Raw genomic sequence first — 60,948 nt, 5'->3', positions numbered from 1 at the left:
AGTTTTTTTTGGAAATTTCAGGCAACACAGGGAAAGCAGATGTTGTGTCCTAGGGGTTTGTTTCCTTTGACCATATTTTTCATTGCAGTTATGACTTAATTTCACACATTTCCAGTTAAATTCATTTTATTTGAAAAGCATGTTCTCGGTTTCTCATTTTAGTCATGACTCAAATGTTCTGGTGATCTTCTCATTAACATCCCTTTTTAATGATGTTTCATGGACACAATCCAGTCACATTGCTTCAAATAAAGGAACACGTGAAAGCTAATGAAAAGAGGGACATCTTAACTGTGAATTTTGTCAAACCTCTTGTGACAAGTTATGCAAACGTTTCTTTTTCTTTGTGACCTTTTCACTTGGAAGTATTTGGAATCTTACTGAAAATAATACTAAACTGGTAAATCATGTCAATTCATGTAAATATAAAATCATCAAATTGTAACTGCAAGTATAGAGGACAGAAAACTCTCCTCAATTAGCAGTAGCTGCCAGAAGATGGGTTCCTGAGGGACTCCACTGTTAGATGCTGATCAGAGGAAAAATGCTTTCTGAGGGGAGATAGAAAGTTTCATTTACTTAGTTTACCTGGAAGAATGAGATGAGACATCTTGGCAATAGCATGGAATGGAAAAAACAACTGAACACTATCTTTAAAACATCTGCTCCATATGGAAGGACCACAACACCTCTTTTCAGTCTTCTCTTTTCTAGACTAAGCAAACTTAACTTTTGAACCTCTCTCAGGGGGACACGCTTCCAGACTCTGGCTCTTTCCTTCTGAACTATCCAGTTCGTCTGTGTTCCTCTCAAAACAATAGTGCTGAAAGCAAACACAGTACTCCTGCAGAGCACAGAGGAATCTTGCTCAGACTTGACGGTATCTCAGCAGATGTAACAGTATTGTATTGCTCACTTGTCTTCAGTTTGTGGCTCTTCAGGATGAGCAGTGCTGTGCTAAACCATCCCGTGTGCTATTTTGCTGTACACTTTCCTGATGGGCAAAGCAATGGACATTATTAAATTGATTGTTTGACTTCAAACTGCCTCTCCAGCTTGCTATGATCATCAAAATTTAAAAGTATTTGTCAACTCTTTTTCATTTTGACATGTTCGCAGATTTTTTGTAGTCTTTCCTCCTTCATACACCTAATGGCTTTGTGGACAAGAACGAAACATGGGATAGAATCAGCTTGAAATAGCCTTCTAGTCTAACACAGTTTCATCTTATCATACAAGTATTCGGTAACTAATGAAGCTGATACTAATAAAACTTTTTTGTTTTAATAAAGCAATTATTGTCACAGCTCATTGAAACTTCTCATTGCTCTCCTATCTTTCTGATACCTCCCCATTAATTTGTCATGATTCTGGCTCTGACTTCATGTGATTCTTCCATCCTTCGAAAGCATTGCATTATTCATCGTATGTACTATATACTTACACAGCCTGTGCTTCTAGGCTGTGTAAATCAAGCTTTTCTTTCAGAAACATCAAAGGGTCCACCACCCCTTTAAACAACAGTACTGTTTAATGTTGGCATCAAGGGTAAACCACAAAAGAATGAAAGATAGTACAAAAAAGATATTTTCTACATATATGTTTATTTTATCTTCTAGATCACCTCAGTCCTGTATGCCATCTTGAGTGCAGGTGCCTTGGGATAAGAAATTTGTTACTGCAGCTCACCTTTTCTCTTTTCTCTCTTTTCTCCATTACACCAGAAATTACCATCCCCTCCAGTCTCGTGGCATTTATTCACGTGAAGCTGCCCCCTTGCCTGGTTCTCCCAAATGTCCTAGTTTAGCAGAAACATCCTTTACACCCAAATCATACTGACAGAATGGGGGTAAGTAGCAATTACACATCCTGTTGTCCTGGCATATCAGGAAGGGCAGTAAATTTTTGCAGCAGGACCCAGCCATCCAGCCAGCTTGAGGCTGGAGACCCATCCCCACAGCCCCTCTTTCAGACCAGCTACTGCCAGAATGGGTGTGACCTCAAGCCATCTTTTTTCCCTTGTTTTGGATTAACGGGAGTCCAATAGGTTTTGGCCAGAACTGTTGTACACAAAAACCAGAACAGTCCCACTTCAGCTACAGATTACACTGGGCTTTTGCTCTGCTCTGTCCTACATCAGACCAACCTCCTGACTGCTCTTGAGGGAAAATAGTTGGCCAAACTCATCTTCCTAAAAAGATCTGTCTGGTATTAAAATAGAATGGTATAACAGTTGAAGAAAAAAAGAATTAAACCCCGGTATTTTCTGTCCTTGCTTTCTTATGTGAAAACTGTCAGGAGAAAAGAAGTGTAAAACCACTTACTTCTTCAGAAAGATGTATAATTCCTGCTAACATTTCCACAGTTGCGTATGTTTGCTTTTTCTGTCTGCTTTGGCAGCAGGAGACATGGAAGAGTTTTTTTTATTTTTTTTTACAAATACAAAGAATGTGTCTGTCCTTTTGACCTTAGTCTACAAGTGCACATACAGGAGAATGAGTTAAACGTTTTCAAACCATACGTACTTTTATTTGTGTGTGTGTATCTCATGACTTACTCAAAGCACTTACTCATCTTGTCAGCAAAAGCAAAATAGACAACAGAGGAAAGAACAAGTAGGCTTTTAGGAAATACAAGGCAAACTTCACAGAAAGAAGACGTCACTTCCTACAGGTCTGTACTGTCAGTGTGCACATAAAAGCCACACATCCAAAAGGCCTTTCTGTCTTTGCAGAGAGGATGAGGACACCTCAATTTCCTCTTCGTCTGCTTCTGGCAGCTTGAAGAAGTGACCTGTTCTGCACTGCCCAGTTCCTGCCTTCTAGCAGGAACTAAAGCCTGTGAACCTATGGCAATTTTGTTTATTGACCTCTTATCCATCTTGGTCAAATTAAATTATAGAATCATAGAATAGTTAGGGTTGGAAAGGATATTAAGATCATCTAGTTCCAACCCCTTGCCATGGGCAGGGACACCTGCCACTAAACCGTGCCACCCAAGGCTTTGTCCAAACTGGCCTTGAACACCGCCAGGGATGGAGCATTCACAACTTCCCTGGGCAACCCATTCCAGTGCCTCACCACCCTTACAGTAAAGAACTTCCTCCTTATATGCAATCTAAACTTCCCCTGTTTAAGTTTTAACCCATTACCCCTTGTCCTATCACTACAGTTCCTAATGAAAAGTCCCTCTACAGCATCCTTATAGGCCCCCTTTAGATACTGGAAGGTTGCTATGAGGTCTCCACGCAGCCTTCTCTTCTCCAGGCTGAACAGCCCCAACTTTCTCAGCCTATCTTCATACGGGAGGTGCTCCAGCCCCTGATCATCCTCGTGGCATCCTCATGGCCCTCCTCTGGACTTGTTCCAACAGTTCCATGTCCTTTTTATGTCGAGGACACCAGAACTGCACACAATACTCCAAGTGAGGTCTCAGGAGAGCAGAGTAGAGGGGCAGGATCACCTCCTTTGACCTGCTGGTCACGCTCCTTTTGATGCAGCCCAGGATACAGTTGGCTTTCTGGGCTGTCAGCGCACACTCAAGCCGGCTCATGTTCATTTTCTCATTGACCAACACCCCCAAGTCCTTCTCTGCAGGGCTGCTCCGAATCTCTTCTCTGCTCAACCTGTAGCTGTGCCTGGGATTGCTCTGACCCCGGTGTCGGACCTTGCACTTTTCACTGATGCATGAAATGGCCAGTTCCTTGTTAAGATCAAGATCTCTTTCGACTTGTTTTGGTGTATAATGCTTTATTGACTACTGCTATCCCACTTTACCCTGTGCTGTTTTGGTTATTCTACTGTGTCTTCCTCCATCCACGCGTGTGTTTCTGAAGCCTTTTGTTCTTCTTCCTCGGTAATCTCATTGTTCCTGTTCCAGGGATGTGATGATGAATGACAAATGTGTATTCCACTGAGTCCATGCATTCATTTCTTATCACATCTGTGCTTTAATAAACTGGAAATGACAGAACTCCTGAAGCACATATTTTTATTTATTTAAATATTTTTAAAATTGACTCACAGGAACAAGATCTGTCAATAGTATTAGAAAAATTTCTTCCCATGCTTTCCCCATAATCTAATCCTTAATCAGCATGCAAGAGAAAAGACATAAAGATTTCAGTGCTGTCCATTCAGGTTTTTTGCTCTGCCACATCAAATCAACTGCAAACCATATCAATGAATTCAGAATATTCATAGTCAGCTCTCAGGCTGATATTACTATGTAAACCGATACCGCCTGAAGTGATGAATACCCAGCCAAAGCATAGGTGTTTGGTTTCTTTATGTTGTGAGATTTCTGTTCCATTGATACATGAATACATCAGAATAGTTCCTGCCTTGAGATTACACAGAACAGCAATACAGCTCTTTGGATGACAGTGGATCTGGGATGCCTGATCCCAACTCTGATTTTGAGGGACACTGTGATAATACTTCTACCATTTCTTTTACAAGCAATATGGACACCTCGTGTAAAGTTACTTAAGCTCAAGCAGAAATGATGTTTGCTCTTGAAGCCTTTAAAGTCATGTGGAGAGAACTGCCATGATTTTGGTGAGGAACAGGAGATGTTTGTATTTCAGCACTTCCTACTTATCTTCTTGATGGAGATAAATGCCCGTGAGGAACAAGGTGGCCATTGTCCTATGCACTTCAGTGGTGACGATTGAAGGCTGAACTGAGCTCAGGAAAGAGTCCAAGATATTTACATTGGTAAAACCCCAGGGGCAAATTTTGTAGGTATTGTGCTGTGACATGGAAATGGAAACAACAGTAAAAATCATAGCATCGCTTTGATCCAAACCAAGATAATTTATCCTTCTAATTTAGTGGAGTTAGCATAAAGAGTATGTTCTATACCCAGATGTTATCTATAAATATGGAAAATGGTTGCCTAAAGAAAGTCAGCATTTTCCAATGTAGCCCAGGCAGAAGAAGATGGTGCATTTTGGAGACAGGCAATCTGAGTCAAGGATACTTGACCAGGTTACATTAGTAGTTGCTCTCTCAATATTATTCTCATCTCTGAAAGTACTTGGAAAAACAGAGGAAGAGTGGGGAATCTTTGTTTAAATTGAAAATAAATACAAAACCTTCTTTCTTATTAGAAATTAAAGTTACTTTGAAGGTTTTATTGTCAGTTTATGATAAGTATGTCCTTCCATAGTCTTCAATGGAACCATGCATGTGTTGTAAAAAGCTAATGACGTCAACTTATGATAAGTATGTCTTTCCACAGGATTCAGTGGAACCATGCATGTGTTGTAAAAAGCTAATGATGTCAACTTATGATAAGTATGTCTTTCCACAGGATTCAGTGGAACCATGCATGTGCTGTAAGAAGCTAACAACTAATGTAAATAACATTTGCTGTGTATAAAGCTGCATTTTGCCCATGTCCTATGGGGTGGCAGGCATTCAAGCATTATTCATGCTTGAACAGCCATGACAAAAAATTTAATTTTTATTATTCATGGAAGAGAAAGAGGTGGGGGGGAGATTCACTCTTTTTTAGCCTAGCATGATAGAACAGCACATCTCTTGTGAGACTGTATCTCAGCTCACCTTCCAGTACTGGTGGTAAAGGATGGGTAGCTGTAGCACTGCATGGTTGTTGAGGACCATCAAGCCAGGATTTTAGCAGTGGTAGTGAAGGCAAGCAGTGTAGTGGAGGGATGATCTTGAGATCACCTTAGACCTCTGGGACATCAGTTTGCCCTCCCAAGTTCTGTCCTCCCCATTTGTAAAAGAAAGATGACATCCACCTGCTCGCCTTTACCTTACTTTATGCTCTGAAGTGGAAGGTGTTAAGATAACAAGAGTAGCAAGTTCTGCAAAGTTTTGTTACTGTATGTGTGCACATTTTGTGTGTGCAGTTTTGTCACTCTGTAGTTCTCATACACATATCTACAGAGAAGTTGGTGTTAATTAAAAGAAAACCAAGTAAATATGTCCCCTTTCCCTCTACTTTTTTAGCATCAGACTGGTTCATGTTGAGTTTTCATGCTGCAATATTTTCACCTAAAAACTGTGTTGCATTTTTACATAAAGCAAGTATACAAAGGTAAGAATACAAAGCACAAAAAGAGAACCCATACACACTGTGTTGCAATAAGAAATCCCTTAGTCGTGTTCCAGAACAGTGCAGATTCCTTGAAATAAAAAGACAATAGTTTTCTCAAAAAACAAGGAAAGAATTTAAAAGTCTGACAGCAGGATGTATTTGCTGTACAGATGACGTTAAAATATTTCATCTTTTCATCCTCTAGGGGGGACTGTGTTTTCAGCGAACCTGAGTTTTCTTCATCTGCAGCAAGCAGTTCAGACTGTTGCTAATGCTAGCTGGAGTGAGTCAAGTGATTCTTGATTTGTGTATGAGTTATTTCTAGGGGAAAGATAGCCTGTGTCTGAAATTACTTTAGTTCTAAAGGGCCAGTCTGAAATCTCTGCTCTTGCTGCAGTCTGCAGGCATTCTGCCTGCTACTGATTCACGAGTGCAGGATTTGTTCCTATTAAAAAGCATTTATGTAGCTGAAAAAAAAACCCCAAACCTGTCCGTGGAGAAATGTTGAATTTATAGTTATGGAAAATACATAGTTATGGAAAATACTGTAAGTGTAATGGTGAGGTGGATTAAGTGACATTTTGAATTGGGACTAACAAGTACATTCTCATGCATAACTTTCTGGCTCAGAGAAATGAATCAATCACAGGCTGGGATTCTTCTTTATAAAACCAATTAGGGTAAAGGGGAACAACTGAAAAGTTTATGACACTTTGGGCCCTCAGAGACAGTTCAGCTCCCATAAGGCTGCATGCAAGTGTTCAGGTGAGAAAGGACCACATGACAGATCAAACCTTTTTCTGAAAGCATCAAAATTGGTCTTTGATGCTACTACTGCTACACAGTACTGGCAAGATGCCTTTTGCTTCTTTTTTGCCTCATGTTGGCCCTGCTTCTCCCACTCTGATTCATTCCCAGAAGCACTTCACCTCACAAGGAGCAGCCAGTGTGAAAGGATGGCAGCTCTGTGATTTATGAGCTTACTATCTCTTACATTGTGTTTACACAGCTTACGCTCAGAAAAAGTCAGCTAGGAGAGTATGGAACTCACACGTAAAATGGAAAAGATATTCTGGCAGGGGAAGGGGGAATCAAGAGAGATCCATCCAGATTTCAGTGTTGTAAACACATCTGTAGGGTCATCATAAAGCAGTGACTACAAAGGTCAGCATTTCAAAATGTGTCTTAAGAAAATGTTTTTGCAAGCTTTGTGGTGAAGATGGGTGGTGTGTTGTATATTGTAACAATCTGCTTAATCCCCACTATGTTATACGGACTCATTTACAACAAAAAAATGCCTGACATAACTTACAGTACAGGAACATACAAAACCAGCTTCACCAGGGAGGATGTTTATGTAATCTTCAAGAACACTCTGAAGTTCGATTCAGTAATCAAATAAAGCTATGTGAGAGGCACATTTCTCAGGGTCGCTACCCACCCTTGAATATCTGAGCTTCTTTATTTTACTGAGTCCCTGTTAGACAAATGCTTCTGAAAGAAAAAAAGGATTTTTTTTGATGATTATTTCTGTAGGTCTGTGTTACCTGCAGCTTTCATTCCACTTCTTGGCTGTAATTGCACAAGCACTTCCAGATTCCTTTTTAACCCAAGCATCTTAAAGGTGGTTGCCCCAGGAGTGCAGGTTTCCCATTCATGGGCTGCACAGTGAAGGCAGCAACAAAAGTAAGTTTACACACACTGCCCTTACCACGACCTCCAGGCTGAACTAAACAAACCCTTTCTGTAAAGCCAGGAGCAGTTCACTCTCACTTTTTGAATGCAAACCTGGCACTCCGCAAGTAACCATAAAACATCAAACCACGCAGCCCTGCTCTGGGTTTGAGGATGCAGGCTGTGGACACAGAAAACTCCACAGAGACATACTTTGTAATTCTGCTGTCAAAAAGCATCAGGTATTCCAAAGCCACTTTGCTGAAACATTTTACACATCTTGCAAGGACTTTATTCCAGAACACTGTCCATTTTAAATGGACATTAACAAAATCTTAGGTATAGCAGCTTTATGGCCAGCAAGATCTGCTCAGGGGTGTATTTAACATGATCTTACTAGGCAGCATTGTTAAGATAATTTTAAAAAGTTATCATTCTTCTTCTTTTTCCCCAAGAAAATAGTCTCAGAACATGCCTCCTTCACTGGGGGAAAGCTCTGCTGCTTGGGGCATGCAGTTGTGTCTCAGATGCAGTTGGTGGGAAGCAGCAGAAACTGCACCTGGGCCTTCTTGCTATGGGGGTCTCAGAAGATCCCAGGACACAGGCTGAGGTCAGGGGCCCACTGCCATCTTCCCCTTACGGTTGCAGCGACCCGGAGCACGGGCACCTTTCCGGGTGAGGAGATGAGAGCCGAGCATTCCTGCTTGTGCCCTGCCGCAGCGCCCCTCAGGGCGCTGCCTGCATCCCCCACTTCTGATGCTTCAAGCCCCGTTCCCCAAATCCCCCAGCCCTGCCGCGCACCGAGTCCTCGGGGATGCGGAGGGGAATCAAACGCTTTTCCCATACAGGAAAGCGCGGCTTAAGCAGGGTGAGGCAACCCCAAAACATTAAACACATGGGAGTGCGATGGGTCCCTTTCCTCTCAGGCGCAGGGGCCCGCTTGGAGCGGATGGCAGTGGCTGAGCCGGCGGTACACGCACACCCACACTGCGGCGATAAGCGCTCTCCCCGCCCTGCGGTGCCGGCCGGCGGCAGAGGTGCGGGGGGGCGCGGAGGGGGCGGGCAGGAGCACGGCAGTGGCTCCTCCCTGCGCACAAACCCGGTCGCGTCGCACGGGGCGTGCGGACAACCGCCGCCGAAACGCGCTACTTAAGCGGGCGGGAGCACCGCGGCAGCCCCGCGGGGGAATCCGGCGGGGGGGCGGGCGGGGGAAGACGCTAGTACTAGCAGTAGTAGAAGTAATAATCATAGTCTATAAGAGAACAAGACAAGCAGAGCCGAGATGCTCCGTCCGTAACCCGCAGGCGGGGACAGGTTGTGAACTCGCCAAACACCTGAGCAATAAAACACGACAGAACAATTTGGAGGCGGGAGGGAAAGGGAGGGGGGAAGAAAACTTTGCCGCAGCTCGGGCGTCTCGGGGGGGCGGGCGCGATGCCGCCCTGGCTGCTCGGCAGCCTCTGCTGCGTGCTGGCGGCGCGGACGGCGCTGGGCGGCGGCTCCGCGGGAGCAGAGGAGGAGGAGGAGGAGAAGCTGATCCGGGTGCTGGTGCTGCTGCCGCAGGACGACACCTACCTCTTCTCGCTGGGGCGGGTGCGTCCCGCCATCGAGTACGCGGTGCGGAGCCTGCGGGAGAGCGGCGCCGGGCTCCCCCCCGGCTACGCGTTCCAGCTCACCTACGAGGACTCGGCGTGCGGCAACCGCGCCCTGTTCAGCCTGGTGGACATGGTGGCCCTGCAGCACCGCCGCCCCGACCTGTTGCTGGGGCCCGTCTGCGAGTACGCGGCGGCGCCGGTAGCGCGGCTGGCGGCGCACTGGGACGTGCCCATGCTGTCGGCGGGGGCGCTGGCCGCGGGCTTCGGCGCCAAGGGCGGCGAGTACTCGCACCTCACTCGCGTCGCCCCGGCCTATGCCAAGATGGGCGAGATGCTGTTGGCCCTATTCCGCCACCACCAGTGGAGCCGGGCCACGCTGCTCTACAGCGACAGCAACCCCGAGCGCAGCTGCTACTTCGCCATGGAGGGCGTCCATGTGGTCTTCCAAGAGGAGGCCTTCCACATGGCCGTGCACAGCTTCGACGAGAGCAGCCGGCACCTCGACATCGACGACGTTGTTCGCGCGCTGCAGACTGGCGAGAGGGGTGAGTGGTGGTGGATGCCTGGCTCGGCTCCGAGGTGGTGGATGGGGTCAGGGATGGGTGCTGGGATGGTGGGAGCACTGCGGCGGGAAAATCCTGTGGGACTGGGAAGGAACGTGGGCCAGCATCCCTGGGCCAGGCATCCCCCAAAGGACAGGGACCAGCTGCCCTGAGTGAAAGCCGTGCCCACAGAAGTCCATCACAGCTTTGCACCCCACCGCGAAGAGTGAGGCTCACCCTCAGGGACCACACTGGGAGGGTTCTGTGACATGGTAAGAAATGAGCTTTCTGCCAGAGGTCTGGATTAGCCAAAATTGCCTGCATCTGCGGAGCAGCAAATCTCTTGCTTATTCTCTGAAATTAACGCAGTCACTCTCTGCAGGTTCAAAGGCTAAGCAAAAATGTTTTCTTCTCACCCTGCTGTGTCTGGCAGCGGGAATCCTTTTCCCTGCTCCTGCCGTAGGAAGCCCTGTTGAGTACCTCATAAATAACAAATGCATTTAGGGGAAGTGGTCAATTCGGGGGATGTGTGGATGCAAAATCCGTGAGTGCGTGTAATAATATTGCCACCAACTGTTAGCAAAACACTGTAGAGATAAATGGCTTGTAAAACATCTTGGAAAGTCACCCGTGGGCTGGATGAACTGGTTTTGCATCATGAAGTAGTAAACCACTCAATGTGCTTTGGGATGTGCAGATTGTACGTAGATGGGTTTTAAAGTGAAGTCGTGCCGAGCAGTGTGTGGATACATGGACAATTAAAAAGGCATTTTCTTTTAGAGGCTTTTAGCAGCCAAGGGCTTCCCCACTAAGTTATTAAAATAAAAGGTGTGGACCAGGAGCAGGCAGTAGCATAGCATTGAAGAAATTCCTTGGCTGTTTTCTGAAAGAGGTGTAGGTGTGTGCAAAGTGTTTTGTACAATTTTTCATCCCTGGTTATAGAATGTTAAAATAGCATCCAAACTGGACTGATAAAGATGGTGCTGTGTGTGGCTGTCACAACTGGTGTTGGGTGCTGTAGGCTGCAGATGAAGCAGCCTTGCGCTGCAGGTGTCGTTAACGCTGCTGTGAAATCCTTAATGTGCTCAGGAGTGTGTGGGAAATAACTGAGGACTAATAGTTTATGGCTTTTTAATTCTTTATTCACTGAAGCACATGGTTAAAGTAGAACTTTCCTAGTAAGTGCCATGTGGGAGATATACTGAATGGGGACAAGGGAATGTGTGTAGGTGCTAGAGGAAACTGCTGTGTGGGGAAAGATGCTTTTCTTTTTTAACTAGCATAACTTGTGTGTGTGTGTATGCTCAGCTTTCCTGATGCTAAGAGCATAGCAGCATGCTTACAGCAGGAAAAGACAAGTATTCACCCTTAGCCATAGGGAGCTGTGGCTATGCAATGGGAACATGACTGATGGCTAAAGATAGCCCTGCTCTTAAGTCTGCACAGTAAGGAAAAAGAGGCTTGCTTTCAGCCTGGGCTTAAGTGCTTTGCTGAGCTGAGACCTTTGGTCTTGCATCATTTTATAACTTCCAAATGACTAAACAAAAGCAGTGCTCTGTCTTCTTTCCCCTCCTTGTGCCCTCTCGGCCCTTCAGCTTCCACTTGTGCCTTTTTGACTTGAAAGACTCACCACAGGACTCTGCTGGCATGTTCCTCTGCCTTAGGAGGGCCTGAGAAGCGGTCCTGCTGCTCATGGCATCTTTCAGGTTGTCACAATATTTTAGAAGTTATATATCATGTGAAGGGTGCACCGTGTGCCTTAGCTGACCAGGTGAAGTTTTCATTTCTCCTATGAACACGTTGGAGGTCTCCCAGTAGGGTATTAGGGCTCATAGGCAACAAGACACTATACAGAGCTCTTTCTAGGAATGTTTTTGGTTGTTTGATTGGTTTCCCACCAGTTTTTAAGGGCTACGGTGACACTGCCCTTGTCTTTGACCCTGCACTTTCTCTATTTATGGAGATTGCTGCTGGTGCTGGTCCCATCTGAATGTTTAGGCTTCCTTGAGATGCCTGAGTGGTAGTGGGCATTCAAGCAAATACAGGAGACCTGCTCAGAACTCTCCCAGGGCTGAGAAAGAAGCTGCCACACCAGCTGGCCCATGGGGATGTGTGGCAGAGGCTGGCCCCATGGGCTAGGTTGCTGCTAACTGGGGGTTTGCACCAAGTTTTCGGTGGTCCTAGAGGCAGGGGCATGCTCAGCCATGCACCAGTGTTTGCCAGGGGCTGCCTGCTCAGTCCCTGGAGCCTCTGCAAAAGGCTCTTGTCTTGGAGCCACAACAAAATCGTGATGTAAAATATGATAATAAAAGTTAACCACTTCAATGAATTTCAGTAGTGGTTCAAGCTGCTCTGCAGGCTTGTTTAGCCACACTGCAGACTTGATGCTGTAGGCTCAGGTTTACCATAATGGTCACAAATGCTGGACTGTGCTTAAATGCATTCTGGCATAAGCACATAGTGTAGGGGGTGCGTGTAGCAGAGAGAACTGGAATTAAACTGTCAAGTATTTGCAGGATGAGTCAATAATCCTAGTCAATAAATTCAGAATATTAGTATTAGAATTACTGTGGTCTACATGTATTATACTGGAGGGAAAACATTATGTATGTGTTTGCACGCACACATTTGTATGTACACAATAGTAAGGTACAGATGCAGATTAAATAGACATAATTTACATTTTTGGAAGATTGCAAGAGACATGCCCATTGCTTAGTTGCTTCAGAATCTTAAAATATGTAATCTGAGCTCTCCTGCTGTGTTAAAAACCACATCCAAATAGTTAATATTACTTCCCTTACATTCCTTTAGAGGCTTACAAAATATGATTTAATATATTCTGAAGTAGGTTTACCCCCCACACACACTCTTTTCTTTATTCCTTTTGCTCAAGGTCTATTACTAGTGTTGTGGGAATCTCCTTGATTCCATCTCCAGATTACAGCTTTATGAAAGATGTGAATTATAAAGGCAAAGTCAAGGGAGAATTGGGAGTAGAACAAGGAAATGTTTCAAAAGGAAATCTCTCACCTAAACAGAAATTAGGAACAGTGAGACAAATTCGTTCCTGATGTGCATCTGGAAAAGATTTGATGCAAATTTTAGTGTAAGAAATTCTTTTTTGTTCTTCTTTTCCTTCATGCTAATAAACTTTACAATGGTCATGAAATACGTCTTGCTCTGTTGCTCTGGAAATTATTATATTGTGCTGCTATAATCAGTAAGATAGAGCTATGCATGGTATAACTCTCCTGAAGCGTGGGGATGTACCGAATGTGACTCACCCTGGTGGCTCATCTGGAGCTGTATGCCTGTGATGGCATCCAACCAGAAAAGCGATAGGAGAAGATTCATTGTGTGTGAAAAGATTTGGCCTGTTTGGCCTTTTCATTTCTTACAACAGCAAACACTTCTACTCAGAAAAGCTGAATGTGGTTTTGATTCAGTTTTATTGTTGGGTTCAAAATATTTGCATACATTATTGTATCTTTTGAGCACTGCCATGTGTGACGGTGTTCTTGGAAACGTGCATGCAGTTGGTTTTGAATTATCATCCCAACAGGATTTCTTATGACTGCTGTAGGATATAGCCCCAAAGCGCACACTGGTACAATGCTTTACAGCTCCCTCTGATGTCAGTAGCTTCGCAGCCACAGACTTTTGAACCTATAAAGAAGTTCATAGTGTAACATGCTCAGTGGGGGAGCTGTGTCCCAACTGCTGAAGACCTCACCTGAATTTATGCTTTCCCTTTGCAGAGGGAAGGGGTAGCAAGGGGAGTAGTCGCCTCCTGCCCAGCAGCTTAGGGAAAAGGCTTCTCAACCACAGTTGTCACAAAGTGGATTGTGGTGCCCACATGGAACACACCTGTGGACTTGTAGGTCATATTGTAGCAGCAAAGTCCCTGCTTAGCTCTTGGTCCATTATAAACAGGTCTCTGTGGCATTTAATCTTGTAACCACCTTTAATCTTCACACTTAGAAAGTGGCATTTGCTTTTCCCATTTCTGAATATTAAGTGTTGCTTCAAAGGTCGTTACATAGGCTTATTGTATAGTCCCTGGAGAGGAAGTCACATTCTGAAGAGATTGTCCTTAGCTGCAGAGATGCTTCTCTCTGTTAACGGTAGAGAGGCAACAAATTCCACACCAGATACTTAAATTTTAGGTAGCTGACATGTAGGCAAGATGACTGTACACCAAACTGTTAAATGGAATGGAAATTAAAATGGTAATGCCATTGTATCACCTTAGTTCTTTATCTTGAGATTGTCTTATGTAGTGTATTTCACCAAGTACTTTTAAGTGTATGACACTTAGAAGTAACAACTGAGGCTTATGGTTGCAATCAACTCCACAAATACATGCAGTTGAAGAACTTTGAAGCCAGAACTTATCACGTGTTGGAGGGGTAAAAAGAGCTTGGGTCACACACAGGCTCTATTTAATCATTTTCAGAGGAGACAAGGAAGGAAGAAGCGTCCGTGTTTGGTACCTGCCTTCCATCAGCAGCTTGGGAAATGAGCTTTGTTTGCTATCTGTGTTGTCATGTTTGTTGCAATACTGGGAGGACAGCTGGGGTCACTGTCTCTGGCAGCGCTTGTGCTTTAACAGCCTGTTCCCTGAAGTTCTTGAACTGCCTCTTATCTGTGTTCCTCATTTTCTTCTACCAGTTGTAATCATGTGTGCCAGCGGTGACACAATCAGGAACATCATGCTGGCTGCTCATCGGCAAGGAATGACCAATGGGGACTACGCTTTCTTCAATATTGAACTCTTCAACAGTTCATCATATGGTAATGTTCTTCCTGCCCAAGTATGTTACAAAATCTTCTGTAAGCTTGGTAATATTTTTAGATCTGTTAGGCTCAAAATACACAGCACTGAGTCCCAAAATATTCCACTGTCTCTCCCCGCTGTTGCAGTTATCTTCCCCTGGGGCTCTGGTATTGCAAGAAGTAAAAAAGACCTCATGGCTATAGTTGCCACTGGTGGATCGCAAGGTCCCAAACACACTATAGGTGTTACTTGTTTAGTTGTAGGGGGAGAAGCACCAGATGGAGACAATGGTTATAGCAGCCAGGTGTGGCTACCCCGTGCTGTGGTGTGTGTGCTCTGCTCTGGGTAGCTTGTACAATCCCCAGCTTGTCATTGTCACATCTCAGGGCAGGGTATTCCTGGCTGCCCCGTGGCCTGTGGTTCGCGAAGGTGGCTGGAAGGAGGCACCAGCAATGGCCAGAGCCATGGGCAGCTACAGGGGCTGGGTCTCCAGAAGTCATCTCTGTGCTGGAAGACCCACACGTCTAATTTGTTTCAGCTTTTGATCAGAAACTGCGTCTGCAAAAGTGTTCAGCAGTGTTGTGTTGAAAGGAAAGCACTGGATGGGACATGGACCGTCCACATTTACTTGAGTGGGTAACGGTGGCTGATTCCACCCCTGAATAAAAAGATCAGATTTGTCAATTTAAAACATGACTTTAAAATGGAAATTAAATACATTTGCATTTTTAAATGTGCCTACATTCAGTTACGTTTGATATCATGGGATTGTGTGGCAGGGACTAAACCTGCTGTCAGCTGCTTACAGCTGTCTCAGTTAAAGTAATACTGGAGCGATGTTTTTTGCTGAGTTTTAAACAGCATCAGGTGACTGAAGCCAAGGAGAGTTCATGCCTGGGAACTAGGTTTCGCTGAAGTGTCAACATGGCTTTTGAAAGGAGCACCCTCTTTTTGCAGATGCAGAGAAGATAATTTCCCCCCTATGGGCTGCCTTAACTAATCCACTACAATAACAAATTCATTTCAAATTGAAACTCAAGTGGGAGTTGAGAAAGGAGGAAAACTTGGGGGTTTTATTTTCTTCTAAGCCTCAAAAAGCGAACCGGTGGGAACAGCTGAATTCACAAGAGGATGATGTATTTTGTTTAATAAATCAGATAATTGTGAGCTAAATTCTTCTGCATAAACTTTTTGTTACTCATTTACCACGTTTGAGATCATTTTACAGTACACAGTGATGTTTGTTGAAGAGCTCAGTATGTAGCTGTTTAAAGTCAGAGATACAGATATGTACAGAACTACAGATCCTGCTCCATGTATTGTCTAGCTTAGCTAAAGAAGTTCCAAGTTTTGCCAGGTAGTAAGGACATCACTTAAATAAGTAAAAGATAAAGTTGCAGAACGAGGTCAAAGCCAATGGTTCAAATCAAGGTTTTCTTTTTGTTGAGTTGAATTTGGAGTGACTTTATCCTTTGTGGCATAGGGAAAACCATTTGGCATTGCAACCTTAATCAGAACCAGACCAAAAAGCTGAAGGTCTACCCTTGTCAGCAGTCACAAAACACTGAAGTTTTGGCCCTTCTGTAGACACTGAGAGCTTTGCAGGCTTGACTTTACTAGAAATCACTGATCAAATAACCCCTCTGGCTGATGGCAGTGGCTCATTACCGCTGTGCTACTGCTGTGTTTCATCTCATAGGGTAGAAATGCATCAGAAGTGATTCATCTGGCCATAGGTACAAGTCTGTGTGTGAGGTGGGCCCCCTTTGGAGTCACAGGAGAGAAGCAGGTGCCCCTGGACAATGATTCACATCATCTTTAGCTGTCCATAGTGTCTCAGATGAATCATCCCCTACAACTGATGGTTTCCTTGCCTTGGGTGAAATGAGCTCAGGGTGAGTACCTGGGAAGTACTGAAGATGGCTGGGACACTTTAGAGTTGTCCTTCAACTTTTCGCAGCCCAGAAAGCCAACTGTATCCTGGGCTGCATCAAACAGAGCGCGACCAACAGGTCAAAGGAGGTGATCCTGCCCCTCTGCTCTGCTCTCCTGAGACCTCACTTGGAGTATTGTGTGCAGTTCTGGTGTCCTCGACATAAAAAGACATGGAACCGTTAAAACAAATCCAGCGGAGGGCCACGAGGATGATCAGGGGACTGGAGCACCTCCCTTGTGGAGACAGGCTGAGAAAGCTGGGGCTGTTCAGCCTGGAGAAGAGAAGGCTGTGTGGAGACCTCAGAGCAGCCTTCCAGTATCTGAAGGGGGCCTATAAGGATGCTGTAGAGGGACTCTTCATTAGCGACTGTAGAGATAGGACAAGGGGTAATGGGTTAAAACTTAAACAGGGGAATTTTAGATTGGATATAAGGAGGAAATTATTTACTGTAGGGTGGTGAGGCACCGGAATGGGTTGCCCAGGGAAGTTGTGAATGCTCCATCCCTCGTGGTGTTTAAGTCCAGGTTGGACAGAGCCTTGGGTGAGATGGTTTAGTATGGGGTGTCCCTGCCATGGCAGGGGGGTTGGAACTAGATGATCTTAAGATCCTTTCCAACCCTAATTATTCTATGATTCTAACTTTGGTCACAGAAGAACAGTGTTTGCAGGAAGTCGGGATGCTGCATTTTGGAATGGTTTTGCTTTCAGGGATGGTATTTGCTAGGAGGTAGTGAGAGTTGTATAAGGCAGTGTGCAGTCCCTAGGCTCAGCACCCTTCCCAGGAGGGACCCTAGTGTCACAGCTGATGTGGGGGGGGTGTCTGCGGTGATGCAGCCCCCAGTAGGCAGCACTTTGCCTCAACAGGGCAGTGCTGTGCCATCCTGGCGTGGGACCTCTGTGCAATATCTGTTTGCCCCACCTCTGTGTGGGAGCCTCAGCACCATCCTCCTCTGCATCACAGGTAGTAGTCCAGTCTTGTTGTTTTTCCAAGGGATTAATGAAAACTCTGTCTTCTGATGTAGTGTAGTTAGAACATGGCATTTCCTGACATTTCTAATAATTCATTTAAACCTGTTTTTCTGTTTCTTTGTGGATGTGTTTTCCATGAAGAGTGAAACAACTGTGCATCAGAAGTTAACTTTTGTGCAGATGGTCCTCACATGTGGAAAGCAAGCATAAGGGAGAAATGTAGAGAAATTCTCTTAAAATTCCTTGTTACCAGTGCCTGGCAATAGTAGATTGTGTACCTTATAAAAGATACAAAACCCAAGACTGGGTATGATTGGAAGATTGGCATTGTGCCGTGAAGTTCAGATGACCGTGTTGCAGTTTGCTGCTGCCCTCTGTTCTGAATATTTTTAATTTTTCAGAAAAGCAGACGCACTAGATGCCAAAGCTGCAATAGTTGCACATAAGCACTGTGGCAAGACGACCTCCCACAAAATAGTCCATGAAGGAATTTAAATACGTAAATTATCCGAGGAACGCTGTTATGCAAGTGTATGTATCACTGCTCCCAGTGTCAGGATTTTTATGAACAAGTATGCATAGTGTCCAGGACAGAAACTTACTCACATTCTATCAACACTATCATTAGATGGGGGGATTATAGACCTCCGTGTCTCTAATCCTTCTCATTTTAACCTCCATTTGTAAATCAAAGCTGTAGCAAAGCCCCCTGTGCTGTAGTCTCTGCCGCATTTCTTGAATACTGCACCTCTGAAATGCAGGTAACCCAGCTGGGGCAGAGGATTTCAGCTTTAAAGCTGTGGCAGGACTTGTACCCTCTTGTGGGGAAGCTAGCAAGATGTCCTAGCTTACCATTGCCAGATGTGCGTTTCTTCATTTTCAAAAGCAGTAACAAGGGCAGGGTGCAAGCACTGGAGGGAACAGTGCTACCTCTGAGACCAAAACTAGACACTGGGATGTTAGCTGCTCTCCAGTGTTTTCATCAGGTCTGATAAATAGAGTCCTGGCATAAGTAATTTTGACCAGTTGAACTTCATATTGGGAAAGAATAGCCTAGCTGATGCTGAGCTATGGTAAATAAGGCTTTCCTGGGGTAGAAGAGAGAGGTAAAAGAGCTCAGGTGATCCTGTGCCTCCCACCCTGTGCTGGGAGTGACAAGAGCTGCCCCAGAGCCAAAAGCAGCAGGAGGAAAGACTTGTCCTCCAGAGAAGTGCAGGTCCTTTGTTCCTTCTCTTTGAGAAAGTGGAGCAATTCTCCAATTATGTTTATTGTCAAAAAAGAAAGAAAGTGATGATCATACTTTATCATGACTTTACTGATGCTTTTCTGACTGCCCAAGAGTGTCAGTGATGGAGTGATGTGTAACAAATTTTGTGGTTGAATCCTTCCTCACTTAAATATCTCCGTGTTCGAGATCTGGCACATGTTTTTTGCTCAGAGATGTTTTCTTACAGTTAGGCTTCATCCCACCCTTTAAAAATAAGCCAGCGGAGCATGGGAGTTAAGTTGTCCATATGTTTGCAGGTTTACTTCCCAACAGCCATTCTTCCCTGCCTAGTTTCCTGCGTGTCTTGGAGCAGGTTCAGTTCTCACTTGTACTCTGCCATTTCCCCAAGGTGCAGTAGAAGGGACTTCTGGGAGGAAAAATGAAGGCAACCCTGTAATGGTACCTCATTTGGAGTTGGAAATATTCTTGTTTTCCCTTTAGGAAATGGCTCTTGGAGAAGAGGAGATAAACATGACCTTGAAGCCAAGAAAGCGTACTCGTACCTCCAAACCGTCACTCTGCTGAGGACTGTGAAGCCTGAGTTTGAGAAGTTTTCCCTGGAGGTGAAAAGTTCTGTTCAGAAGCAAGGTCTGCATGAGGATGACTATGTAAGTACATGATGACAGGCTTCAGGTCTTAGCATCTTCAAAACCACACACCTAATTAAAGCAAAAGTAGCAGTGAGAACTTATCAGGACAGAATGACCTGGGTTTAGTTATAAAATCCTACTGCTGCCTGTATAATATCTTCTATGTATTTATTTCTTCTTTTTCTTCTGGTGGATAATGAGAATAGTGAAAATAGACTTGGTCTAAGTGTACCAGGTCTATACATCGCCATCCATGACCAGTTGAGCTGTATTCATCCCCTTATTCATCAGCAGCAACACTGGGGAAAGGCAGATTGCCAGGTCTCTCTCTGTCTCTCACCAATCACTTGTCTTTTTTAACAGGCAAAAAATCTTTATTATTCTTGTCTGGTTTCTCTCAATAATTTTTTTTTTTTTTTTTTTTTTTTTTTGATAGAACTAGCTCTCAGAAAGTTACGCTCTGTATTGCATCTGATTTTCTTGACCTGAATGAGAAAGGAAGTCTTATTTCTTAACCAAGCACATTTAGGTTGTCTCTGAAAATTGCTTTTGAGGTCCTGCTAAGCTAGTTTGTTAGGCATCTTCATAGAAAAGTCTTCTGCGAAAGTGAGAATGTATAGGACGTAACCTAAAAGGACTTCTGCATGCTGATACAAGCGCTTTACAGACAGTCAGCTTTCCTAATTATGGGGAGTAAACTTTCCAGATTCATTTATAAAGAAAAGAGGCTTCAAGAGAGTTTGATCAGTCTTTAACTGTAGGAAATGAGAGCTAGGAATTTATGCTTGAAACTCAAGAAAGCAACCCAACTTCCTCATTTGCCAGCTCCTACTTAGGCACATATCTCGTCTCTGCTTTCAGCAATGTGTCCCTCACAGGTGGAGACACCATCTTTACTTCAAAGCATAAGTGATGAACTTAAAATTGGTGCTAATGAATGACCTTTACTGCGCTTCATTCCATAACCTCAGCTGTCTTCAGAAAACTGGTGCTTCTTAGAACTTGAATGTATTTTATTTAAATATTTTACTTAAAATCATAGACTGGTTTGGGTTGGAAGGGACCTCAAAGCTCATCCAGTTCCAATCCCTTGCCGTGGGCAGGGACATCTTCCGCTAGGTTGCTTCAAGCCTCATCCAACCTGGCCTTGAACACTGCCAGGGATGGGGCACCCATGGCTCATCTGGGCAACACGTTCCAGTGCCTCACCACCCTCATCTAATCTAAATGTTAAGTTTGAATCACATTACTGACATATTATTCATGTGAATCTTTGAAAGTCTAGGCAGGGGGAAACGGCCCTTTCTTGACATTCTTTGCCTTGAGTTACTGGATAAATCCCAACTGCTGATTTTAAGGTGCTGCTTTCTGGAGAACCTGCTAAATGAGTTTTTAACAAGGCGTAAGATTTCAATTTGTGCTGTTCTTCCATTTTTCCCTCCATGTGCCCTTTTGCAGGTGTCAATTAACAAGATACATGCCTTGAAAATCTGCCATGTGCTTTACATTGTGGTTTGTGAGAATTTGAGTATCAAAAATCCAGCCACCCACAGTTTTGTGGCTTTTCTAGTCTGGGCAGTTTGACATTTCCCTAGATGAGAGAAGTGGTCTGTGGGTGGTTTTGGGGCAGGCACGGATATGCTTTGCTGTTCTTTAGGATGGGGACCCACTGCAAACCTTATGCAAGTTCAGTGTTGATAGACATTGGATAGATGCAAGAGCTGTTGTGGTCAAGCAAAATGCATGAGAAAGCAAATCCACCTATGCCAGCAGGGAGGAGATTTTGCAGACTAATGTTTGTCAGGGAGACTCCTTGCACTGAGAGCAACATCAGCACTGCCAGAAGGCCTATTTTCTCTTTCCTCACTTCACGGTTGCTTGTGCAATCAGCCATCCATGCTGGCAGTGCTCCTGGCTGTCCCAGGACAACTGTGCAGGTGCCACGCTCCCTACTAATCCTTGACCACCTTCTGCCTGGCTCTGAGGTCTGCCTCTCCCTGTATCCCGCTCCCACATGTGATCCAGAGCTTTTCATCTTGCTCCAAGCATTCCCTCACAAATACATCACCCTTTGCTGGGGCCAGGCAGTGGTATCCCTCTTGCTGCTGCTGCTTCTCCTACTCCTCACTTTTCCTTTCCCACCTGGCTTTCTGCACTCTTACCAATCTGTCCATGTTGCGGCAGAGGGACGATCTGTGCACACAGCTTCTTGCTATCAGTCCTAATGGGAAGCTAATGGTGGAGGCCATAGAGATGTGGGGTTCCCTGTGGAGCAGCTACAGATCATGAGAAGGAGGTCTGGTTTCAAATGCAGGGTGTCCTGGTATTACATGGGTGCTTAATTCACATGGATTTCAGCAGAGCCTCCCCTACCTGTTTTTTCTCATCCTTCTAACCCGATGGGAAAATAAAATCTCTTTAAGAGGAGTACCCTAGGGTTGAGTATATGAAAAACCATTAGCTGTGTTACTTCATTAACAGTGTGTGAATTTTAACTACCTGCCTTGCTTTTCATCATTTATGATGAATTTTACAGTTCCCCACTTTGGCCAGTGGGAAAGAGATACTTCATATTCCCTTAACTGACTGCCCTGCTGCTGTGTTCAGAGGAGAAGCATTTTAAGGCAGCCCTCAGGCTTAAAAAAAACCCATTTAAAAAATAATGGGGAAAAATAAAAAGCCAAACTGAGGGCCAGTTCCTTCCTCTCTGAAAGGTATGTGGGCAGTGGGCATGTCACTAACGGCACGTGTTTTGGTAGCTTGGGAAGAAAGCAGCAATTTTGGCCTGGGCACGTGCTAAGTAAGGCTGTGTCCTCCAAGGGAAGCTTAGGAGGAGAGGTCCTTCAGCTGAGGGGGGGGAAGCCACAGAGATGAATTTTTCCATGCTGCATTCTGCTCCTGAAAACAAAAAATATGAAGAAAGAGTAGTCGGTGGTACAGTCCATCTCGAGTCCTGTCCACTGGTGTTGAAATATAATCCTCATCCTTTTCTGCAAGCTGTGTCCCAAGAGGATGAACTCAGGGAGGTTTGGATTTGAAGCATTCAGTGTTTCTGCTTCTCTGTGTGGATTTTTCCAGTGTCATGGGAAAATGGGGCCCCAGGTCTGTGGTCTAAATTATCTCTCTTTGACCCTAACTCAAACAAAAATCATTAGTGCTGCCATTTTGTCCTGGCCTCTTACCAGCACTAATCCTGAAGGCATTATTATCTACCAAAAAAGAATACCATAAAAATGGAAAATAAGCAGATGACAGAAGGGAAGATAAGGGAGACAAAAAGGGCAAACTCCTAAAGCAGCAGCTGTCCAATTGCCAGATGGAGAACACATATGGCCCTTGGAGGAGTAACGGGTCAAAGAGTGTTGGCCATCTTCATGTCCAGCTGTGATATTACACAGAAAAGAGAAAAATCTGTTGTGGGTACATATTTACGAGGTCAGAAAATGCTGTTGTTTCTGCATGTGTGTTATGCTGTGGAAGTGGGGAAGGTGGAAAAACTTGTCCCTTGTGAGTGAGCTGCAATGTGCAGAATTTCTCTTACTCCTCTCTCTCGTAAAGGTATCTCTCTTGTAAAGCAAAAAGTTCCCTTAAGCTTCAAAAATAAGAGTGGCAGAGAGGTTCTGAGAAACCAGCTTATGAGTGTTTGGTTAGGTAGTAGTTGCATAGGGTGGGGCTAAAAATGATGATGTTTCCTGTCTGCAATATCCCATTGCAACATCCCATTGCAACAGCTGCCTGAGCCCATTATGAAATATTACTACTTTGCTTGGTCACCACTTCCAGCGTCTGAAAGCAGTTACTGTCATGCTAATGTAACCGAAAGAACTGTAGCTGAAGCCTCAGACCTGCTCAGCCCTTGTTTCAGCATTCAGTAGTGTCATGATTTTTGTTCAAGAGACAGCTCTAGTTCTGTAGAAGGTCTGACCATTTTATTTAGTAACTACCTGGAGACTGACTTCTCTGATGAAGCAGACTTTTCTGGTGTAGGAAGACAAGCTGAGAGCTGGAGAAGACTCCTAGAAGACCTTCAACACCTAAAGGGGCCTACAGGAAAGCTGGAGAGGGGCTTTTTACAAGGTCATGTAGTGACAGGACAAGGGGGAATGAGTTTAAACTGACAGAGGGGAGATTAAGGTGAGCTCTTAGGCAGAAGTTCTTCTCTGTGAGGGTGGTGAGGCCCTGGCACAGGGTGCCCAGAGAAGTTGTGGCTGCCCCATCCCTGGCAGTGTTCAAGGCCAGGTTGGATGGGGCTTTGAGCAACCTGGTCTAGGGGAAGGTATCCCTGCCCAAGGCAGGAAGTTGGAACTGGATGAGCTTTAAGGTCCCTTCCAACACAAACCATTCTGTGATTCTGTGATAAAACAGGCAAAAAAGAGGTTTTATTTTCAAATCTGGCATTCAGGCATAAGGACAGTAGAATCATTTTAATGCTATTACACAAATTATAGGAATTTTCTCACTTCTGTAATGTTAATACTTTACCAAGACATTAACAACAACGTGTCCTGGTCTCTATGAACTACTTGAGATCCTTGGTTTAATTGCAAAATACAGGCCTAGCTCTGCTTGCAGACTTACAGCCTAGGTGAGGTAAACAGCAATGGGAATTGAATGCATTTACTTGAAGGAAGAATTTGAAACTGTCCCTGAACTTGTGTGTGAGTTAGTCCCAACAGATACTCTAGTTAAAAATGTTTATGAATAAATAGTGTTTCAGTTAAAGTAGATGCATAAGCCATTTTTATTAAATAATGCCGAACACTTAATGAATTGGTGGTAGGCTGCAGTTGGGAAGCTCTTAATGCGCCTTCTGTTCCTGACTCAGGCTTAGGATTCAATAAATGCTTTTTTTTATGTCCAACCTAGTATTCTGAGCTGGGATGATTTTACTGCACGGTATATTTGCTCTTCTGAGGTTACAGACCACCCATGGCTTGGGATTTTTTTCTCATTTAAAGGCTGAAAATGTAACTAATTAAACAAATAGTTCTGCTGTGTTAATTACATGACAGCATTGTTCACGAGGTGGATGTGTGGATTTTTACCCTACGCGTAGCCCTTTTCATGCTGGAAATGAGCAGCAAGAGAAGGGAACTTGAGCCCAATTTGCCTGCAAAGTTATCTCAGTGAAAGAATGAGCTACATAGATTAAGTACATCAGTGAAATGCTACTACCTATTAGAAAGGGCAAGTCTGTTTTATTGAGCATTTTTAGTCGTCTGAAATGAGAAATGGTGCCCACAAGAGCAACTGTTCAAGCTCCAACAGTTAACTACAAAAGCTATGTGGGAGGTAGCTATGCTCATAAAGTTTATAATCTCATCCATAACATCCGTGCCAGACTCTTCCTTGTGTGTATGCCTTACGTCAGCCTTTTAATTAGGATTGTCCACCAGCTAAGATAAGGGTTGGGAGAAGCAAGCAATTCAGTCATGTCACTGGGAGAGGTGCTGAAAATGTAATGGATTCAGCAGTGTAAGGTCCCACTTGTCTTTCTTCAGGCATAGGCAGGCAAGACTAATGACAGGCAGGCTTTTGTGTCTCTTCTGACTGCACCAGGATGGGAGAGAGTTTTGGGGAGATTCAAAAAAAAAGAAAACCCTCAACAAAAAAAGCCCTGCCCGGGAATAATTTGTTCAACTGAATAGGTCTATTCAGCCACTGGAGTGCTTTGCTAATTGTGTTCAGAAGAATAAAAGCAACCACAAGCTGCTTTCAGCAGCCGGAAAAAACGGGTTCACATGCCAGCTTATTAGCAAGATGAATTCTATTAGTAAAACATATTTAGGATTTTCGCAACCTTCACCCCTTGGAATTAGTGAGAGTTTCTTCAGTTTCTGTGAGAGCACTGTTGAACTCTGGACTGCTAAATTTGGTGAATACAGCAGGCACTTCTTTTTTGCTGAAGTTAATGCTTTCTCCATGATACGAAAGAGGAAAGTGTCTTCCACACTGGGGTCTTAGGCAAAACTGCAGCATACCAGTATGCTATTTGCCATTAACAGATGTCATAAAAGACAGTAGAAGAAATAAATTATTCTTCTCTCTTCCAGAGGTTTTCTGTTTAGTTTTTCTAGCCTAAGCATAATTTTGAAGCTGCCTTAAACCATGGCAGCTTCAAAATTAGATACCATTAGATAGCATAAAACTGTAGGTGTGTCTGAAAATAGTAACATCTGAACTTTTTGGGAATGTAAAAGTTTAGAATTGATGTTCACATATATGTTGTATATTTTCTATAGTCCCAATGTTTTCACTTGGGTTTCACAGATATTCACATTCCACTTTACTAAACAGACACTCAGACATTTATGGGCAAGGCACTCTCCCTTTGAAGTACTTGCTGGAAATACACCTTATTTTCCACTAATAAAATGTGAAAAATACGCCTTCCAGCAAAGTTTATAACCTGGTTTTGGTTTTAATGCCTCTCCATGCCATTTGCATTGCTAATGATCCAAAAGGTAATTTATCCCATTAAGGTATTGTTTTTATGTAAATTCATTGGATTTTTTGATACTGGTGTTACATGGCCCTCAGGTTTGGCTCGGAGATGTTTGAGTGAAGGCAAGAGGGTATTATATATCTTATTTTGCTCAAAATGACACTTGACAAATGAAAGGTGTTTATGAAATGAAAACTGGCTTACTTGCAGCTAGTACCTTCTCCTACAAGCCTAGTTCCCTGAGTAGCTTATGAAAATAACACACAGTTGAAAATTTCCTTTTTAGCTGAAGAAAACCTCTCAGCTCAACAAGGCGTGAAACGGGAGGTTTGGCTGAGCCTGTCCCATGTCAGGATGTTGTTGCAGCCAGCAGCAGGGTCCTGGGCAGGCAGCTGGAATCTGTTTTCTCATGGCAGTGGTGTTCTTGCTGGATGGCTGGTGGGATGCTCCAGCCTCAGTACTGTAGGTGCTGTGGAGGGTTCACCTGCGCTGGTAGCCTTATGCTGTGATAACATAGACCCAAAACATTCGGTGATTCTATGAAGTCTGTTACCTGTTTCTTCATTAGCACCTTAATTTCTTATGGCTGAGTGCTGGGAGGTGAACGTAGCTCTGAGAAAGACTCGCTCTCCAGAGGGACAAATCTTCTAACAGGAGGGCACGCTGGCACAGTAGATGAGTCAAGTAACCCAGGTGTATGAGTGTTTGCAGAGCAAAGGCAGGCAACAGGGCTTGGGTGTGCTCCACCTGGGCTGTGAGATGTCAGTGTACTATGCTGCCAGCTCTGATCTTTATTTCAGTGGATGTTTAGCAATTCCTCTAGTGCAGAGGGGTTAATGTAGTCAGTCTGTGAGGATGGGCTGTGTGGATAAAGGTGGCAGTGTTCTTGTGCATGCCGGGAGCCATAGGAGCTCACAGGAGGATACTCCCAACTTTCCTTCTCTTTAGTAGATATTCTTTTCATTAGGAAGAGAAGCCTGAGACAAAATCAAAAGGTCTAATCTGTTCTGAGAAGAACCAATATATCATGGCAGATTGAAAAGACAAAGACTGTCTATGTCCCAGAGCAAATGAATAAGAGGGGCATGAGAACTGTGCGCGGGACAATGAGAGGAGGGTAGGTGAGGAGCTCTGGGTGCCCTTTGGGAGCAGCTGGGAACAAGGCAACATTCAGTAGGCAAGAGGGCATTTACATTTGATGGGACACATGTTTGTACAATACATCCGGTTAGCCTACCAAGCTGCAGATTACAAAACACTTAGAAAGCAAAGTCAAGCAGGATCTCGGGGATCAGTTAGCACGGAAGCAAGAAGCTGTAAGAGTGAGGTTTTAGCCTTTTGGAGGGGCTGTAAATTCTCATATTTTGAGCTGTTAATTACCGTACTGGTGCTGGAGGGTGGGCAGACACATTCCGGGTGTGTGGCTGGAACATTACTGCCTGCTGACAGGTACACATAAATATCTTCAGGTACAGCTGCTGCATCTCTCCTTTCCATGCTAGTGGGATCCTTGCAGGTGTGCCAGCAAAGGAAAGGTTAATCAGCAAGCTTAACACCTTTAATCCAATATCGAGAAAGCAAATAAAAAACCAAGTAATTATTTTTTAAATTATTTATTAAATTTAAATTATTTGCAATGGAAGCATGATTAATAGCAGCCTGAGGGTTTGCGCTTAGTTCCATGCCATTAAAGTTTACAAGTTTGTATTCCCATTTACCCTGGTATTTAATAGAAACATAATTTGTCATGGCAACTTCAGCCTCAGCTGGGGAAATTATTTTCTCCCAGCCCGGAGGTACCCCAGGTTATGGCAGGTCATCCCCCTCCCCTAGCACCTGAGTTTCAGCTCCCCAGTGCACCCCAGGATGCCCTGCAGGCAGCTTAGAGAAGGGTGGAGTTCAGATTCACTGAAACTGGGGATTTTATCCTGAATTTCTCTCATGCTAGCACAGCAGTTGTAGCCCCAGGGCTTTTAGATGAAAGGGGCAGGGGATTTGAAAGGAGTGGCTCACTGTGGGGGTTTTGTAAAGACTTGACTGCATCTCCATGCAGCCGGGAGTTGGTTGGCTGCCTGCATGAGAGTAACGGGGTCACATCCATCCCTCATTCTTCACCTGCTTAGCTGGCAAGGGTGAGGCTGGCTGCTGGTGCTTATGAATGGGTTTGTGTGCCTAATTTTTGCCTGGTACTGAGTAAGAAGTTTAGGTGACTAATCCCAGCTCTGAGCACTCTTTTGAGCTAAGCACCACTTTTGGCTCTGCCTAAGTCATTCATTTTTATCCAGCTGTTAAGACTGTATGTAAAGCAAAAGCTCTGCTGTGTTGCCTTTGCAAACCTGCTGCAAAGCAGAAATCAGATGATTCTTTCATCAGATAGATCCTTTTTACCCCACCAAAGATTTCACCAGCCCACCCCCATGCTGTTTACTCACCAGCTAGTGTAGCAAAAGTAAATTTGTTTTGAACAGATGAGTTCTCCACAGTAATAAAGCAATATTTTTTTTTTCTCTTGAGTTTTGCATGAGAACTGATGTGATCTTGACAGTTTTGAATAGAGAAAATGATTTTTTTCTGTGATTTTTGTGGTTTGGTGATAATGTTAAAAATCCAGAACCCAAAACAATTGCACATTGTACAAGGATAAACATTTAACAAAATATGTCCTTCCTGTTTGTCTTAGCTCTGCTTTTATTTAAACCAGTTGGCTTATTTTAGCAGGTGGAACGGATTTTTTCAGATGAGTGACTCTGTCATCCTGAAAACTGAGATATGTTTCTGCTTGAAAAACAAACTTACAAACTTGCAAACTTGCTTGGTGACATTTGAAACTTAACATCTTAACGAAAGCACTGGGTTGGGCTTTTTTTTTGTTACTAGGTATATATATGCAATTAAACTGTCGCAACAGTTGCGTGATGCTAACTTAAAATGTAAGCATTCTGTAACTGTATAACAGGTTAGTACAAGAGTACCAATGGGGTCTTTAGAAAAATGTTTTAATTTCTGTGTGTTCAGCTGAAAAGAGGAACTTCTTTAGTATCTCTTGTGTTTCACCATACTAGAAGTATCATTTCTGAACATAGTTTTGTAACTCATCACGCAAATGGCCACATAGTTTGTTAGAAGGCGGGAAATACTAAAATGGCAGTTCATTTTTAGTGGCAGCCATACCTTTAATAGTTAAGATCCATTCAGTATACAAGCAATGATAATATAGTGCTGTGTGCTAGAGATCCTTTGCATTAGTCACTTATCTCAAATTAGAGATGTATAATGAACATGGGGATTTTGCCTTGACTGCAGGAGCATATTAATACATTCTCTGATTCTTTTTCGTTAATAGGTGGCTTGAAGCTCTTTAGAGATAAGTTATACAAGCAAATAGTATGTGTGTAAAATGTGCATGAAGGAAAAATTCCCATAAATGATTATTCTGTAGTAGTTCACTTCTGGTTCAAAACAGTGCTGCTCCTTAGCTACATTGATTGCATTCTTTGAGAACAGTGTTAAAAGTTAATACAGGAACCAAAACCACAGAGGGGTAAAATGGCTGGTACCAACTTGCAGAAGGGAATCAGTGAGCGTGTTGAACAGAGCCAGGAATAAATTCCACACATGTTTGCAGGGGGAAGTCTGGTTGCAGAGATGCTCCCCTTTCCCAGAGCAGAGCAATTTTCAGCTCATCACCCTCCTCCTTTGGCCACACTCTTTGAGGTCTGGGAATCATGCTAAGACCTGGTGATGTCAGGTCATGGTTATGGTCCAAAGCTTGTCAAAGCAGTGACAGTAAAAGCCCCTTGACGTGAGCTGACTGCGGGTAAGGCTTTAAATCTGCTGAGGTGGTGACTCCCGTGTCTGTGAGTAATGGAAGGAGCAAGTTTTGGCTGTATCTTGGAAGTTTTCTGCCTGCCCTGCCAGCAGTGGGCACTAGGAGTTCGAAGCTGTTTTCTAGATAATCACAGGAGAGTGTTGCAAGCAATAAACAAACACAAAATGAGCAGCTCTTGAAGGCAGTTGGATGGAAGGGTGCCTCTGTGCCCTTGCATCTCAGTTGTCGCTGTGCCCTGTCATGTTTTAGCTGGCATTTCAAAGCCTATCCCCCTTGAGGCCTTGAATTGAATAGGTTTCTTCTTCAATTCATCTTTAAGACAAAAGAGCAACTTGTGTCTGCCCCAGCAGAACGACAGTGAGTAAATCTAACAGTTTTTCAAGAATGGGATATTAAGAAAAACAAGGAAGAGAGCATGAAGGAGGATGAGGTGCAAGAGCAAAGGCTGGCTTTGCGGTTAGCTTTCTTTCCCAAACAATAAAATAACCTTCACTGACAAAATGCCTTATCTCCCTGAAATTGGCAGCCTTTTTAAAGTAAATCCCAGATATCAGTTGTTTTCTTTTTATTAATCTATTTCAGCAGACCATTTTGTGGTTGGCTGCTGGTCCACAGCTGGCTTTAAAGTGGATAGGAGTTTGTCACTAGAGGAATTTCAGTCCCTTTGAAGTAAGGATTCTCTTGTCTAGGTGGAGCAAGGGTTTGGGATGCCTAGGGGGCACATCAGTTCATGTACCAGCTGGTCAGATGGATGGCTGAACAGTCCAGGCAGGCAAAAGCATAGTCTTAACCTGCAGAAAATGGGCTTAGCTGTGGCAGAGTGTCTTTGGGTCCAAATAAGTAAAAATGCAGTGATAGCAGGAATCTTTCTATACATCTTGTCTCTCATATGAGGATGGAGGTGAGCAGCTGATGCGCTGTGACTGCTGCTTGCTCTCTAGACGTAATTAATTGCTCTATTTTTTTCTGCCTACACCTTGTCTCTTAACTTGCACTTCAGTTGCAAAGTCCACATGCTGGGGCCACATTGCCTGGTGTACAGAGTACTTAGGTGGAGGCTTATGTCTGCGCTGAATTTGTAAGTTTTAATTTTAAAGTAGACTTGGTTTGCAGAATTCATAAAAGGAAGTCATGTGCTCCCCTATAAGAAAAGTCTCCTATAGGTTTCCACATACGCACCATCTCCCTGTAAAAGATTAAATTGATGCAATAGTATTTGAATTAATCTTTCTTAAATATGTACAATGTTTGCTTGTTATATGATATCTCTTTACAGTGGGGGATGCTCATCGTTTTTTTCTAGAGAGAGAAAACCAGCCCCAAATAGTGAATGAGAGTTGGGATGGTTATCTGTTGTTTAGAAAACCAAGTCCTGAGCTCTGGCCTCATGTTCTAGAGCAGGTGCCAGCTTATGTATTTGTGTATTTATAGAGAGTTGATATTGGTGAATACAGTGAGAGGCTGTCCTTGGCTTCAGCTGTGTTGCCCAGAATTTGGCATAGTGCCATATGTTCTTTTTCAGTTGTGAATTAAATATTGAGGAAATGGCTTTCTCTGAAGAACGCATGTGTTTCTATTATTTTTGTCCTTCCGTTCCTGTTTCTTTGAACCACTGATGTCCAGCTCCATCAGGGAAGCAGTTTGGTCAGGGAAGTGAACAGGCTGTATTTTTAGTATTAGGCATCTAAACATTCAACTTTGATTAACTGTTTTACAGCTTTATCTGTCTTTCCAGTTGCTGGGCTGGTTTCACAGTGATGTGATCTCTGTGGAAACAGGTTGGGTTTTATATCCATGTCTGTGGGCATCCCAAGATACACTGTTAATGACAGCTGGCTGTGGGTGAATCCTGTGGCTTTGCATTTGTTATACTCGAGAGTCCTTGAAATCTCAATCCCAATGCCAAGGAGTGGCTGTTATCCATAAGTGAGGTTTAGGAACAATATGAATTTCTGTTGCATAGTGGCATTAGGAAATCATAGAATCATAGAATAGTTAGGGTTGGAAAGGATATTAAGATCATCTAGTTCCAACCCCCCTGGCATGGACAGGGACACCCCACACTAAACCATCTCACCCAAGGCCTCATCCAACCTGGCCTTGAACACCGCCAAGGATGGAGCATTCACAACCTCCCTGGGCAACCCATTCCAGTGCCTCACCACCCTCTCAGTAAAGAATTTCTTCCTTATATCCAATCTAAACTTCCCCTGTTTAAGTTTGAACCAGTTACCCCTTGTCCTATCACTACAGTCCCTGATGAATAGTCTATCCCCAGCATCCTTGTAGGCCCCCTTCAGACACTGGAAGACTGCTATGAATTAATGAGAGCTGTAATAATCCTGTTACGTCCTGATGGTAACACACAGGGTGATATATGGTAGTGTTATGGCAATAGGTCTAAAAAATAATTGCAAAAGCTGAATCTGGACACGCATTACTAGTTTGAAATGCACTTCACTTATTCACAGGTAATGCTCAGATGTAAGGATATTCTCCCCTTGGCTTCACTTTCTCAATCTCTCTTCCACCCAGAGTTTCTCACTGACTTTATGCAAACTAAAAGTAACAGAAAATCAAAACACGTTACCTTGAGCATCATATCAAGTATGTAAATTGGTAAGATTTTTGAAAAAAGTGGGTAACCCTATGCAGTGTCCCAGGATCCTAACTGATTTTGGTTGGGACTATAGTTTGACAACTTGAAAATCACTGCACATGTAATGGGAAGTCTATGCAGAGACCGAGTTGGGGACTGTTTGCTGTGTGCTTTTGCAGTACAAAAAGAGCAATGATAGTCTTCCCTACCTAGCACAGAAGTGGTATGAATTGCTGTAATTGCTGTGATTTAGAGCTGGGCAGTTCCAGATGGAAGAGAATAAGCTTACTTAACAGTCAGTGGGCTGGATATGGAAAATTATGGGTCCTGAATAGCTGTAGCTTGGCCGTCTTCCATGTTGGTAGTATTCTGTATTGCTGCGTATGCTGTTAACACCTTGGTATATATGAATAGTGTGGTCATACTATAGCTGCTTGGGGACCTATAACTTTGAACTGTGTAAAGTTTATTCATGTGATTTCTATGGAGAGGGGTTTTTTTCTGACAGAAAATGGCTAATTAGAGTAGAAAAGTAGGAAAATAAAATGCTCAAATATGCGCTTATCTCTTCCTGCTATGCAGTTAGCTTATCTGCTTTTTAGTTATATGGTATCTTGAATAGGATGTGAAAGTGATATGGAAGATACCGCAGCAGGGAGGGTTTCCACATACTTGTATTTGCAGTCTCCAAGGATGTTCAGCAAACCTGGCAGCTCTACTTGTATTGCTGATGATGGACATTGAGGGGTGGCTCTGCTGTGCAGCTCAGGTCAGGGACAGAAACATCTTAGTAGAACTGACATGCAAATTGTGATTTGCATTTGGAGCTAAGCTCACACTAGTAATTAAAAAAACAGCATAAATCAAAATGGAAACGACTATAATAAAAATTTCTGCTTTTTATTAGAGCTTAACTAAAAGAACTGTTAATTATGAACAAGATTAGTAGATCTTTAATAGCTTTTATAATCTGTTTAGTTTTGTCCTGAGGGCTGGCTGATGTTGAATCACACTTTATTTATTACTATGGAGACCTTCAAGCAAACTATGAAGACATCTTCACATTTACTCTCATCCCTGTTTGAAGCATTCATAGAACATTTTACTACTTCTAAGCCCTTTTTAACCTTTTTCTTCTAGCAAAGGAAGGATGGGGTTTTTTTGTAAGTGTTATGTATTCTTACCATGAGATACTCTAAAATTCAAAGATACACAAGGCAGAAAGTATGAAAATTGTTGGGTTTGGGTCTTAGCCTGTTCATCATTTCTTATAGGACTGAATGTAGAACAGAAACTATGTTAAAATAATTAAAAAAAAAAAAAAAAAAAAAAGGAAAAGAAAGGAAATCCTTCATAGCAATGAGGTATATGAGGTATCATTAACAGAGCTAATGTTCTTCGGAAAGGAAGTCCTGTGATTGTATGGCTTGGGAAACTTCTACTAAGTCAGGAGTGGTATCGGAGCAAATTTTGCACTGTTTTTACTCAGAGGATCTATTGTAGACAGTCACAGGCTGCAGAGTGAACATAAGCAAGCTCTGTACAGGTGGAAAATGGAACAAAGACAGAGCAGTTCCTTCAGAATTATCTGCAGCTGTTACTTTTCACTGCAATATTCCTCCCATCTTCAATGTTTTTTCCTTTTATAGGTTAGAGCAGTCCTACACAGCATGCAACCGATTCTCTGTGTAGGATCGTGGCAACTTCTAAATGATCAGGTCAAGGTGAGATGCAGGAAAACATTATGCCCTTCATGGCATCCTGTGTCCTATTTCAAGAACTGGTGCTTGAGCATGTTCCTGGAATAATGTTCAAAGCAGCCAGTGTGCTCAACATACAGTTCGGCTGGAGAGTGTAGGTGCAGTCTCACCTGCGGACAGTAACTATTACTCCTTTAGGAGATTTGAAATGGCACAAAATGCCGGAAGTTTCACCTTCCTTGACAACGTAAGATAAAGTGCTGGGATTTGTGTGTGAGGAACTGGGAAGTGGCATAGCTGATCTGATGATTTTCTAATATGACTTTTCATATGTAACGTTAGGGCTTTTGGACAGCAGTCAAAGCAAGGGGCTCTGGCTATAACCTCCTACACTGCCAAGTGAGTTTTGACAGGACTTAATCTGGCAAATCTGCAGTGTCTACAGGAGGGTTTTCAGGCTGGTGGCATCTGTAGATTTCAGATGGAGCAAATTAGCTGACAAAATAGGTTTTGAAGGCTGCTGTGTTACACTGAGAGGTCTTTGCCATGGACAAAGGAAGTGACAAATAGCTTTCCTTGAAATAGATGCCAGGCACAAGCTGTAAATCAGCCAGCAGGGAGGTAGAGCAACTAGAGAGACTAATTTCTCTCCTGGGAGAATGAGTGTCACACGAAGAAAGCACATGTTTGATCATCCACAGGCCACTTGGACTCTAGTACTGGCACATAAAGCAGTTGTCGAGCTTTGTGGTTTCTTGATTTGGGTTTTTTTTCAATTCTGAAAAGTTAAACACCCCACTGGCAAAGCATGCCCCAGTGTGCACTCTGTCCATCAGCTCTTGTTATTCCACTGAAAGCCTGATTTTCACCTCCTCTTTCATTCCTTTTCCTTAGGTTGAAACACCTGCAGCTGCTTCTTAGTTTTTGGCTGTCAGACTGAGCTGAGCTGTTCTGTGTCTTCTATAGCACTGCGGGCTCTTTCCCTAAACTGGTAGTGCATTTTCTCAATAAAACAAAGGTTGGAGTTATCTAAAAGTCAAATTTTAAATATCAGAGCAATGTAAACTTTTGTATTGTCAGTGAATAATTCTGAAATTCTCCTAAACGTTGGCAGCTGGTTTAACAGTGAAGGAATGTCTTGTGTGTAATTACATTACCAGGGGCTTGGTTAGTTCAGCTTAGCCAATCAACTATGTAATACTTTTTATTTATGGAGCAGTTATTTACTTAACTGGCTACATGTTTTTATCTTTTAACATTATTAATGTCCAGCTAAGACTGTCAGAGTATCACTTTATTTACCAACATTTTAAATTCTTTAGAAACATAGAGGTGGAAGGTAAGGTAAATGTTTCTGCTATCCAGAAGATTTGTAGAAGTGGGTCGTTCACTGGAAACAGCAATAAGATACCCCATAATGTATAATTGTTGATTATGTCTTTGCTAGGATGTCAGGAGCTTTTCCATTGTTATGCAACTCTGAGTGAATGGAAACACCTTTCTTGCAGCTGAAAAGATAATTCATTCTGAATTACTGTGCAACAAGCCAGGGTGCATTGCACTACTGAGATGTGAGTTGCTGCTTACAGAAGAGGAGTAGCTGTGCTACTCAGGCCATCTGTGTCTGATTGTGCTGATGGGTCTCCATTTGGACTCAGCTCTTTAAATAAATCTTGCTTCATCATTGAAGCACTCCAGGCTTCTGTGAACAAACCTGAAGTGTTTTTGCAGCACTCTGCTTTTAAGTGTTGATGTTATTCACAGTGATGTAGACCAAAAGCTGTAGGTTGCCTGCACAGTCATGGGAAGCAGACGTGGTTGGCAGCAGTCTTCTTTTGTATTAGGGTTATAAAGCAACATCTCATTCATTTCATGTCGCTTACTGAAAAAACTGTACAAGAAAGGAAACTGTTTCCCTGGCAGTTCAGAGAACGCATTACTGTAGAGGGTAAGTAGTTTCCTCCATTGCTTATTTGCTAGTGGAGAGATGCTCAGCTGAATAAGGGCCAGACATGGAAGTGGTAATCATTAAACAAGCAAATCCACCAGCTGCACTCTCCAAAAAAAATCATGGCAGAACATACTTCCCAATCCTGAGAAGTGCTAAGTTCTCTGTGCAGTGGGAGGAAGATATGCTTGGTGCTGTGGGGTGAGAGTACTCAGCACCTTACAGAATCTCACATGGTCAGCTGCAGAATTTGTGCATCTGGCCTTGGGAACTGTGATCTGCAGATTTCTCCCCTATCTGCAGAGCTATTCAGACACAACATTGAAGTGTGATGTGAATGTTCAGAATGACAGATAGTGGTTAACTGTTTATAAAAATGGGTCAAAACTTGCCATATTCCTCCTGGATTTTTGGGTTTTGGGGGGTTTTTGGTGTTTTGTTTTGTTTTGTTTTTCTTGAGGCACATTCCTTTGTGTTCTAGCAGTTGAGAAAATAACCTTCTGAATCAGTCTTAATGGTTAATTTAAATATTCCCTCTAGTTATTCAATTCCATAGGGAAGAAAAGTTTTTTGTGTGTCAATTGCCATTGCTTTTTTTCTTTTTTTTTTTTTTTTCTTTAGGTGAACATGTTTGTGGAAGGATTCCATGATGCTATTCTTCTTTATGCTCTAGCTTTACAGGAAGTCCTGAAGTTTGGTTTCAGTAAGAAAGATGGTGAAAAAATTGTTCAGCAAACACGAAACAGAACATATGAAGGTAAGAGTTAATATAGAATTCAAGCTTTCAGAGTCAAAAAAATTTGGATATTTATTGTGTACAGAGTAAGGACCCATGCCTACTCCATTCTCAAATGAGAGGGAAATAACCACATGAAACCACATATATCTTGCAGGCTGGCTCACATACCTCCCTAGTCTGACTTTCTTCTGCACCACCCCTTCAGGTCTTACTCAGTTCAAAAATCTCCTAACAATTTAATGACCCTCACTGATGTTGTAAAGAAATACCAGTAATTTCTCAGGCTGCTTTGTTTTTGAAAAGATTACAGCTGCTCACTTTACTCATATGCATCTATTAGCCCTCATTTTTTCCATTTGACTTTTTTATCTTAAAAGCCTGGGAATAGACAGAAGGAAGCAGGTGCCAGGTTTTTTTGTTTCCTGACGGGACTCCTTTGGGCCCCAGAAGGATGTCCCCCCCAAGCCTTCTTTCAGAAGCTGAGCCTATTATCTCAGAGGCAGCAGCTGAACAGCACTCTGCCTTTCTGTACCTAATCCTGTAGGTTGCGGTTCCACAGTGCAACTGACACTTGTATGTCACCCTGCTGATACAAGGTGATGGAAGTGCTTTTGCCAGGTAGGAATCATCATAAAGAAAACGAGTATTACTGGATTAATCAGTCATATCTTAGAATATTGCTCTTTATCTCTTAGAATACTCCAGTGTTCTGGTGTAGGATTGGCAAAATTTCCTATGGAAATGCCTAAGAGAAGGAGACATTTCCCCTAGATAAAGAATGAATGATAAATTTGAATGTGCAAAGAAAACCTCAGTGGTTAGGTTCTCAGCTCTAAGGACACACCGGACCTAGTGGAGGAAGGCATGAAGAATAGCAGCTCCTCTCTTCTGTTCTCAATTTTTGTCCTGAACACAAGGCGGAAGAGTCCCCAAGGCAGCTTAAGATAACACAAGGGATTGCTTTAAATTGTTCTGGTTGCAGTCATCCCATAAGGAGCGCTGCACCAGATGCAGACTTTGCTTGATGTCCCAGTACCTCCCTTTGCATCCATGGTTTCCCAAAACACAGTGTTTTAACAGAGGGAATCTGGTGTCTAAAGATTTGCCTTACTGTTCGCTTATCTTGTGTATGGACAGATGCCCCAGCACAGCCTGTCTGTGCTTTCTGTTCTCTGGGAAGCCACCAGCAGGTGTGTCCATGCAAGACTTTTACAGTACCATGTACTCCTTGCAGGCCACTTGGTTGATTCTCACACCTTGTAAATCCAACCAGGGAATTAAAAATGTTCTTTCCCGACTTGTGAAAACCAGTTTGTTGTTGCTGGCTGACCTGTCACACCTACTCTGAAAATGTAGCTGTCATGTTGAGCCTTGAGGGTGCAGTTTAAAAGGTCAAAATGCCATGTAAGTCATATGCCATCTCTTCTCTGTGGCAGTAGTTTGCTGGATGTAATTTACAAGGATAAACCTGATTCTGAAAGAGACCTTTAACTTGGTATCTTGCAAGCCAGTCCTTTTAGGAAAATGTTGTCCCTTTATTCTGCCTGTAAGTCCCTCTCTGAAGTTGATGCAGCATCTTGGAGTATGGTCCATGCGTACATCCACCAGGTTCTACTGCAGGACTGAAGCTTTATAATTCACTTAAATATTTGCAGGCCTTGATGATGACAATTCCAGTTTCATTAATTACATTAATTTAGCTGGTGGTAATAAGATATTTGGTTGCCAGGGCACCTAATTTTGCAGCCAGCTCTGAATAGGTCACCCATCACAACTCTAATAGAATGTGAATGCTGTTTCCTGCAGTGTTTGCAGTCTGCCATCTGCAACTGCATGGACATCATGTGCTTAGGAAAGGATTAGGCTGAGGTGACCAAAGGATTTCTTACTGTTACGGCTGCTAGAGACACCCTGGTATGAGTCCAGGGCAAGTTTTGTGGAGAATATTTTCTATTTATTGGCATTTTCTTTGAAAAAGTAGCAAAATTTTCTGTATGTACCTGTCTAACAGAACAAAAAAAAGAGCCCGGATAAAATCCTCTCACCTTCATCCAAACAAAGTTCTTCATTCAGGTTGTTTCAAAATTTCTTAAGTATGTTTCTTATGGAATAACATTGCAGGAAATGTTGACATTTCAAACTCTTTGTTTTGTTTCAGATGGAAAAGTTAAAAATTAGTCTATCCCATTGAAAAAAATGCGTCGGAATTCTGAGTTTCAGCCAATTTAATACCTACTTCCAAAAACTGAGTTTTAGCTTTCTAAGCTAGGAAGGATCCAGAATCCAAATTTCAAGGATGTTGCAGCTTGTCATAGTGGCCTCTTCCAGTGCTTTCACAGCCAAGTGGTTTTTATACCCATTCTGTTTTCCTGCAGTAATCAAATTGGGAATTGTTTGGTAACTGTATTGTAATGAAACCGATGCTCAACAATAATCTTCCAGTGACCATTGCGTATTTTGAAAATCACATTTAAGTTTAAACATTCCTAATATCACTAAATGGGAACAGAGACAGATAAATAGAGGTATGTTAATCTGTTGTGTCTTTACTCTCATCAGGTATGTGGAGGGGAATTTATACTCTGGCTGCATTTCTGATCACTCTCTCTTCTGATGTACAGTCACTGAAAATTTGATTCTCTACTGCTTTGTGCCTGGTCTGGTCATGAATTTGGTATCATGTGGATGTATAATGATGCGTGTTTGATTTGCACTGGTGTAAATGTGCACCTCTGGTGCCAGGCAGTGGAGGATTGCATTTTGGAATATCTAAGGAGATAAAGTGTATCAGCAAAGGCTTACAGTGTCTTCATCGTAGTTAATTGCTAGTGTGTAATGGATTTTAAGAACCTGTTTGACTTGCAGCATAAAGATTAGAGCCATGCTGTTTGTACACAAGGGCCTACATTGAAAGAAAAGGTTGAATACAAGGAAGTGTTTATTCATCATGCCCATTGGAACAAGTTGCTCTAGCGAGGTTGTGCAGTTGCCATCCTTGGGTGTTTTGAAGACTAGATAAACCCCTAAACATCTTCCTATTCTGACTTTCTGGCTGACTTTGCTCTTAGCAGGAGGTTGGACTCAAGACTTCATTAAGTCCTTTCAAACTTCAGTTACCCCATCTCTATGATTCCCAGTTTCCCTGAAGTTTCCTAGAACTTCTAAGGGAAGAAAGTGAACTGGAGAGGTGTCTAAAAATATAAAATAAACAGCACCATATTATGCAGTTAATCCTATGTAACTGAATGCAGGACTTAAACATAGGTAGTGCACATGGTGCCGCCTCCAGTATCCCATCAGATGGAAACAACACTGGATTGGCTTTATGGGTGCACCAACCCCTTTAGCCTGCAGGGTGTAGGGCTGTGCCCCTGTGTTCTCTGCAGCACATGAGCTGGACTTTCCTTACTGAGGCATCATTAGGTATTTCAGGGTTAGACTTTCTGTAAATAATTCACATTAAATCTTTTTTTTTTTTTTATTCTTGCATTCTGACTTTTGGATTAGATTTTTCTCACGTATTCCCTAAACAGCCTCACACATTTGATATTTAAAAAGGAGAAATGTTAAGAATTCAGGAATGCAGACATTGAGATGAAATTACAATTTCTTTTGGAATGCCAGCAAAAATGCTGGGAGACTGATGAGATTTCCTGTCATATCCATCTGTAAAAACCTGTCCACTTGTTTTCTTGTTTTCCTTGGAAAGGCTCAGTATTTTAATTAATTTTCTAATTCTTCATATGCCATTCTGTAGGCATTGCAGGGCAGGTGTCCATTGATGCCAATGGAGACAGATACGGGGATTTCTCTGTGATTGGAATGACAGACCCAGAGGCAGGCACACAGGAGGTAAGGAAACAAACACCATTGCAGTTGGCCACTGATGAATTAGCCAATGTAATACCACATGATATCATCTGTTTACTTGGTGAACATTTGGTTATTTAATATGCAATTTAAAATGGTATTGCTTAATCTTATCAACTGAGAGACCAAATCCTTTCTGTAAAATAACTGTCTTGCATTAGTTATCCTAAGGTTTTTTAAATTTTCTTAACTTCCTTTCTTTAACAAGACATCTTTCTTCACATGATGCTAGGGTCTTTAAAATTTAAAGGGTGAAATCCTAGAGGCTAGCTAAGCACTGGTAAATTCTGAATATGGGAAATTGCTATTTAAAATGAGCAGGGCTTTTTATTCGTTGGTAAGAAGAAAGGTTAACCTCATAGCAATAGGGCTGCACAAATCACCCTGGTGTATGAACACAGTGAGTTACAGGTATTTTAATCTTACCCTGTGGTCAGCTATAGGCAGAAGTGCAGACCTTGCCTCACCTTGTCCATCAGGCAGCAAGACCTGAGTTGTCTTGTTTTCAATGATTAAGAGACATTTTAATCAGACAGCTCCACGTGGGTTATTCCACTGGATGCAGCAGGAGTGGAAGCAGTCAGACAGTAAAAAACAGTCTATGAGAAATAGCACCAGCTGCACATAGAGAATAGCACAACTGAGTTTATTAATACATGCATTGCCCTAACTCCAGCTGCAGCGTAAAGCTTCTGTTAGTTCAGCTTCAGTGTCAGCATCTACCTAAGCTTTGCTGGCCTCCTCTGTTTCATCAGTCTCAACCATACGACAGCAGCAAGTCTGAGCTGAACATTTCTACATGTGGAATCCAGTGAAGTTAAAATGTTCCTGTCTGTGCTGAGGCAGAGAAAAAACTCAAGAAGCCTTTTTAAAAGCATCAGGATATCTGGTGTGTTTTTATGTATTTTAGTGTGTAAAAGTAACTGAAAAACTACAGCAGCAAACTGCAGACACTCCAGAGGATAGGAGTACTCATCATTAACTGAAACTAGGAGTACAGTTTGATTAGGATAACTTTGGTTTGAACTACTTGTATCTCCTCTGTTTGTTCACCCCCATTAGCTCTTTCTCTCATCTGTCAATGTGATCCCCCTCTCCTACCCTTCCTTCCATTGCTCTTTCACTCACAATTTAAACTATCTTTTACTGCTTGATGTTACATTTCTTCTTTTACCATATTGCTCATTTTAATTTCCCTCTGTTGTGTATGTGATGTATATAAATCTACAATATACAATAATATAAATCAACATATTTTACATGTGGTTACTTACTACTTGTGTCTGCTATATTCATTTCTACCCTTATGCCTCACTAAAAACATTGTTTCTTCCATGCCTTGTTTTATTGATTTTGCCAATTTTTTTGTGTGTTTGTATGAGATGTTTCTTAGCTGAACTGAGCCAGATGAATGGATGTTTGGGCAGAGCTGATTTTCCAAGTTCATTCATGGAGTTTAAAGCTAGAAGAAAACACTAGATGACCTAGTTTGACCTCTGCAGGAAGGTTTCTTGCTGTTGTATGAAGCCCTGTAGTTTACATGTGATGAAAGCTCACACTGTAACAGGCATTGTTTTTCATTTGGAGACACTGAAAGAACAGGGACTGCCTCGCTTGCTCCCTCGATGTCTGTTCCACTATTTAACTACACTTGCTCTTTAAAGATACATATCCTACTTCTGATCTGAATCTGTTTGATGGCTACTTACAACTATTTGGTCTTCTTAAGCCTTTCTGCATGCTTTCATATTTAGTAAGCCGTGCTGATAGAGAACTCTCCCACTCATGTTTGATAAATTAAACAGTCTCTTAATGAACAATCTGCTGCCTGCAAATGATCTCAGAGGTTTCTTCCCTTTACTTCTTCCAGTTCGCTGAATTTGCCTTTATTTTTGAACAAATGTTTTAAAAAGGTTTTCTAAGGATTTATCTTCCATAGCAAAACTAAGGAATTTCTTTATTTAGTGTGAAATCTGCCTTTCTGTACATAACCCATGCAAACGTTATCTCAGAACTCCTTTCAAAATCAAGTCTAGGTGAAAGATTTGTACAGGCTATCGGTAGCTCGAATTATAAACCTAGTGTATTAATAGATGTTTTTTATCCATGGTAGAAGCACTATGAACAGAAATACGTGCTTCTACCATTGTTTCTGACTACTTCATTGTCATAATAATTGACTTACTACTGTATCTAGGGGTTTTTTGGACTATTTTCCAGTGACTGACTTAGCACAATTCAGTCCTGCAGCTTTGTGGTAGACCCAACATGCATTATTTTGGATAAAGCCTGGATTTACTATTGAGGACAGGACTGAAATTCTGAAGTTTCTTGATGAATTGGTCTGAAATTATAGTCTATTCTACCAGAACAATAAGCATGGAAGTCCCTTTCTATGTAGATGTCAACAACTGCATAAATAAAAGGTGGAGAAAGACAGGCTCCATCCTAGTTCTTCAGAAGATTCAAAGATTTTAGCTGAACATGATCAAGTACCTGCAGATCCTTGGAAAACAGGAAAGTCCAGGCTGGAGTGTGTAGTCGGGAGCCTCAGCGTACTTGAAATGATATTTTCACTTGGGTGGGTGACAGTCCTGATCGCTCAACCCGCTATGGATCAATTGAAAAAAGCTCAGGGAGAGCAGGAGGAGTACTCAGATGGTTAAAAAACGCTGTGTGAACTGGGTTTATATAGAAGAGAAGCCTAAGGACACACCAGATAGGATACCATGAGTATGTAAAGCAGTGTTTCAGAAAGCAAGTCTCTGTCCATTGGCAGTTCGGTAAGTAGCAATAGATAATTGCAACAAGGGTGATTTAGGTTACCTTAGGAAAAAACACTGACAGTAAGGGTAGCTAAATTCCAGAATAATTGCCTAGAGGAATTGTCAGGTCTCCATCTCTGAATGCTTTTAAGAACAGGTTAGATAAACATCTGTCAGGAATGCTTTTGTTCAACTGATCCTGCCCTGGGGCAGGGCACGCACTGCATAACCTCCTACAGACCCCTTCAGCTTGATTCTTTGTGATTCAACATCCTGCCACAGCCATCCAAGTGAGTGATGCTGCTCTCCTGTTTAGTTTTACTTCCCTAAATTGATCAGAAAATATTTTTATTCCCTTTTTTTTTTTTTTTTTTTTTTTTTTTGGCGTAGGTGATCGGAGACTACTATGGAAAGCAGGGGCGTTTTGAAATTCGGCCAAATGTGAAATATCCTTGGAATCATGGCAGGCTGCGACTAGATGAAAGCCGGGTTTCAGAGCACACAAACAACACACCATGTAAATCATGTAAGTTTAGTGACTTAATGCTTCTGCCCAGGCTGCCAGAGAGAGGAATCCATGTGGTGATGCAACATAATGGGATATAGTAAGTTCCTTAGCACAGTTGTCCAGTTGAGACACCGTGACTAGGTCTCTGCTGACTGTTGGGGAAGTTAAGGTCTGGCAGCTGCGGGTAATATGTGGTCTGAATTACTTCCCTGAATTTAAACGTGACAGTAATCATGATGCACAGTCCAGGGCCCTGGAGACTTTAGAACTTCCCAGGAACTAAAATCTCTTTTAGCCAGAAATCTAAAATCTGTTTTAGCCTGAAAGAAGGACATAACTGAAACCCCAAATAAAGAATAACCATATCGATAATTAGCAGCTGGGAAGGCAGTGTTGATGGGAGTAGTGTTCTTCCAGTGCAGAATGATTTTCAGTGCTATTGAGAGGGCACTGTGAGAGGCCAGTAGACTGAGAAGTGAAGTCTGTGAATCCAGAAGGCTGTGACTACTGCCCACAGAGAAGGTGCCCTTGTTTTGCAGTGTACTGACTTTGCAGATCATATTGTAGTGAGCAGGATGTTGCAGGGAGAAAAGGGTGGGAAGGTACTGGTGCCTCAGTGGCAAAGAGTGGTCTCAGCTATCCACAAACAAATTGCTAGTGCTGCAGTGACAAGGTATCTGCAGCCTGACAATTCTTCAGTTCCTGAAAAACCTGTGTGTATGTACATGCTGTAGAGGCTATTTCCAGCCCACATCCTTTATGCTTAGCATGGTGTATCTGTGCACCTTTTTCCACGCATCCTGATGTACAGACAAAATTGCCTTGCACTTTACAGAGTAACAGTCCTTACTTGGGCTCCCCATCAGCCAGTGTGCTTCTTGCTCTGCCTTTGCCGAGATTTGAAGCAAGGCAAAGCTCATCCAGGTTTAACTTGAAACAACATAGGTTCAGAAGAAATAAATAAATTGAGGAACTCCTGGATAATCAGACACTTATTTTAATAAGCCTGGGTGATAGCGGGTTATGATGCTAAGTGAAATGAGTTTGTATCTGTTATAATCACTCAGGGCATATTAAGTGCTGATTCCTATTATGTGCATCACTGTAATCCCAGTCTGTGTTATGATTCAGACCAAGTTGTCCAGACCAGTTTGCTAACAACATTCCTGTGCATCATGTCTCTAGAACTGTGTCTTCATCTGACACTGATCTTCAGGACTTAACCCCAGAAAAGCAAGGACAAAAAATAAACATGCAGAAACTGGAACTAAGAAAGAGGTTCCCATGGAGTCCTGAGCTCTGAAAGGCTTTTGTATTATCTGATGTTGGTCACTGATTTCCTAGTTGTGTGTATTTTCCAGTATGTGAATGCAGATAGCTCTCATTATGAACTCTGATTGTTTATTTTTCCCCTTTTCAAGCAGGTGGTCTAGGAGAATCAGCAGTCACAGGAATAGTTGTGGGTGCCTTGCTCGGAGCAGGATTGCTAATGGCTTTTTACTTTTTCAGGTTAGTCCGATTATTTGAAAGTTCTGTGAATTCTTTACTTCAAAGCCTCTTAGCTCCTGGCAGCACATCCCTGATGTGAGACAGGAAGGCACCATAATAATCTGTGGTAAAATTACCACCAGAACAGCACGCTTGGATTGTCCTTTTGTGTATATCGAGATAATTTTTTTAACTCAAGGCCTCATCCTGTAACCACTTACATCTCTGAGTAACTTTGATTGTGGAAGTAATTCCAATGAGTTCTAGTCATTCACAGTTGCTTTAGTAAAACACCCTGGCCTCAAAAGCTGCCTTTGGTACTTCCTGCCAGCACAATTGTGCAGGCTGTGGTTGTGCAAGAGATTTATATCACTTGCCTGGTACCATGCTTAGTTTTTCAGTATTGAGCAGAATTGTACGGGAAGCTAGAAAGAGATTTCTGTTTTGGTATAACAGAGAATTTGGATTTCAAAGCTGTGCATTTAACTTAATAAGCTGAGGTCAGTGCAGGGTGATCAGTGTTTTATTTCTGGTTAAGTAAAATAATTCTTTCACAGCTCTTCAACAAATCTCAAGTCTTAAGAGCTGATCCTACACTGACAGAATAAATCAGTTATACATGTTCAGTATATTATATATACTATATTTTATCCTTTTATGCTATGGAAGAGAAAAAGAGAATAAAATTATCCTCTGCATATAAGAATTAGCTAAGTCAATCCAATAAGAATAATTGTTTATGAAAGAATGTTAACAAAATGAAAAAAGTAAAAAAAGCTTCAATTCACCAGCACATTTCCAGGGTTTCAAAGGTCCCAGAACCAGGATTATTCGTCAGGTGCTTACAACTAAAATTCTTCAGTGTGATTTTATTCTTACATGTGTTTGGTGCTTATATAATATGTTGTTTGAAAGAAAATAAGTTAGCCAAGACTGATTAAAGACTCTCTTTAAAAGAAAATACAAGTCTGTCTTCATATTGTATGTCATCAGAGGTACTTGCATCTTTTATAAATTCTTAATCTGAGATGACAATTTTGAGCTGTGTTTTTTATCATTACTGATACTGAGGACGGAATTGGTATGTGAGGACATGAAATGAGGCTAAAGGTGTATCTTGGGCCGAAGGAAGCCTTGAGTACTCTGTTAGATATATCTTCATGTATGAGACACCTAAAGGTGAATTTCACCCTGGGCATCTGATTGCACTTACTCAAAGCAAGTATAGTGACAACCCTCTAATTCCACCATTAGAGTGAACATATGAAATTTAACATACAAAGATGTATGGGTCAGATTTTCAGAAAATGTAGGTCTAGCAATTGTGTGCCTGTCAGTAACTTGTACCTGCAGCTTTGGTACCTTTCAAACTGTATATATCTTCTGATTACATCTCATTTGGATCTGTAATTACCACAACCAAGCATGCAAACTTGGCATACAAGCTTTCTGTCACACATCTTCGCAAGCAGAGCTGTATGCATTTGGGGCTGTACTAATGCCTTTTGGAAAAATTGGTCCTGAAAACGAGTAGAAGCATAAATGCATGAAATATAGATAGGAATCTTCTTAATGATTTTGGGGATACTAAAGGGGAAACTGAAAAGCAGTCAAAGGGCTTGTTTGACGTATAAAGTAACATAACAGAATTCTTCAAAAGGCCTTAGAGGAAGACACACAGGAAAAACTGTTTCTGATGCATGAGCAATTGTGTTTATTTCTTATCTACCCTCTACATCCCTTTTCTTAATTTATCATACTACCTCCTCCTCTGACATTACAAACATAGTAGCTTTCTCAGAGGGAGAAGGGAGGATTAGTTAGTTAATACACAGTTTCAGTGAGAAATGCAACTGAATAGTCAGATCTCTTGTTTGAACTCTGCATAAAGTGCTCCCCCACCCCTGTTACTGGAAAGAAATTTGGCTTTGATCAATACAAATCAGTGAAGTGACACAGTTCACATGACACTAGATCAGAAATGTTCAAAGAAGAAAATGTCTGTGTCTTGGTGCTTTGAGACTACTATGTAGAAATTAACAGGCATTCTTGAGCCTGGGTAAAACGTTTCAAGGCAAACTACTTTAATCTTTGACCAGGGTTTCACATTCTGCCATATTTCATTTTTCAACTGGCACCCAGCTGTCCCCTACAGGCATTCTTTATAAGGGAAGTCCTGTTACCCTATAGCTGGAGAAGGATTTCTCACTCTTGTTCCTTTCCTTTCATGTAGAAAGAAATACAGAATAACTATTGAGAGACGAACTCGACAGGAGGACTGTAACATGGGGAAACATCGGCAGTTACGTGAAGACTCCATTAGATCTCATTTTTCTGCCGCATAAGGAAGAAGAAAATGAATCCCATTCTTCCTAGGGGAAAAAAGAATTGGGGAAAAAAAGAATTAGGGAAAAAGACACAACCAAAGACATCAGTGTAAAAAGAAGAGGCTCTTGAACTCACTCTTTTAAGCAGTAATTTTGTCGTAATTTCTTTCAGAAGCTCAGGAATGATTTACTAATTACATTGTGCTGTATGGCCTTTCATCTCATGAAAAAAGAAAATGATGCAGTTTGATGTTACAGGATGTACCTAGTATGTAAAGATGGTTTTTCTTAAAGCATATGTTAAGGGGAGCGGATCTGGGTTTAACTGATGGGGAATGCCTCATTCTGTTCCCTCTTTTTTCTTTTCTTAGCTCCTACCACCTCCTTCCTTAATTGTATCTCACTCATAGATATCAAATATGGTTTCACAGGTGGAGGTGTTGGTTGCTGTCAAAAGGAGGAAAGGGATTCTTTTGGGGATGATCCTGCCTCACTGAATCATTGCAATTGATTATAGGGGATACACGATTGGGCAAATGGAGTTTAGTTCTGGGAGGGAACTGGCACTTGGGTGTAATTAATTCCATTGGGGCATAATTAACTTCACTGAGAAAGTCAGGCAGGTGGAAACACACACAGAAAAATTCCTTGTTTGTGTAGTATCACAATCAAAAGCACTGATTCTCCCTCTTAGATGCTGGGAGTTAGGAAAAACTCCAGTGAAGGACATGAAGTTTCACTGATATGACATAGTGAGAGAGAAGACAATCAGGCCTCCAGAAAGGACTGCCTAATTCCTCAGTCTTATGTGTGTTTAATCAAGCTTCTTACTCTTCACTGCCATGACTTTTAAAGAGACAAGTATAGTCCATGTAGGGCCTGCTTCTGTTCCCAGTGAAGTCAATGGCAAAAATCCCATTAACTTCAGTGAGCACAGGGCTGCATCCAAAATTGTAAATATGAAAGTGTTTGTATAGCTGACACAATTCAAAAGGGGATCTTTTTTGGTGTAAAAATGACATTCCATGCTACCATTTTATTTTTAGGATATTTTTATCTTGTATTTTTCTATTAAAGTATCTATTTTTGCTTTGGTAGGATTAAAAATTAAGGAAGAGGATGTTTTGAAGACGTATTTTTTATGATAGGAGTAACATGCAGGGAAAGTCAACAGCTGTAAATATGTTTTAGAACTAGTATTTAGGGAGGGAGAAGTGACTTTATCAATAGTAACAGACTTTTTGCCCCACTTTCTTCTCCAGGCATGTGCAACATTCAAATAGTTATTTAAAAAATATACATGCAGTAATTGTATTGTCCATGTGATGATGGACCTGATCCTGAAAATAATGAACTTTTTGCATGTTAAATAGTTCTACATTAGTCAGTGAGACTAAATACTCATGTGTGTGCAATTAAACACACAAGGAACTACCTTCAGGAATTGGGGTGGTAAAATACTGCTCTAGGGCTGACTTTAGTCCTGCTGCCGTCAGTATCCCTTGGACTTTTGCCATTGACTTTACCAGAAATAAAACTGAGTCTGTGATGAATTAGCTACTAACACATTATTTTATACTAGACAAAGGAGTGCTCTGTGCTTTCTAGTCAACAAATGGAAGTGAACAGTACGTATTATAAATGTGATGACCAAGATCCATAAAAATATTGTCCATAGGAAAACCCAGCTATGACTGTGGTCCTAGTGCATGAAATCTTTTGGTTTATCCTATTTTGATTTCATAAGTAGAATTTCCTGGTCTCAGCAGTCAGCCAGACTTGAAAGTTAATCTCAAAACTGGCCCTAAAGCCTGTGTTCTACAGAAGTTCTAGGCCCTGAAAAGCCAGAGTGCCAATTCATAGAAACAATTTTAGGGTAGCTGGAAGTAAGAGCAAAAGCTGGCTCTGCCTTGTTTCTGCTGTCTTTTATTTGTTGGTGGGGAAATAACCAATGGAGTGTTTCCTTGGACTCTTTTCCTTATGTTACACTTGCCTCTCAGCACATTCATCACCTGCCCTTGTAAAATACCGTCCAATGTCCCAGGCAGTGTTAGGGAAAGGTTTCCTGACTGTCAGGCAGCTTCAGTATAGCTGGTGGATGTAGACCAGGTAGATTTGGTATCTTTAGGACTCATTGTAATAGGTGTTGTTTACACAGTAGATTTCCATTATGCTGTTTCCCAGTCTGAGCCTGTGTGACCAAAGTAACACTGCACTCAATGGACAGTTTTCTGAAGTAGCCTCTTTTTCTCATGGGCACCAACAAGCAATGTAGGCTATAGCAGCATTCGTAGTGCTGTGGAGTGCTGACTTCCACATTCTTATCTTCAGCATGTAGACTTCCACTGCAAGTTGACAAAGATGAAGCAAAACTTGCCATAGTACTGGTGATTTAGTATGCTGAGACCCAAAACTTCAGAGTTAGATGTCTGGATGCTTTGTCCTAGGCCACTGGTAGTTCTGGAGAACCAGAGACTTCCTGATCAGTTTTGGGAATTCTTTTCAAGCAGTGGAGTTTGTCTAGCTCATGGGCATGCATAAGATTTGGGGTTTTTTAAATCATTTCCAAGGGAATTTTGATCTACTTCTTGTTTTGCAAATATGGCTTTCAATATTTTTACTTTCTTTCATCCACTTGACTACTTTGCCACAGAAAAAGTAAAGGAAAATTTTCAAATATGTAAAGAGGATATGATTTGAAGCATAAACTTTTTTGAAATTGTTTTTTATGACTTGTCTTGCAGTGTGAACTGGTACTGAAACCATCACTAGTTAGAGAGCAGGACAGTAGCATAGGTCTGCATGTTTCTTGTCAGGTCAGACCAGAAGACACAAGCCAGGAGATGTGTCTGAGACAATAAATTGTCAGTACAGCTCTTCTATTGTGTCATCTTACTGTAACTAAGCATATTTAAAAAAAAAAAAAAGGTTTAATGGAAGGCCACTTTTTAATTAAAATAGTGTAGGGTTTTTAATCAGGAAGGTTTTTTATGAGATATCTGTTGGTGGGATGCTGATGGAGGCCTAGCCACACTTTACATCCCAACAGCTCCCAACAAAAGTGAACCTTTCTTGCACACTAGAACATTTTATACTAATGGGCTTTAATCTTTCTACATTGGCGCACACCTACCTGTTAATTTTCCCCATGGAAGTGTGGAGATTGTTAAAGACATTCCACATAAGTAGATAGCCGTATAGCATAAACAAACTTGCACTTCTTAGCTGCCTTTCACAGTGCTCTTACTAATACTTCCCAAGTCTTTTATAGACCGTAAATCAAAAACTGTGTGGAGTTTAGATTATTCAGCAGAGAGATTCTTTACCAGGTAATGCACTCTTCCTTTCTGGTTCATCTGCATTAGCTCAATGTCAGAATGTTTAGGCTTCAAACTCTGTAAGGGAATGTCTAATTAAAATAATTTATTCTCAAAAGAGTTTTCAAAACCTACATTTTTAGCTTTAATAATGTGGCCATATTAAAAACATTAATCTGTATTATAGAGCAGCATAAGGAGGGCTTTGACACAGCTCAGCACGTTAGAACACACTTTAAATCACTCAACTTCAGCTGATAAGAGCTTTGCTCACTTGGAACCAAAGGGTATGATCCTAGCCATGGCTGAATGAAAGGGAATCTTGCCGTGTGCTTGAATCGGAGAAAGCTTGGCCCCATGGGTAATAAGTTTATTGCTAAATCTTACTGTTGTGCCTGTTAAATTGAACTAGTGGCTTCATACTTCTTTTTTTTTTTTTTTTTTTTTGGTCAAATTCTGATAAATTCTGCTAATCTAGCATTTTTTTAAATTACCAAATGCCGGTCAGCTTAATATCTGGTTAATCTCACAGTTCATGAGGGTTCTATGATCTGACTTCTACATTCTTATCTTCAGCATGTAGACTTCCACTGCAAGTTGACAAAGATGAAGCAAAACTTGCCATAGCACTGGTGATTCAGTATGCTGAGACCCACAACTTTAGATCAGATGCCTGGATGCTATGTCCTGGGTCACTGGTAGTTCTGGAAGTTTTGTTTATGAACAGTTTGTGTGTCCTGAGTTGTCTGTGACTATTGCCATCACCAGTTAATTTCCAGTTCCTTCTGTGATGTGCTTCATTGAAGAGCATTCTCAGCTAAATTCATTCAGTCATTGCTAAGACTTTTGATTGAGAGTAGTGTGCACCTTGCAAGATTGTGGCCAGAATCCTGTTTATTCAAGAGTTATATTTGTTCACTTCTGAAAATAAATTTTATTTATCTCTTTTCAATTTGGTTTTATCAAATGCTTTCTGGCATTTTTGAAAGTATTTTGTTGTTTTTTAATGTAGAATTATTAAAGTGTATCTAATGCTTTGAAAACATTCGTGCTGGACCTAAGAAGAGTGTGCTCCTTGACAGCGTGTTTTACTGAATGAATCTCTGATTTTTTAGCTAGGAGATGAGATCACAGTTCCATTAAGCTGATGAAAAAAACCCCTTTCATTGATTCAGTGGAAGTAGACTTGGACCCTCAGTGAAGTGTCTCCAGGCTTTAAACTCAGCATCTTGAAGCAGTTCAGAGTGAATTTCTCAGCTTTGCAGTAGAACAGCCTGCATCAGCCTTAGCTGACCTTGGCTCCGGCCTGATTTTCACCTCATGAATGCCATAATGCTCCTGGAAAGCCAAGAATAGACATCAAAGACAGGAAGCTAATAGTCCTGGTCATAAATTTCTGTGGCAATTCAGTCCACCTTTTCTGGAGCTCAGGACAGTTTCACATCCTTCACTGCCTTCCTTTGCGCTTCGGAGTAGCCATGTAGCTGGTCTATTTCTTTAAATAAAGCAGTTGAGGTTATTTTCCCTCTTTTTCTCCCAGGCTAGTGTGAACATTTGAATTCTCCATTGTTTTCAGGCTCTTTTCTCTAGCTTCAGAAGTACTTTGAAAAGAGACAGCTATTTTCCAGCATTTAGTCAGAGATGCTCCCTCTTCTCTGAGAGGTGGCTTTTGTGTAGTTTCAGCCACTGTCATTGCTGCAGTGCTGCTCAGCTGCCTTCACACCTGGTGCTGGGGAATAGCCACACTGGCTGTTATTGGAGGTGTAGACCCAGCACTGGCTGATGTGGTCCATCTTTTAACTAAGCAAAACTGAAAAATCAGATCAAACAAAAACTTTTTGAAGTTTAATCGGAATTTTTCAGTTAGTATCCTTTCCTTTTAAAAACAGCCAAGGCTTCTATAAATAACTGTGATTATAAAATCAATCCCATTAAAATCCCATTAAAATGATAACTGGGTGCCACTGGGATCAGCAAAAATGAACTAGTCCAACATTGTGAGATGACACCAGGTGATGTCAGCCAGTCTTTCTTTTTTCCTAAGCCCTAATTGTTGTTACTATAAAACGACACCAAATCTAGTGACCACTCTCCACAAAATAGGGCATATGGGAACAGAAATTTGAGTTTCTAATGGTCCATTACCTTTTCTGTCGGTCAGCAACATGCCCTAGTATCTTGGCTCATGAAAGTGAGCGATGAAGGGACAAATTTCAGTAAAGTGTGTGTTTTGTAGGAGGCAGTTTTAGCCCTTTTTAGAAACAAAGACAAAAGTTACTTTTTGGAGTATGTTTTTAAGGACATGCTGGAAAAAGTTTCATCTTCAAATGTGTTGTGTATGTCTCCTCTTCTCCCACCCTTTCTTTCTGCTATTGGAAGCACAAAATGATTGTGCGTATATGAAATCTTTCAAGTGGAAGAATGGAAGTGTTTGCACTGTGCGTATCCCTGCTTAGAGGCAGAAATGAAATCGAATGGCTTGAGGCCTGTATTTTTTGTATTCTTGAATACCTTTTAACATCTGAGCTCTGAGACTGATGGAAAATGATTGTTGAAATTAAAACAAATAGCTGTGAGAGACCTCAGATTTGGCTGTCTACAGGGATCATCAAACTGTGTGGCAGGCTTTGATAGTGTCTTTTCTCTTCTGAAGAATGAGAAGAGGCCTAAGCACTGTGGTTTGCCCCACTGAACCCTTAAGTCTGGCATAAATGCAGCTCTTCCTTTGTCTCACTTGTAGAGAGAGAAAGGACACAGGTTAATGATGATGGTTTTGTGAGGTTACTGCTGGTTTTGATCAGGAAGACAATGGTGCCACAGCTTTGAGGCTTTCTTGGGCTAGTGTTTAATTATGTCCAGAATATCATTACATAGACTGTTTTATTATGCTATTACTTCATCCAAAATGTACCTTTCAGAATGACTCCTACCTGACATGCACCAAATTTGCAGCATACAAAGCTAGCTTTCAAAAGGAGAGGCTTAGAGCTCATTCAGAATCTCTCACTAACCACTAAGTTCTTACGCTGCAACTAGGGCAAAGTATTCTAAGTAACCTGACACTGTTAAAGTTTGTATGTTAAGCTATAGTACTTTAGAAATCTTATGTGGATTCATTAGGTGTTAAATCTTTGAAAGGTTAAAATCCACTCTGTATAAACTGTTGCTTGGTGTTTGTCATGTGAATGTTTCTAGAGGACACTTGAGCAAGCAAAGAAAATGTACCAAGAAAGGGATTAAAAAAAAAAGAAATCTTGTTTTAATGTTTGGGGTTTTTTTGTAATCTCAACTGGTATGCACAGGGAACACACAAGTCTCCTCCCCAAACAATGAAGGGAGGTCTTGCTAATGTTACACACTACACTATCAGCAGACGTAATGAGCACAGCTATGTTGGCTTGTGCCTGATGATGATCTGGACTTCTCTTTCTCTGTGAACTGCATAGGTAGTGTGACAGAAAAACAAACCATCTCTGAAAAGCCAGTATCACAGTTACTAATCAGAGGTCATTTGTTTTGGTGCCATGTGAAATGATTAATGTTTCCTCCCATATTTAGTATCTCCCTGATGTAGCTTTGTGGCAGAAGTTGGCATGCCTTATGCAGTATAAGTATAAGTATAGGATGCAAAGGATGAAAATATCTCTTGAGAATATGCAGAGAATGTCTGTGCAGTTGAGTTAGGGAGAGAGAAGAGGGAAAATGCTCAGGGATTGATGATACTACTATGATGATACTGTTGACTCTACAAAGGATTGGGATCAAGCTTTTTCTGCACAATACACTGTCCTTATTGTTCAATATCTGCTTTATCAGAGACTAAGAAAGCTTATTCACTTTTTAAATCTCACATAGCCCCCTCATTTAAAATTTAAGCAGGATTTAAGTGGTGTGTAGGAGCTGCTCAGGGTGTACCATGCCCTAAGGTTGTACCATGCCCTAAGGTTGTGTTTTAACTTAGTAACAGTGTTGGTTTTGTGTGCAGATCTAAAAGTGCTGAGAAGATTTGGGTAGAGTAATGAAATGAAAGTAATGGGTAGAATTCGCTGTGTTTCTTGTGCAAAGGGTGTGATTATCACAAAACTAAAAGGACTCAGGATGGACACTGTGGACGTTAACTTTGTCCCCCTTTTTTGGTGATATTGTTCATTCTTAATGTAAAAATACTGGACAACAGAGAAACCTAATACCGATCTAGTAGAAAACAAACAGAAAGCTGCACAGTATATTGTACTGATGTAAGTAGAACTATCTGCATATAATGTGATTTTATTTATTGTTGTTGTGTAGAGGAGAGTGTGTATTCATGACTGTGGATATAACCTTTGTTTATTTGTGTAATGTATTCTATTTCTTTTATGACTTGGTCATTTAAAATATCTACATTCATTGGTGTCTTTCGACTTTTTATTCTGTGCATTTTCTTTCACACATTTTAAAAATGCAAGAATATCACATAACCTAAATTGTAACAAATTTTTTCCATTAAAGACATAGGAATATGTTTCTGTGATGTCTTTTGTCACCTGTATACTACATTCTTGGTCTGTTTCATATAAACGGTACTATCAGATGGTATGGGAGGGTAAGGAAGAAATTCTTTACTGAGAGGGTGGTGAGGCACTGGAATGGGTTGTCCAGGGAGGTTGTGAATGCTCCATCCTTGGCAGTGTTCAAGGGCAGGTTGGATGAGGCCTTGGGTGAGATGGTTTAGTGTGGGTTGTCCCTGCCCATGGCAGGGGGGTTGGAACTAGATGATCTTAAGGTCCTTTCCAACCCTAACTATTCTATGATTCTATGATTCTATATTAATGGTGATTAGCAACGCATAAAATCAGGAAACAATCTAACCTTTCTTTGGGAAGAAAATTCTCCCTGGTATTTTAAGGTCTGGGAAAGGTTTTAATCAGTATAAATAAACTTTGGGTATTTGTCTATTTCTACTCAGTCCTCCAGAAATGCGATTAAATAGGAACCAAATTATTTATATACACTGGAACCTTAACTAGTAAGCATTAATTTTTATAGCTTGCAGAGAGGCAAAACTTACACATTCGACTGAGCTACAAGTTCATTTCTTTGCAGCAATCTTATCCAATTGGGGGAATTTAATTCTGTTTCTTTCCTGTTCTATTAAATACAGTCTTCAAATTATCTTGTTTTGTCTAGCCTTCTACTTTCTGTATGCATGTGTCTGTTGGAGAAATGTTGCCAGATTTAAGATTTGTGCTTGAGACTATGCCAGACCTTCATAATCTAAAATAACTTTGAAATGAGTGTGAGGAAGGAGTATCTGATCACTCTAGCATCAAAACTACAAGTACCAAAAATCCAAGTACAAAAAATTCACTGGAGAGTTGATAGAGAGATGGAAAGAACCTCTGGGTTAACTACAGACCTAAAATCTTTCTGCAGCCCAGGAAACAAAAAACCAAAGAATAAAAATACAGGCTTAGAAAGGCCCATTCAGTTAGGGGAGGGTTCAACTACTTTTCTAGCTGCAGTGCCTTTCACTGGTAAGTCTCTAAATATGTCACCAAATTTAATTAACTTAATATTGCCAATAAGGAAATAAATATTACCAGTTTGGACAGCTGATTAAAGGTGCAAAGGGCTTAACTTCCTGAACTTGGTGAAGATATTCGCAATATATGTTAGAATTGAGATAATTTTACATCTGCCTCCTCAGAGATACACTTCTAATTGTATGAATGTTGTACAGGTAGAAATTACAATTTCTCCTTCTTTGCTTGATTGTTGTGCTCTTATGTCTTCATCCCATTGCAAACAGGAATTCTCTGGAAGAATCTAGCAATTTTCCAGTAACTTTGTATGAAGTGTTGTAGAAAAAAATTGTACAAGTAGTCTGTTGTGTTCCTGATAACTTCAGTAACCATTAAAGGTGTTTTGTGATCTTTTCGAAAGTGCACATTTTACATGACTTGTCTCCTGTCCCTTCTAGCAATGTAAGATTCTAGTAAGAGTAACCTAAAGGTTAGTTTACTAATGTTTGCTAATAATCTAAGATTCCTAGAACTGAGATCAGTAATGAAACATGCTTTACCCCTTCTGTATTATAGGCATACGTTGTCAGGGAAGACAGCAGGAGCAACTTTTGACATCTTGCCTTCACTGGCAGCAGTGGAAAAAATCTCATCAACTTCTGTAAGATAAGGTTCACTCAGGCATGGGAATATAACATGAGATATTATTGACTGAATTTATGTTCAATATGTGACTCTCAGGCTATTAGTGCATATCCGACATGCATATTAGTGCATATACCTTCACAGTGATAGGACTTTCTTCCATTCTCACTAATTTTTTTTTTCCTGTTTTGATAGCTTATCCTTCAAAATGAATGTTTGAGATGTGTGTGATGAGTTGTGTGCATATATACATATATTGGTATTTATGAAAGAGTCCTTCCACATGTGTTGGATATCTTTTTGTAAGGGAGTTATCAGCCACTTGGACAGGTAAAAATTTCCTTTGGTGAAGTTAAGGGAATTGATCTTCAGTCGTAAAAATTTTGGATATCATTCTAGATATCCTGTAACCCAGCTGAACACATTTCTGTGGCTTTCTTAGGAAACTATTTCTTGAGGAACATTCATTACATTTCTGAAAAATTATGGTGGCATTTGAGCCAAATCTTGGTCTTGAACCTCAGCCAATGTTTTCTTGAATTGAAAGAGCACTGCCAATAACAAGTAATTGTACAACTGACAGAACCTCTTCTGTTGCCTCCTAGAAATAACCATAATTTACAGTCTGTAATGCCAGAAAGGGTCTCCCTGTGTATATATGCTACTCTAAATAAATCTTCCTGAGTCATGTTAGGGTTGGTTTGATGGTCCTCAGTCCTCTGCCTCAGAAAAAAAAAAATAAATTTCCCTTTCTATAAGTAATTATGCTGTGCAGATATTTGTTCTGGCAGTGAAGTGGTTTATTATCAGTGTGTATTGATACTGCCATTCAATTTAGACAATAAACTTCTGCTTTCAAATTGAAGATACATATATATATATATATAGCTCCGAAACTAGCTGATGGCAAAACCTGTAACCATGGATTTATGTTTGTCCAGGACAAGGGACATGGGAAGCTCTTGTCTATGAAAGCCCTGTTCTTCTACCTATATTTCTACAGTACTGAAGCAGACAATATCCCCATCCTATTCTATTTCTAGTACTCACTATATGAACAGCCACTGAAGAGCAGCTACTACTGTACTGCCTAGGAGCCAGCAAGCTTCACAATTCATTAATTCTCCTTTTGTCTCCTTCTCAGGTCCAGCAAGCTAATAGCATACTTAAACCATACAAAACATACAGGAGAAGCAGTGCTTGTTCCTCTTCCTCCTACCTCTTGCCTAGTGTTAGAGTAGTAGCAGTAGCATGACTGGGGGAAAAACTGTGCTGGATTGGGATCAGGGATAGAACTGCAATATTTCTGTCTCCTAAAAGAATAATCTAAACATGAGTACTATTTGTGAACTAGTGTCTTGCTGAACTCATTTACAGTCATACAAAAATGAAATGCCTCTAGTAAAGGCATGTAAAAATATTTTTTCCATAATCTAAATGCCTAGACTACCAGACTACAAGCAGGCATTTCTCACTTATATCTCTTGCTGCAGCAGAACAATTTATTATTGTAAGTTAGCCTTCAAAGGGAAAGAGTGAAAAGACAGACTATACACTATAGCACAGGGGCTATTCTGACAGCCATGTGGATTTGTGGATTTTAATCCATTTTCAAACCAAACAAAAGAAAGACACAATCTGGGACTTGTTATAGCCCTGGTAACTAGTATTTCTTAAAAGGACAATAGTAGGAACAGTACCTCTGAGTGTGGCTTATGTGTTCAGGCCAAATTAGATACCTGAATGAAGTACTGGACTTGTCTCTGCCATCTGAAGCAGAAAGCTGCTCCCATGATGAAGAATTTCAGATAGTAAGAAAGTCCCAACAGCACTGTCTGTCCTTAAACTTGCACACATGTGTAACATGCTCCTGCTGAATAGGATTGCCAGTAACAATTATGTTGAACTATTGCTTAAATAAGTTGTCTTAAAGGGTGGACAATGCTGCAACTCCTCTGCAGTACTTGTCTCCATGTTCAGGATGGAGGGAAGACTCTAGAGAAAAGAATTCACAGCCCCTGACTGAATCCTCTCATGCAAGATTTCTTCAGAACAAGGGAGGGGATTCCGCTTGCTTCCATGATTACTTCAGTAATGGGATTATCAACTGGAATAATACCTTAAGAAAGACCTTTTTTTTAAGAAAAAATACTTGAGAAGTGCCTTCCATGCTCAGGCATCAGAGGAACAGGACCAGTAAAAAGGGATTGATAAACCCCCGCAGTTAGGTCAGGGAGAACCAAAAGCACATCAACAGCCTGACAAGTAAAGGAAATTAAACTGGAGGAATAGACTACGGGGTAATGACTAGAAAAGGCAAATTATAGATTGAGGGGATGGGGGCTTTAGTCTTCATTCTCTGAAGAGATTTACCAGAGCAGAGGACTGGCTAGTGTCCCACCTTCTACCCTCCTGGGATAGAGAGAAATGAGGCTTTCTACTGCGTCCCAGGCAGTTTTAGGGAAGAAATAACGGAGCCTGTCAGGAAGTCACCGAAAGGTTTAAAGAATGTGAATGAGTCTCTGCCTTTTTGCATGCCTTCTTAAACAAAAATAAACCTCAGAGCCACCTGGGACTCACCCAGCACCAGTTATAAATAGGAATAACGAAGTAAAGACATCAAACAAAAGAAAATGTCGGCTAAGTATCAGGAAAAATTGCATAACAGTGTGGTCTATTAGCCCTCAGGCACCCCTCCCAAAGGGGGTGGAGGTGGAATTTCTTGTTGCTCAAAGCATTAAAACCCCAAACCCTTGGGAGTGTGCAGCAGGAACAATCCTGCACTGACTGGAGAGAGGATGAGGTGATTTAACTGGTGGTCATTTCCACCTCCAAATCCCTTTATGTACACGCCAGGATGCCTTTAGTGACAAGCTACAGTTCAACGCCAGAGCTGAAAGCAGCCTGGACACAGCTCGAGAGAGTGATTCAGAAGTAGACAGGAAAGGAGGTATAGAAAGAGGGGTGGGGGTGTTAATTTAACTGAGACAAGCCAAAGTGCATAAAAATTTTTCCAGTTTGGGATGGGAACCAAGGGTGAAATGAAGGAGGAGTGGTTAAGTGATCCCATCATTCCTTGAATATTTGTAGATACATGTCACATGTCAGTGGCAAGTATGTTAAAGCCTCATTAACACTGCTTTCCTTAGTAAAGGCCTGACAAATTAATACAGATATTAATGGCTTCTGCCTCCAACACAGATACCACTGTTCTGTAAGCCCTTACTTGCATCTGACCAGGGGGAAATTCTTCACTTGCCTGAGCTGTGGCTGAAACAGAAGTTTCCATCGGCACAAGCACCAAACAATTGCCTCCACCCTACAGCTTCTCCTTCTCTGCCAAGGAAATAAAACTGAAGGAGAAATAACCTTTCTTAATCATGAATGTCTGCAGAAGAGATCATGTTTTATTTCACCTCTTTACATTGTCAGTCCTTTCTATAGTCCCCCCTTTTATCACTGGTTTTCACTTGGTCCTACATCATTCTCTCTGGTCTCATCCTCTCATCTCTCATCCTTCCTTTCCTCTGTGCTTCAGTTTTACTAAGCGCTTGCTTTCTCTTTCTTTATTTTTTAAATTGTTGTTGTCTTGTCTTAAAGAGTCCATCTGGATTGTCCTCTGAGAAAAAGCCTCAGACAAGCCTGGCAACATATCTGTAGCTCACGGGCCTTTTCTTTGGGTCCCTCAAGCTGTGCTCAAGAGTGCTGCATTCTGCTCCTTTGTCACCGACCTGCTTTTACTGTCATTTTACCCCGTATTGCTGCAGGGACTGGTACTGAGGGAGGAAATACCTTTCTCTAATGCTGTGGGGCTCTGATTTTATTACTGGCTCACAGCAGAA

General features: G+C 41.7%; 1 protein-coding gene across 1 annotated transcript; it reads left to right on the top strand.

Annotated features, from left to right (window-relative positions):
* Window positions 1-9,177: 9,177 nt before the first annotated feature.
* On the top strand, window positions 9,178-47,658 carry NPR3 (natriuretic peptide receptor 3; the record flags this gene model as incomplete). Its single annotated transcript, XM_080637466.1, has 8 exons — window positions 9,178-9,883; window positions 14,555-14,677; window positions 19,274-19,440; window positions 36,565-36,700; window positions 40,440-40,534; window positions 43,708-43,843; window positions 45,247-45,334; window positions 47,547-47,658. 8 exons carry the CDS (start codon window positions 9,178-9,180, stop codon window positions 47,656-47,658), a joined length of 1,563 nt encoding a protein of 520 aa, XP_080493592.1.
* Between the last annotated feature and the right edge of the window lie 13,290 nt (window positions 47,659-60,948).

Source organism: Psittacula echo (genome assembly GCF_963264785.1).
Source record: "Psittacula echo genome assembly, chromosome: Z".
In the NCBI taxonomy this organism is placed as follows: Eukaryota; Metazoa; Chordata; class Aves; order Psittaciformes; family Psittacidae; genus Psittacula; species Psittacula echo.
Note: the sequence above shows the minus strand (reverse complement) of the source record. Positions and strands in the feature narration are given on the sequence as shown.